The sequence below is a fragment of the Notamacropus eugenii genome, chromosome 6, assembly GCF_028372415.1.
Source record: "Notamacropus eugenii isolate mMacEug1 chromosome 6, mMacEug1.pri_v2, whole genome shotgun sequence".
Classification (NCBI taxonomy): Eukaryota; Metazoa; Chordata; class Mammalia; order Diprotodontia; family Macropodidae; genus Notamacropus; species Notamacropus eugenii.
This window is the reverse complement of record NC_092877.1, coordinates 35,950,815-36,022,903: the sequence shown is the minus strand read 5'-3', so window position 1 is coordinate 36,022,903 and position 72,089 is coordinate 35,950,815. Positions and strand designations below refer to the sequence as shown.

At 39.3% G+C, this 72,089-nt stretch overlaps 1 protein-coding gene and 1 non-coding gene across 2 annotated transcripts; both read left to right on the top strand.

Moving 5' to 3' along the window:
- Nucleotides 1-16,165: 16,165 nt before the first annotated feature.
- IPO7 (importin 7) lies at nt 16,166-65,434 on the top strand. The gene is made up of 25 exons (XM_072619471.1): nt 16,166-16,435; nt 37,035-37,116; nt 38,778-38,931; nt 39,938-40,096; nt 43,102-43,258; nt 43,683-43,772; nt 45,597-45,691; nt 45,814-45,898; nt 47,314-47,448; nt 48,284-48,383; nt 49,463-49,539; nt 49,774-49,890; nt 50,846-50,935; nt 51,310-51,475; nt 52,278-52,438; nt 53,210-53,338; nt 54,095-54,161; nt 54,263-54,388; nt 54,799-54,896; nt 55,643-55,738; nt 56,190-56,410; nt 56,493-56,698; nt 58,645-58,851; nt 59,658-59,774; nt 63,339-65,434. Exons 1-25 carry the CDS (start codon nt 16,352-16,354, stop codon nt 63,434-63,436), a joined length of 3,117 nt encoding a protein of 1,038 aa, XP_072475572.1. The 5' UTR covers nt 16,166-16,351; the 3' UTR covers nt 63,437-65,434.
- Nucleotides 51,041-51,223, top strand: LOC140512937 (small nucleolar RNA SNORA23). The gene has a single exon (XR_011969990.1). It is a non-coding gene; the product is annotated as a small nucleolar RNA SNORA23 (small nucleolar RNA).
- Nucleotides 65,435-72,089: the final 6,655 nt, after the last annotated feature.

Sequence of the window (72,089 nt, the reverse complement as noted above, 5' to 3'; positions counted from 1 at the left end):
ATCACTCTTCTCTCTGTAAAGAGCTGGCTAGCATGCTTCAACACTGGTTCTCTGGATTGATTTATTTATTGACTTGCTTTAAGTTCTTTGGCTACAATTTACTATTCATTCACACAATAAACCTATTATGAACCAGACACTATGTTCATCTAATTTGTTTATGATGTGCACTTTCATATCTAAGACATGTGTCTATGTGGAGTTTATCTTGGTATAAGCTATGAAGAATATATTGGTCTATAACCTCATTTCTGCCAGATTGCTCTCTCATTTTCCCAGCAATTTTTGTTGAATAGTGAATATTGAACTTAGTAGTCAGGGTCGTGGGTTTATCAAACCTATATAGTAATTACTATGCTACATTTTCTTTTTTATGTTGTGAACCTGAGTCTTCTGATTGAATTCTCTTTGTTTTCATGTTATTGTTCAGTTGTGTCCAACTCTTCATTATCCCATCTGGGATTTTCTTGGCAAAGACACTAGAGTGGTTTGCCATTTCTTTTTCCAGTTCATCTTATTGATGAGGAAACTGAGGCAAACCAGGTGAAGTGACTTGCTCAGGGTCACACAGCTAGTAAGTGTCTGAGACCAGAGGTGATCTCAGAAGATGAGTCTTCTTTATTCCAGGTCCAGTACTGTATCCACTGTGCCACCTAGCTGCCCTCTCTCTTTGTTTTAATTTTAATTAATACCAACGAGTTTTAATGATTACTACTTCAAAGTATACTTTGAGTTCTGGTATTGCTAGATTCCTTCCCAAATTTTTTCATTGTTTCTCTTGAGATTCTTGACTTTTTATTCCCCTAGATGAATTTTACTATTATTTTTTCCACCTTTATAAATCACATACATATATATGCATATATATGTATGTATCTATATCTATACTATAAAGTAATCAAGTAATCCTTTTAGTAGTTTGATTGATATGATTCTGAATGAGCAAATTGACATGGGTAGTACTGTCATCTTTATTATATTGACCAGGCACTGGACTAGACACAAAGATAAGGATGAAGCAGTGTCTGTTTTCAAGGACCTTATATCATATAGGGGTGAAACAACACATCTACAGATTGATAACTCCAAAATATATTGGAGAGATTCAGTGCAAAGTAGAGGCAGTCTGCTTTAGTGACTAGAGAACTGACTTTAGAGAAAGGAAGCCCTAAGTCCAAGTCTTTTCTCTGACACATACTGGTGGTATGAGTCTGGCAAGTCTCCCAGGTAACTTTCTAAGACTGTAAATTGCAGAGCCTTGGCAGAAGGACTTTCTTGACTGCGAGTTTCCTACACAGATGAAATTACAGGTCTGGTCCCCTTAAAAAAATACAAAGTAATCTCAGGGGAGAGAAAGCACTAACACTGACAGTTAGATGGTATAGCTGGGCATCATGCTAGAATCAGAAAGACCTGAGTTCAAATGTAACCTCAGCTGCTTCCTAGCTGTGGGACCTATGGTAAGTCACTTGACCTTTGTTTGCTTTAGCTTTCAGAGTTGTTGTGAGGATCAAATGAAATATTTTTAGAGTGCTTAGCACAGTGCCTGGCACATAGTAGGTACTTAATAAATGCTAATTTCCTTCCTTCCTACCCTCTGAAAGAATATGGGAGATAGAGGGGGATAGGGACTGGACCTGTGATTTCATTGGTATAGGTTAACTTCCTTCTGAGGAAAATCCATCTACCAATGCAAATCATTGTTTTCTTTGCAGCTCAGATAGATGGACGGACAGACGGATGGATTAATGGATGAATACATAGAGAGCTAGAAAGAAAGATAATGGCGATTTTAAAGCACCTACTATGTGTTAGGCTTTGTGCTCAGTGCTGAGGATACAAATACCATGAAGCATGATCATCCCGGCTTTCAAACAGCTTATATTCAAGTGAGGAAAGACAATACAAAAAGGTGAGTTAAAAAGGCAGCATGGTATGGGAAAGGCACTTGAAAGTTAAATTACCTGCCCAGAGTCACAGAACCAGTATGTATCTGAGAGAGAACTTGAATACACCAGTTCTCTTGTCTTCAAAGGCATCTCCTATGGCACCCTGAAGATAGAGAGGTCAATTCAATTCAGTAGACTTTTATTGAGTGCCTTCTGTTCCATTTGACAAACATTTATGAAAATTTTGAAAAGAGAATTAACACCTTGGTAAAAGAGGCACAAAAAAGAAGAAAATAATGCCTTAAAAAACAGAATTAGCCTAATGGTAAAAGAGGCTCAAAAATCCACTGAAGATATGAACTCCTTAAAAAGTAGAATTGAGCAAATGGAAAAAAGAAGTACAAAATCTCTCTGAATAAAATAATTCCTTAAAAATTAGAACTGGACAAGTGGAAACTAATGACTCCATGAGACATGAAGAAACAATAAGATAAAGTCAAAAGAATGAAAAAGGTTGAAGAAAATGTGAAACATCTCATCAGAAAAACAGATATGGAAAATAGACTGAAAGATAAATTAAGAGTTATTGGAGGACCTGAAAGTCATAAGCAAAGAAAAAGCCCATGAAAGACAGCAAAAGTTAAGTTTCCACAGTAAGTTATTGTTAATTGATGAAGTCATTGAGAATAAGTTAGATAATAAGAAGGCCAGCAGACTGCAGGTGGCCCCAACCAATCAAAAGACAGACAAGTGGCCTTCAGAAAATTACAAAGTTTTTGATAAAGGAACCAAATCTAGCTGGAACTAGCCAAAAAAATTACCTTGAGTTACCTGGAGAAGGTTTTTCTTCACTGTGCTTACTTAATGAACCTCATGTATATAAGCAGACACACCCTGCATAAAATTATCCCTCCATTTTCTGATCATGAGTCCTATGTTAAAGCATGTTTGGGAGGGGAAATAACACCAAGGGGGGTTTATGTAATGGGCATGTAGAGAAGATGGTGACTGAGTGGGATAGGTTTAGTGAAGACTTCTCAGATTGTAATTCTTCTCCCAGGGGTGAGGTAAGACCTAGAGGCTCAAGGTTACAATATTTTTAGAATAGAATAATTCCATATAAGGATATAAAACTGTGTAGTGTATTAGGGTCTCAATGATTGGATAAAACTTATATAATTCCTCGATGTCTTCATTTCAAAAGGGATTGGTTAGATTTCGTGTCTAGAATGTAAGATCATATTCTTAGCTAATGAGGATAATGGTCAGTGGGGGAGGAGGGACTTGCATCAGGGTTTATATAAATCACTGCCTTTTCTTTGTCTTTGGCTTTCCTACTCCAGATGAACTGGTGTAGGATTGTCCCGATTCTCAAGAATCTAGAAATAAACTTTCTGTCATCACTTTGAGAGGCCTCTGAGTAACTGACCTGAGCCATCCCACACAGTGACCTAATGGGAAATGGACCAATCCATCTCCTGGTGGGAGGATCTGTCTTGAACTAACAGTATATAGCTCATCTCGCTTCTGTACTCGTGCTCCCTCCTCCTGAAAAGAGGGTGGGGGCCTGATTTGGCCAAAGTGTTCAATTTCTCTGAACTCTGATATATTCAATTTTCCTTGAAATCTTTTTTAGTGTCAAGAGTGTTTCTAAAAGAGCCTAAATATTATATTTTAAGAAATTATCAAAGAAAACTGCCATGATATCTGAGATCCAGAGGATAAAATAGTAATTGAAAAAATCCACTAATCACTTCCTGAAAGAGATACCAAAATAAAAACTCCCAAGAATATTATAGCCAAATTCCAGAGTTCCCAGGTCAAAGAGGAAATACTTCAAGCAACGATAAACAATCTGAATATCATGAAGCCAGATCAGGAAAAAACAAGATTTTACAGCTTCTGCATTAAAGAAGCTCTGGGCTTGGAATGTGATATTCTGGGAGACAAAACAGATGGGATTACAACCAAAATTACTCAACAAAACTGAATGTAACCCAGGGGTGAGGAACCTGCAACCTTGAGGCCATATGTGGAATTCTAAGTCCTTGGGTGCAGCCTTTTGACTGAGTACAAGTTTTACAGAAAAAATCCTATTATTAAGGGAATTTGTTATGTGAAGTTTGGATTCAGTCAAAGAGCCTCACTTGAGGACCTAGAGGACCCCGTGTGGTCTTGAGGACACAAGTTCTCCACCTCTGGTGCACCAATTCTTTGAGGGAAAAGAATGAATATTTAATGAAATAGAGCACTTTCAGGCACTGTTGATAAAAACCACCAGAGGTGAATAGAAAATCTGATGTTCAAAAACAAGACTCAAGAAAAGCATAAAAAGGTAAACATAAATGAATATTCATAAAGGATTCAAAGTTAAACTGTTTACATTCCTATATGGGAAGATAATCCATGCATTTCCTAGGGACTTTATCGTTATTAAGGCAATTAAAATGAATTTACATAGATAGAGGGCACAAGTATGAGTTGACTATGTTGGAATAATCTCCCACCCAAAAAATGAAAGGGTAAGAAAGAGACATTACTGAGAGAAGGGTGAAGAGAGAGATATAATGGGGAAAAATTTCTCAAATAAAAGAAACACACAAGGAAGAACTTTTACAATGGAGAGGAAAATATGGGTTTATGGGCAATACTTGACCATCACTTTCTTCAGAATTGGTTTAAAGAGGAAAGAACATATACATACATACATATATATATCTATAAATATATGTATATGTGTAAACATATGTGTATATATGTGTGTGTACATGTTACATATGTATATGTATATTGTGTGAATGTATATGTACATATATAAACACACATATACATATATATGTATCTAAAAGGAAAAATGGAAATTGTTAAAGTCTGTAGATGATGTGGTAATGTTTATGAACTGCTTCAGCCATTCTGGAAAGTAATTCGAAGTCATCCCTTAAAAGGTCACTAAGATGCGAATACCCCATCACTAGGCTATATATCACTAGGTCTATACCCCAAAGATACCAAATAAAAAGGAAAAGGACTCATATATACAAAAACATTTATAAGTCATTTTTGTTGCAGCAAAGAGCTAGAAACTAAAGGGATATTTACCAAGGGCAGAATTACTCATCGAATTATAGAATAGCATTAATAACAGAATATTCTTATACCGTAAGAAATAGCGAAAGGGACAGTTTCAGAGAACCCTGGGGAGATTGTATGAACTAAAGCAGAGGGAAATGAACAGAAGCAGGAGAACAGTCCATACAACCACAATATTGTAAAGACAAACAACTTTGAAAGGCTTAAGAACTCTGACCCATGTAATGACCAACCAGGATTCCAGAAGACTGGAAATAAAACATGCTCCTCTCCTCCTGGCAGAAAGATGATTGACTCACAATGCCAAATAAGAAATACATTTTCAGATAAGGCCAGTTTGGGAATTTATTTTGCTTGACTATGTATACTTGCTGCAAAGACTTCTTTTTCCCAATTTGGGGTTGAATGGGAGGGAAAGTGGGGCTAAATCTACAATAACCTCACCAAAAAGAGAGAGAGACAGAGGCAGAGAGACAGACACACACAGAAAGAGAGAAGAATAGATGAAATGTTTTTTAAATGACAGAAGAGAACAGAAGGAAAATCAGAAAAAGCCATAAAGTAGGCTAGCTTTGTATATTACATGATGAATTTATTATAGGTTTAAAAAGCAGGTTGTATACTATAGAGATCCACACTGTCATTATAATCCTCTTTTTCTGTTCTACTTTACAAAAGGAAATGCCTATTTTATTTGATGTTTGTTTAGTATAGTATTAAAAAAAATTTTTTTAAATGAATATGCACCTCTTCAAGTATGAGTACAGACAGGAGCCAGGTCCTCCATAAGAAAGGAAGGAGGTTGATGTGGAGTTGGTAAATTCATGTCAGCTTCATTCATCTGTTTACTCATTGATAAACCAGGATTTAGTCAGAGATAACATATTTAGAGCCAGAGGAGATGACGGAGTCCATATAGTCTAGTCTTCTCCATTTATTGGTGAGAAAACTGAAGCTGTCGAAGGTAAAAGGGCTTCCTTAAGTTAGAAGAGCAGGGATTTGGCCCCAAGTCCCCACTCACTCTAAAGTCTGTACTCATTGTTCCGCTATATTAAGAGCTTGCCCACCACTTGCCCTGTGGGATGTTTTGGAGGTGCAAAAGGAGGGTCTAGAAGAAGCCAGGAGATAAGGAGTAAGTTGACGACTCCTCCCCAAGGCTACAGAAGACCAAGAGGAAGGGGGGAAATGTCCAGGAGTCTGGAGAGAACCTCTTTGGGTTTCAGGGATGCTGCACCCCCGTTAGTTTCCTCTCTCTCCCTTTAAAGTTCCCTTTCTGCCTCTTTTGTTTCTCTCGCTCCCCATCATCTCAACCTTAAAATATTGGCCTTCTGTCAGGTTCTCTTTTCTCCTTTCTCCAGAATCTCTCCCTTAGCGACATTATTCACCCCCATAGCTTGATCCATATCCCCCTTGGGCACAACTCCCAAAGTCTGTATCTCAGCACTAGAAGGGACCAGGGAACCTTTCCCAGACCAGCTGCATCCTCTAAACAATGGCCACATTGTCTGTTCTACCAGCTTGAGGGTTACCTTTTCTAGCCTCCTATTGTTTGATGTTGGCTGATGTAGGCTTGTCTTATCTCTGAAACTGTATTGTTCTTTTGGAATTTCATAATATCACCCAGCTGGTGTTGGAACAGGCCTAGAGGGGGTTTAGTCCGATCTCCACTCCTTCCACCCCCATTTTACAGGTCAGGAAACTGAGACTCAATGAGGTGAAGTGACTTTACTCTTTCCCCTGCTCTCTCATGCACATACACCATAAGATCCACCTGTGACCTAGTCCTGGTCTCTCCCCTCCTGCCTCCATCCCCTTCCCCAGCATTGCCTCTTTCAGCTAGGACAAAAAATAGTTATCTATGTTCTGACATCCCATGGCCCCATCTCCCCACCTATGATATTTGTGTTCTGTGAGAGCAGGGACTGTGACAGCTTTTATACTGACTTTTGTAACCTCAGCTCCTTGTATGCATACATCATGCCTTTCGTATAGCATATTTAAATGCTGACCAAAGCAAACTGAATAGAGGGAATGAAAGCTCTTCCAAAATCTGACTTCGCTTTGCTTTCTCCAGGTGTGTTTCCTTGTCCCCTCCTCAGGAATGCTCATCTTCCAGCTCACCAAACTCAACATTTCATGTGCCTTGGTGCGTCTGCTCATTCCCTTCCCCCATGCCTGAAATGCATTTCTCTCTTTTGTCTACTTCACCTGGACAGGCTCCAGCTTATCAACATCCCTCCTAAAATGGGGTCCCCAAGAGTTAACATAAGAGTCCAGATATGGTCTAGCCAGACTAGGTTGCATAGAAGAGAAGGGGAGAGGAATGAGTCATTTATTAAGTGCCTACTATGTGGCAGATGCTGTGCTAAGCACTTTACAAATATTATCTCATTTCATCCTCACAACAACTCTGGGAGGGTACCCTATTCTCCTCATTTTACAGTAGAAGCAATTGAGGCAGATAGAAGTTAAATGACTTGCCCAGAGTCATAAAGCTAGCAAGCACCTGAAGCTGAATTTTAAATCGTCTTCCTGACTCCAGGCTCCAATGCACTCTACCCACTGTGCCACCTTGGCTGGCTTCTTTCACGGGTTTTTTTTTAAACATTCCTCAGTTGATGGGCACCTACTCGATTTCCAGCTCTTTGCTACCACAAAGAGTAGCTGATTTCAATAATGGCCAACAAACATTTATTAAGCTCCTCCTATGTGCCAGACACTGTGTACTGGGGGTACAAATATGAAAAAGAAAGATAATCTCTTCCATTAGAAGCTCCACAAAGGAGCTTATAATCTAATGGATGAAGACAGAACTATAGAGGAGATGTCTATCCTGTCCCTCTCCTTAGATGGAGGAGTTAAATGCCTCCACCCTCCAATCAGAAGGGCAGAGGGTGATTGAATGTTGCAAGATGTTGAGATTTTCCAATGGTGAGTTTATTAGGGGAAATATTTGAAATGTCTGATAGAATTCTGGTGATGTAAAACTGGAGGTCAGAAGAGAGGTTAGGACTGGACAAATAAGTCTGAGAATTATTTGCATAGGGATAACCAAAACCAGGGGCGCTAAGACTTCTATAGTACTGAGACAAAGTTGAGAGTTAACTATGTTGGGTCACTTTGCCATGCGGAAAGGGACCTCGCTTTAATTCAATAATTATTGAGAGAAGGTTTTGTGTAATTACATTACACAAAATTATATGACTAGGTTTGGGAGCAATTCAGAGATGACAAATAGCAATAACTTGTGTGTGGGATGGCTCGGAATCTCCACTAAAGTAATCACTCAGAGGCCTCTCAAAGTGGTGACAGAAAGTTTATTTATTCGATTCTCGAGAAAAGGGGCAATCCCTAGTTTTACCAGGAGAGGGAAAGCCGAAGACAAAGAAAAGACAGTGATTTATATAGACTCTAACGCAGTCCCTCCCCCCCCCGCCCCCCGCCCCACTGACCATTATTCTCATTAGCTGAGAATATGATCTTACATTCTAGACACGAAATCTAACCAATCACTTTTGAAATGAAGACATTAAAGAATTAGGTAAACTTTATCCAATCATTGAGACCCTAATGTACTACCTAGTGTTATATCCTTATACGGAGTTATTCTATACTAAAAATATAGTGACCTTGAGCCCCTCAGTCTTACCTCACCCCTGGGAGAAGAATTACAACCTGAGAAGTCTTCACTAAACCTATTCCACTCACTTGTATCTTGTGGCACTTTTCTTACAACAACCCCTTGAGGTTGATTTTCTTCGTTCAACAATTTTCCAGCCATGTCCGACTCTTCATGACTATTTGACGTTTTCTTGGCAAAGATACTGGAGTGTTTTGCCATTTCCTTCTCCAGTGGATTAAGGCAAACAGAGGTTATATGACTATGAGTTGCATGGGGTATTCAGGGATCTCTAGCACCTCTGAGGTGAGGGCTTGCCAAACCCTCTTCAGGATGCAAACCCACCTTTGGTGTCTACCTTTCACCCAACTCTCACCTGTGGCTCTAAGAAGCTGCAGCATGAGCAGCAGCCACACCCTGGTAAAACCATCTCGGCAGACAGGCTAAACCAGGTTGAGGGTAAACCACAGGCCTCAAATCTATGGGTGAGCTGGAGGGATTGGTCAGATATTTTTTCCAGGAGTCCAGATGGAGATCTTGAACCAATGAGGGTTTGAACTATACTGGTAGAAGTTTCTGTCCTCATTACAATGTAAATTGTTTAAGGTAGAGATTGTCTTGTGCTTAGCAGAGTATCTGGCACATAGTAAGTGGAAAATAAATGATCATGACCATTCAATAGCTCTTTAGCTACAATTTTCAAGGGTTCTTCTTTCAGTCTAGTAGAAAGGCAGACTCTAGAGATACTTATATTGATGGAATTGCCAGATTTTTTCCTTTTCTTAGTCTGATTGTTACTTTATTTGGGTAATTCATGGAGAAATTGGGTACTGCTCCTGTGAGAATTAGTCAGGGGTCCCCTGCCCTTGTCTAGTCATTAGTCAGACAAACTTGAGACCTGGGAAAGACCTTAGATTAAAAAGGCCAAGATCTGCCACTGCATCCTGTGCCATCGCCACTGGTCATGACTTATGTCTTACCACTGGACCCTGATGGCTGGAGGAGAAAATGAGGCTGATGAATTTGCATAGCTCTGCCTCACTTAAACCCAATTCACTGAAAAATCAAGATATCACCCTCATGATGGTGAGGTCATTGGTCTTCTTTGAGAATGAAAGATGAACAACCACATATTATCTATATACCTAATTAAAGTTATAGTAATGAATGAGATTACCAGGGAGAGATGGAAGAAAGAGAAGAGGGCCAAAGACAGAGTTTTAGGGGATCCTTCATTTGGTGGGTGAAAGGGGGAATAGAAATTACCAAAGAAGGTAGAGGAGAAATAGAAGAAAAAACCAGGGAGTGTTGTTTTTCTGAAGCCATCTCCAGTCCATCTCCACTTTACCATTAAGCAGATCTTCCTAAATCACCTCTGCTACATCACCTCCTGCCCCTCCTCATTCAGTTCATTCTGGTTGCTTCCTCTCACCTCCTCCAAGATTAAACATAACATCCTGTGTGGCATTCAAAACCCTAAATGACAATCTGGCCTCCTCTTAGCTCTCCCCTCTTCCTATACCTCATGCACGACCATTATGTACTCTTTCCTTCACTGGCCTCTTTGCTGTTCTCCACACAAGGCAGTCCATCTCCCAACTCTGGTCTCCCATCTCCGTAAATCTCTGTCTCTAGACTCCTCTGGTTTCCTTCAAGTCCCAACTAAAATCCCACCTTTGACAAGAAGTCCTTCTTCATTCCCCTTTAAGGCTAGGGTCTGCCCTCTCCTGATTATCTCCAATCTATGCAGTCTGCATCTTGTTTATATATTTCAATATGCTATCTCTGTCATTAGATTGTGAGCCCCTCAAGGACAGAAATTTTTTTTCTTTTTTTCTTACAGCATCCTGAGCACTTAGCACAGTGTCTGGCACAAAACAGGAAATTAATAAATATTTGTTGATTGACTGAAACCAAAAGAGAGGAGACTATTAAGGTTAACAATGTCAAATGATGCAGAAGGTCAAAAAGGGGGGTATTTGAAGGATACTTATGACCCTGGAGATGGTAGTTTTGGCAAAGTAGTTAAGGAGATGGCAAACTTGCAAGAACATAAGAAAAAAGTTGGTTATAAAAAGTAGTTGCATCAAGTGTAAGACTACTCTTTCTCTAGGTCTGTCAGTGAAGAGGAAGAGGGAGATAGGTAGGTAGCTTGGGAGAGCAGGGGAGGGTTCCAGGTAAGGATTTTTTGTTTCATTGTTTTAGGTAAAGGGAAAACTTATCCTAAAGTTTAAGGAGCCTGAGGGGAGCAAGAGATTGAAGATTCCGTAAAAGAAAAACACACAAATGGCACAAAGTCCTGGAGGAGGCCAGTAGGAAGGGATTCCAAGGTACATGAGGAAACAGATTCCATTTGACTCCAGGAGCCATCACAGTCACTCAAATTCATCTGGAAAATGAAGCATTTCTTTATGAAAAATGTCTTTTCCTTTCACTCACTGAAGGTCTACCCGGGGAATTCACTTTTAAATGACGCCTATTACTCTGCTGTGGGCAGAAGGTCACTGATAGACAGGGGCTAATGTGGGAGGGCCACCCTGAAGACTCTCCTGGGGCAACTGACTAATACAAATACACCCCTGCACGTGTTGGATGGTTTTAGTTTATGGGTCTTGGGGTTATTTCCTCCATGTGTTGTGCATCAGGGCAGGAATGATGTTCAAATTCTAGAAAGGCAAAGCTATTACTAGCTTAAGCTTAATACCACTCCTCTGTATGGTTTGGTTGTGGCTGGCAGAAGGCTTGAATGGCCAGCCACTTGTGACAGGGACCATAGAGGGGGATTTCTGTGCTGGACAGGAGGTTAGACCATGTGATCTAGGAGGTCTTGCTGGTTCTGAGATTCTAGGATCCTATGAGGAGGGCCACGACCCTTCCCCATCCCATTCCCTTTGGATGACTCAATGAGGGAGCAATTTTTCCATATATTTGCCTGACTTTCACCACGTCCTTTTACATTCACATTGGAAGGAACTGTTTTACTCTTTCCTTTATAAGATCCTCCCAGAAACCCTTAGAGTTTTCCCTTCCCAGACTGATTTTTCTTTTTTTGACTAAGTAAAAGAGGCCATTTTCTGTGTCATATCTTACCAACCCTTAATCACTGAATGGGTGTTACCTCAGTCAAACCGACACCTGGGAAAGACTTTTAGCTTAAAAAGTCCAAGGCCCCCTACCACATCCAGGGTCATCTCCAGTTGTCCTGATTTATATTTTGCCACGGGACCCAGCTGGCTCTGGAGAAGAAAGTGAGTCTGGTGACTTTGCACAGACCTGTCCCACTTAAATCCAATTCACTTGCAAGTCATGGTATCACCTCCCTGATGTCATGGTCCTCTTGGAGAACAAAGAACAACCTCACAGTAGCTAGAACAGATCTGCTCTGATGAACAGAATGGGCAACAGGATTCACATTTGGTTACTTCGGAGAGGACAGTGGTCTGGCTAATTACTGGGGTTATCTTCTGGGTTTGGTAGGGCAAAAATACCACCATTTCCACAAAATACATCAGACTGGCTCCCATGGGATATCCCATGGGATAACAGTAGCTTTTTGCTGTTCAGTCACTCCAGCTATGTCTAACTCTGTGTGACTCTTTTGGGGGTTTTCTTGGCAAAGACACTGCAGTGGTTTGCCGTTTCCTTCTCCAGCTCATATTATAGATGAGGAAACTGAGGCAAAAAGGTAAAGTAATTTGCCCAGAGTCATGCTAGTGAGTATCTAAGGCCTTGTTTGAAGTTAGGTTTTATTCTAGACTCTACCCACTGAGCCACCTAGCTGCCCTACTAATCGCTATCATTTATATTGCACCTACCATGTGTCAGGTACTATTCTAAGCACTTTGCAAATGTCATCTTATTTGATCCTCACAACAACCCTGGGAGGTGATTGCTATTGTCCCCACTTTTTCAAATGAGGAAACTGAGGCAAACGGATGTTAAATGAGTGGTCCTAGGTCACATAGCATCAGTGTGTCTGTGGGCCACATTTGGACTCAGGATGTTCTGATTCCACAACTCCACCCAGCTAGAACTGAGCCAAAAGCACCCACATTTCAGAGGTCATCTAGTCTAATTCCCTTTAACAGATGAAGAAACAGTCTCAGAGGTGAAGTTACTCACCTGGGTACAAGATACAGATGCTTTCCTGTCAATCCATAAATCAGTAAGAATTGTATATACACCTGACATGTTCTGGGGACCATTCTAGGTGTGGAGGATACAAGAACAAGCTGAAACAGTCCCTGCTTTTAAGGAGTTTATAATCTAATGAGGAAAGACACTGTACATCAAAGGTCTTTGTCAGAGGCTGGATTGTGCAGGGCCAGAACCTAGCTGGGCTCCTTGGCCGCTCCTGAATGACAGAAGGAAAAGCACAGCCTCTGGCCTGGTTTACCAGAGCCCGTGGACTTGGAGGGAATCATTTTGACAAGGCAAATGCTGACGTGGGGAAATGTTCGAGGGAGAACCCCACAAAGGGCTTCAGGTTTTAATATTTTAAGGGTCACCCTCCTGGGAGGGTAAAATAGGAGTTCTAAGTCACTGCTTCGTATTTAAGCCTTTGGGAACAGGTGGTTGTCTTTTATGCTTTAAACATTTCTTTTGTATGGAAGAAATAAATAGCTGTTCTGAAATACCTGATCGACATTGTACACCGAGTACTTTTCTACTCCCTGTTTTCAGTGAAAACTCGAGACATGAGCCCAACTTGAGCTAGAAGTGATTTTTCCCAGGGGTTCCAGAGTGGGAGTTTAAAGAGCTAGAAAATTTGAGAAAAAAGAGCTTTACCCTTCCCTTGGCAGGGCAGACTCTCCCAGGACTGAATTAGGTGCTCCCACAGGAGTTTAGTGCTAGAGGCCCTTTTAGAGGGAGAAGGTAAATATTTTACCGATCCCAGAGGGGCCCAGCAGCGGGTCTCTGGTGTTATAGGGATGCAACAGGAGGAAGAAGGTACTAGCTGCTGGAGGGATCAGAAAAGACAAGGAATTTGAAGGAAATTGAGGAGGGAGAAAGAACCAGAAAAAAATGGGGAGAAATGCCCCCCCCTGCCAATTTTCAATTATTTTTTCCTAAGGGAGTTTCCTATCTCTAGGGTTTCTTCCACCTGACAAATTCAAAGAGAATAGTTCTTCCTAAAACAAATATAGCCAGCAAGTGGTATAGCAGAATTGCTACAATTGGTGTCAATTAGTCTCTTGTCAGACACTTACTAGTATTGTTAACTACTGACAAATTATTTTTATTCTTCATTTGTCAGTTTCTTTCTCTGGATATACTCATGTTATTATGTAGAAAGTAATAATTATGCTTCTAGGTAGGTTGTTGTGAAACTGCCTATTGGACATGTCCAACTGGATATCCTATCCACTGAAACATCTGAAACTCCAGGCATCTGAGAGAGAGCACATTATCCCACTTCTGTCTTTCTGTCTTTCTTATTTCTGAGAGTCAACACTTTCCTCCCCGACAACTCTTCACATTTAATCAACAATTCTCCTTTCCTATCATTATCCTCCCTACCTTCCTTTTTTTCATTTACATAGCCACTATGCCAGCTCAGGCCCTCTTCACCATTTGCAATAGCAAAAGAAATAGAAAATTTTTCCTGACCCTAGTCTCTTCCTTCTTCAATCCGTCATAGTTGTCAAATTGATTTCCCTAAAATATAAGTCCTTCTACTGATCAATAAGCTCCTGTGGTTAAGTCTTGTTTCTAAGATCAAACTTATTTGTTTGATTTTTAAAGCCTTTCACAATCTAGTCCCATTTCCTGGCTTACTGTACACAATTCTCTTTTAAGTATTCTGTACTGTAGCCTGACTTGTCAGACTGCCCCATACATATTCTATTGTCTTTCACCATAGCTATCCTCCAGGCTTTCCATCTTATCTCTTAAAATTCTTAGCTTCTTCCAAAGTTCAGCTCAAATTCCAAGCTCCTTCAGGAAAACTATTCCTATTTCCACTTTGGTAATACACTCCCCATCAGACATTTCTCTGTGTGTGTGTGTGTGTGTGTGTGTGTGTGTGTGTGTGTATGCCTATGTGTATACACACATATGTATATATACACATATATTTATTGAATTTTTTATTTATATCTTGTTTCTCCTCAAAGGGATGCAAACTTCCTGAGAGGATCATTTTCAGTCGTCCTCATCTATGTCCTGCCACTGGACCCAGGTAGCTCTGGAGCAGAAAGTGAGACTGGTGAGTTTGTACAGCCCACCCTCACATAAATTCAATTCACTTGCAAGTCATGGCATCATCTCCCTGATATCATGGTCCTCTTTGGGAACGAAGGACGGACAATAACAAGTACGAAGCTTCCTGAAATTTTGGGAAAGTTTCGCTTTGTCTCCATCTTCCCGCACCTGACAGAGGGAGACACAAAAGTAAAGTAAAATGGTCAGTGATGGAAGCTCTCCCTGGGATGTTTCCTTCAGATATTTCAGTGTCAAGTGAACAAGCACTCCATGGAGATGCGGTCCTACTTACAGTTATTTCCTTCTCTTGAGCAAGTCAGCATCTTTTCCCTATTTTTGCATTTTGTAACGTTTTCATCTATATTTTCCCCAAACAACTTCCACAGAGAATCCATACAAGGAGCTTACAGGCTTTACCACTGGGTTATTACAGGGAGCCCAGGCCTGGTGAGGGCTGGTCTTCTTCTACCTGGAGGTGAATTTTCTTTTTCCTATATGAACAAAAGTTAAATATCTCTTTTTAAAAAGTTTTGCTTGGCTGTCTGAGATTTCAAACTGTTCCAAGGCTTATGGGCCCTTATTTATTTTTTAAGGTCAGAGTTACTAATTGTGTAGAGTGGATCCTTGTGGCTAATTGGGAAACTCTCTAGAGAGATAATGGCAAAATTCTCTTAGTGTGGTCCATGATTGTGGTTTGAACTAGGACGGTGGTAGTAGAAATGGACAGGGCGAAGTGAAACTGATCAGACTTGAAACCTGATTGGATGCCAGGGAGGTGTGTGAGCCTGGGCGAAGGAGAGGAAGGTGTCAGCTCTCCAGGAGGGGGAGGGGAACGCTGGACACCTGGAGGTGGGGACGTCTAAGTCCACAGGGGCGTCCAGGGGGAGATGCTGACCAGCCTAAGGAGCCCAGGCTAAGCGTGGGGTCAGTGCAATAGCAGTACGGGCTGGATCTGTCCATGCAGAGGTGATGACCAGGCGTTCATGCACCCAGTGGTCCTCACAACAACCTGGAGAGGCAGGCGCTGCTATCAGTCCCAAATTACAAATGAGGAAACTGAGGCAGACAAAGGGTAAGGTGCCCCAGGGTTCCCACAGCTCCTGCCTGAGGCTGCCTTGGCACTGAGTTCTAGGCACAGGTCTGGTACTGTCTACACTTAGCCGCTTAGTCAAGAGGAGAATCAAGGTATCTTTGAACACCGGAGTAGAGCCCGAAGGAGGAAGTGGGGGAGCGCACGTGCTCCCCCCAAGCCTTCTTTCCCCGAGACCCTGGGGAGGGCGACGCTCCCAAGCCACGTGGGTCGTCGTCTGGGGGAGCTGAGGGACTACAGCTCCCAGAGCGCCCCGCGCGGGCGCGCAGAGCGGAAGTGGCCCGCGCGCCTCCCGCCTCCCCGTCTCGGAGAAGAGGCTCTATCCGGGGCCTTGGCGCTTCTCTTTCCTTTCGCGCCGGTTGCCGCTGCGGAGCGCGGCGGGTCCATGTGCGCAGCGAGCGGCGCTACTCGCGGCCCAGCACGACCCCGAGCGCTCCCCCTGCCCCCGGCTTGCCGGCCATGGACCCCAACACGATCATCGAGGCCCTGCGGGGCACCATGGACCCAGCCCTGCGGGAGGCCGCCGAGCGCCAGCTCAATGAGGTACGGAGCGGGCGGCCCCGCGGGGCCTGGCGGGGAGGCGAGCTGCGGGCTTCGGCCGAGGCCCCTCCGGGGAGGGCCGAGGGGGCGCTCCGGCCCGTGGCAGCGGCCGCAGGAGGGCCGAGGCCGGCGCGGACAGGAGAGGCGGCTCCTGGGCCCGGCCCGGGCCTGGGGCCTGAGGCGGCGGCGGCGGGGAGGGCTCCCCCCGAGGCGGGGCCGCCCGGACACATGGCCGGGACACTCCGAGGTCAGGCCTCGCCGCCCCCGACCCGCCCTGGCCGCCCGGTGTCCGGGCCACGTTGGACCGCGCGTCCCGCGACGTGTCCGGGGAAGGGGCCGGGGCCGAGCAGGGGCACGTCCCGCCCTGCCCCTGCGGGGGCTGGGGGCCGCCCGCATCCCTACCCGGGATGCTTGGCAAGGGTGGCAGGCAGGCTCGGCGCGGCCGGCGGGCTGCCGCTCTACAGGTGTGCATTCTGTTGCTTCTGGATGGACCCGATGACCTCTGACCGGCCCTCCCCCCGCCGGCTTCGCGGTCCTAGCATCCCGAGGCCCCGGGCTGGGGCACCCGGTTCCGGTCAGCGGCCCCGCCGCCCATTGCCACGTGACCTTGGCCACCGATTCTGTCTGTTTCCCCAGCAGGAGAGCGGGGATGATTCCTGCCCCCCGCTGCGGGGCGGCTGCGGGGCGCTGGGCTGGGGCAGGAGCGGCTCTGGCCCTTGGCCTCCTGGGCGCTCCCTGCCCCCTGAATCACGGCGGTGACATTCAGGGGTGCCTTTAGGTAGCGGTTCCGCCCGGTCCAGCTTCGGGAGTCGCGCTCCTGTGGCTAAACTTCTGAACGGGCATGAAGCAGCATTCCTTCAACAGAGGGCTGCGTGTGATGCACGCTTTCCGTATTCCGAGAGTTGGGCTTTGTTCTCTTTCAAAGAAACCCTTCCCTAGGTAGGATTCTTTATCTCAGTGGCCTCTGGTGAATCATTTGTACTGACTCATCAGCGAGCGCTGGGTGTCCAGTGGGAGATGACCATGGGACCCCCAGTTGTCGATGTCCGATGGGCAGCCGACAACAAGTCCAGAAGGGAGGCGGCACAAGGATTATCCTCATGATGAGAGCGTTTTTGCTGTCTGTCCGTGTTAAGATGGGTCACAGCATCTTTGAAATACTTACTATACCCTGAAGAAGAAGGACCATTGCTTTCCTTCAACCCCGCCTATTTTTTCTGAGGCAGTGCACCTGCCAACTCTAGAGGAAGCCAAGGGACTTATTACTGGATATCCTAGAGAACGTTAGAGGTTCTTGGCCTCAAGAAGCTTCAGTTTTCAAGCAAAGCATTTTAGTTCGCAATGCTGAAGTAGTTTCTGCTTTGCTCTCAGATCCTAATGTTCATTTTCCATCCTTGTTAACTCGTGTATATGTTAGTTTGAATTGGACTGAATGTTGTCATACAAAGGCTGAGGATTGCTTCTTGGTATTCTGAGTACCTCAGAGTCACCTTGGGCAAGCAGAGCTGTCAGATGGAAGGAATTTCTGCTATGAGTATCATTATTTGGTTTTCATTTTGCGATATACAAATTTTGGGGTTAATATATATCTTTTCCTGTATCACTTTAGAGCACTATAAAAGTTTAAAGAACTGCTTTTTGTCCTTAAAAAAAAAACCCTTTTGGCTCAGTATTATACTATAATGGTTAAAAACCATCTTCTGGATTTACCAATTTAACCAGAAGAGGGGGGAAAGGTAGACTAGATAGCTAATACAGTCTATCAGACAAAATTTATTTAACATAGAGATGAGTCCCTTAACCAGCCAACAAGTATTCATTCCTCTCCGTCAGGCACTGAGCTACCTACTAGACACAACAGAACAAGCATATAGAGATGTATAAAACACCAGGTAGAGCCAAAGTAACCTTGTGGGGGAAGGGAAGAGCGATTGGGGAAGAACAGGGAAAGGCAGCATATAGAAGGTGGTGCTTAAGCAAGTTCTGGAGGAAACCAGAGATTTGAAGAGAAAGATGGAAGGGAGAACATTCCAGGCATGGGGGGCAGCTAGTATGCAGATGTTTGGAGATAGCAAATGGAGAGGCCTGTGTGCACAACTGCAAGAAGGCAGGTATGGCTGGATCTCAAAGAATGTGAATGGCGCTGGAAAGGTGGGCTGGAGCCAGCCTGTGAGCTGAACACTGACCATGAAGAAATGGCACCGCAGACTGTTGGCTGGATTGGAAGTCCAGTGACCCAGCTCAGATCCTACGTCAGATCATTGTGCTGGCCTCAGTTTCCTTATCTGTAGTAAAGGGGGTGAATTAGATGACCTTTTGAGATCGCTTCCAGTACTAATTCTTTGACCAAGTCCAGTTGTGTTTGGAAGATTTGAGGCAAATGATCTGCAGGAAAGCTTTAAACAGTTTAGTCATTCTGGCTATCTTTTTTTTATTAAGTGCCTACTAAGGGTCTGGCACTGAATTCGGGGTTGAGGATATTGCAACACAAATGGAAGTCTCTTAAGTTTCTCTAGGAGCTAACATTCTATTGAACTTGTAAATATTCAGTAAGTTCCGTTCACTTTGAGTTTGCACAAAACTCAGTCCTAGGAACTGCTGGCCAAGCAAAGATAACTAACTGTGCTTAAGTCTAGTAATGATAACAGTTGATATTTCCATGATACTTTGCTTTTTGTAAAGATTTTCTTCAAATACTCCTGTGAATTGGGGAGAGAATGAAAGGGGACCTCGGGAAGGCAGGTATGAAATTGGCTATAAAATGAAGGAAACTGAGGCTCAGGGAAAGAAAGGGACTTTGCTAGGATCTCAGAACTGAGACCCTGAGCCTTTTTAAGTCGTCAGCTTTCCATCATAATATGCTGCCTCTCAGTGGCTTTTGAATATTTTGAACACTGCTGAATCCTCAAATTTGTCAAAGAATTTTTGGCAACCTGCCTGGATTTTGTGACCCGGTTGACATTTAAGGTTTGCATCTTTTTGAGAGTTTATGCCAATTACTTTTTTTTTTCACCTGGAAAACTGGTAGAATGTATTCTCTTATCTGTCAGAGCTTATCTACTCTACCAGTCCTATTCCTCCGCTTTTTAATCTTTTCTGGGCAGCTTCTTATGATTTTGGTTAATTAGTTCATCAACTGGAAAGATAATGATTCAGGAAGCACTTAGATAAATCTTTATTAGAGGTTTAAATATAGTAAGAATGAGGAAGTGATGTTTTGTTTTGGACAAATCCTGTTTTGGGAAAGGATAGAAACTGTCAGCTGTAGCATTCCATTGATATCATTTTTCATTAATTTTGTTAAAAGAAAAATGCAATTGCTATGACATTTTCTCTGCAAGATAAAGCTATACGTAATCATTGTCTATACCTATACTAAAATATATTTAAAACCACTTTTATGATCATGTATGTATCAGAAGAGAACAAGATTGTAAGGCAGCAGTGGTTTGGTAGAAAGAATACGGAACAGGAAGCTGGTACACGTAGGTTTCTAATCTCAGCCCTGCCTAGTACCTTACACACAGGAAGCATTTAATAAATATTTCTTTGGATTGAATTTTTAACTTGGCGGTTTTTAAAATCTGACCCCAAAGTGTCTGTCTTCTGATACCTCCTCTCCCATCTCCATACTTTCACTAGTTCTCTCCCATGCCTGAAATGCGCTCTCTCCCCTCACCCTTCCCTTTTAAAATCCCTAATCTACTGCCTCCAGTTACCCCTTCCTAAAATATCTTGTGCATGTTTGTGTATAAAATCTTTTTTGTATATTTATATACATATGTACATTGTATGACAAAATATAAGCTTCTTGAGGTCAGGAATAGTGTTGCTTTTATGTCTTTCTATCCCCAGCATCTGAAAAATACCTGACCAATAGTAGTACTTAATAAATGTTTGTTGTCTGTGATTCTACAAGAAGAAATAACTTTTGCGTTTTTCCAAGTTAGTTGAAGGTTCAATTAAACAAATATTGATTTATTAAATACCTTCTCTATGGAAGACACTGGGCCTCTTATAAGACCAAACTTATTACTTGTGTTTGTGCAACTTAAATTTTGCAAATGAAAAGGCATTTGTTGAGCATTTATTATAAATTTCAAAATATCTTCATTTCACTGGTTAAGTATAAAGAACAGATTTTGTTGTTGCTTAATTGTTTTCAGTTATGTCTGACTCTTCCTGACCCCATTTGGAGTTTTCTTGGCAAAGATACTGAAGTGGTTGGCCATTTCCTTCTCCAGCTCATTTTGCAGATGAGGAAACTGAGGCAAACAGGGTTAAATGACTTGCCCAGGGTCACACAACTTTGCATTCAGGAAGATGAGTCTTACTGATTCCAGGCCTGACACTCAATCCACTGCAACATCTGATTTTGTAAGAGCCTTAAAGGGCAGGAACTTTTTTATTTTTGTATCCCCTGTGCCTAGCACATTTCCTGACACTTCACAGTGGCCCTTAGTGGTTGATTATGCTACACTGTGCTAGTGTGGTCAAGTAGGAAGTGCTGGATTTAGCCTCCCAGAATTTGAGCTTAAATTCTAACTTTGATACTTAGGACATTTGTGAACTTGGGCAAGTCATTTACTCTCTGGGCTTCAGTTTCCTTATTGTGTAAAATAAGAGGTCTGGGCCAGTTGTTCTGAGAGTCCTTCTAGCTCTAAATCCTATGATCCTCTGAAAGGCTAACTTACAGTTGACTGGTTCATCATCTTAATGTCTTTAGGAATGTACGTAGTTTTCCTTTATAAAGATCAAATGGTAACATACTTGAATGCTAACATATAGAATGGTTTCTGTATGCATTCCTTGATTTTTTGGTGGTTGTTCAGTTGTTGAGTTATATCTGACCATATGAACCTGTGGAGCATGCTGTCCAGAGAGTTGTCTGGCAAAGATACTGGAGTGGTTTCCCATTTCCTTCTCTAGTGGAATAAGAGAAACAGTTGACCAAGGTCACACCACTAGTGAATATCTGAGGCCAGATTCCTCATTCCATGCCCAGTGCTCTATCCACCCAACCATCTAGCTGCTCACCTTGATATTTACAAGTCCCTATTAATAAACACCACACAGAGAACTACTTTGCTTAGGTGGGAGTGATAAGAAAAGGGTGGGGGAGAAGAGGTTCACAGTCAGCTTTTTAATTCAGCCGGGTATAGGAGATACAAAGATAAAAAGTAAATATTCCCTGCCCTTGAAGACCTGATATGTCTATTGTTTACTTTTGGAAGAGTGAGGAGAGTTAGTTTGTAAAGTGACAATATTTTGCAGTTTATTGTTATCCTCGTGCAGATGAAATCACCTCTTAAAACGGATTAGAAAGTAGGTGAGCCCCACAGGAATCTTATTCCTGCAGATTCTTATTGGGAGATAATGAAAAGCTGACTTAGAGTGACTTATTGGCTACTGTCCCTTGCACAATGATGCTGTTTTCCTCCTTTAATGGTAATATGATGAGAGATAAATGCAGTTAGATTGTAGTAGACCCTGGACACAGAAGGAAAGCCCTACTAGGCTGCATTTATCTGTACTGTGACCATACAAATCATTTAATTAATCTGAACTTTTTCCTTTCTTCCTCATACTGATGAAATCACACACACAAAAAAAATTAGACCAATAATTGTATTATAGCTATCTTACGGGGCTCTTAGGTGAGGAGGGCTTTATAAACATGAACTATGAAGTGTACTTGCTAAGGGCAAGACACTGTCTTTATTTGAATACACAGTTGAAGAAGAAATTAATTTCTTCAGGGGATGGATAAAGAATTACTGGCATTTTAAAATAACATTCTTTGATCTCATTTGAACCTTCGACCAATTTTAAGGTAGGTACTACTGGTATTACTATCTCCAACTTACGGAGGAAACTGAGGTTCAGAGAGATTGTAATTCATTGTCACATAACTGGTATCACTAATGTCACTGGAATCCAGGTATTTTTGACTCTTACGTCCAGCCCTCTAGCCCCTCCTAACTGCCCTGAACCTCTTTGCAAATGTTTACAATCTAATAGGAAACCCAATACGTTATAAAAATGGATATAAGCAGAAACTGATTTTTGTCTTTATCCTAAATTCTTCCACACTGTCTTTATTCCCTGCACTAAAGAACTGCTTGTTGATTGATTGATGTAATAAAATTGAATATAATAAGTGCCCAAGTGAGACTTTAGCCCTATCCTGGAAGGTAAAGGAAAGCTTTGTGGAGAAAATAAATAGCCTTTGGCTGGACTTGGGATGATGTTCAGGATTTCAGCTAGGTGAAGCAGAGAAGATGGGAGTACCAGGCATAGGGCACAGCTTCCCTTGAGCACATGCTTGTAAGAGGAAAAGTTCCAGGAATCAGTTTGGCAAGATCATTGAATCTGCCAAGAAGAAATAGTTTCAATCACTTTTCACCGATAAATATTTGGTTTACCAAACTTTTTTCACAGTAGTAAATTTGAAAAGAAAATGTGGAAAGTATCACCTAATTTTCCACTGTACTCCTGGCTCCCTCCCCCAGGAGAGTTGTCTTATAATAATAAAGTAAGAAAAAAAAAGTCCAGCAAAACAAGTGGGAAAAGTGATACATGCAGTACTACACACTCATGATATCCTATCGCCTACCTCTGCAAATAAATATTCAGGGGTTGGGGTACAGTTTAATTTTAAAGTTTTCAATTTTTTTAGCATCACTTTTCCCAGTGTGTCATAAACCTGGTTTTTAAAAAGATTGTGTAGATATTTGTTTTGATTGAGAGCCATTTAAGCAGCTATCATGTTTAATAATTGCTCTGATATTCAAACAAGGTTAAAGTTAGCAGTTTGATCTTTTGGGGGCTAGTTTTTCATAGCACAGAATACTTAAATTGCAACAGGCTGCATTCCTAGCCAGCCCAGCCACCTCACAAAAGTGCTGTGGGTCACAGAGAGAACTAGACAAGGGTAACTTTGCATATTGACTGGGAAGAGGGCAGGTGAAAATTCAACAGCATTCTTGGGACAGGTTGGGGTGTGGGTTAGGAGAAGAGTATATTATCATTAAGAAAAGGCAAACCAGATTTGAAACAGGATTTGGAGTTCTAAAGTGTCTTATAAAGACTTACCTGATGCAGAAACTTAGGAATGCGATCATTTTATCAGGCTGCCCTCTTGATGATTTGGTGTGGCACATATTAAATTTATTGTGCTAGATACCTTGTTATATATGTATAGCTTGGGTGGTCAAGTCTTTTATCCTGCTCTCTTTACTATCTACTTTTATTTACCAATAAATGTGTAAAGAAAAGTTGCCTATTCTTGAATACCTTAACTAAGAAGGAAATCCTTGGATTTATCTTTCAAGGCAGCCTCTTCTACACTACATAGTTCTGGTTGTTTTTATTATCATTACTATTGCTCTTATTGTATTTGTGAATTCAGTTTTTAAAAACCTATCTGTAAGACTTTTTTCACTTATCTCTATTAATGTAGTGTTTGTTAAACTTGGCCCAGTGGTCTAGGTTGGTGATCTCTGTATGCTGACTGTCCTCCTGCTTTTTCTTCCAGCTTTGTGTTATCTGCATATTTTTAAGCATGCCATCTATACTTTTAAGTAATTGATAAAAATGTTAAACAGGACAGGGCCAAACAGAGATTCCTGGGGCATTACACTCAAAGTAGTCCGGGTTGAGATCTGTCTGTCCATACCCAGGAGGCAGCTTGGTCCAGTGGAAAGAACACTGAATTTGTAGTGAGGAGTCCTGGATTCAAAAGCCATGGTCTTCCAAGTACCCACTTTGTGTGCTGTTGGACAAGTTCTGGGTCTCAAGTCTTCTGATTTGTAAAATGAGGGAGCTTGTACTAGAAGCCTTCTAAGTCGCCTTTAAGTTCAGTCTTTATGATCTGAGGATGGCTTTTGGAGTCCAGCTAATTTATTTGGTTCTAGATCCATGTAATTTACTCTATATCATAGAAGCAGCTGGGTTGCATAGTGGAGTGGATAGAGCCCTGGACTTAGGAATCAGGACTACCCTAAATTCTAACTGTCTCAGATGTTTATAAGCTTTGTAGTGGGCTCGTCCCTAACTTTTTAGTCTCAGTTTTCCCATGTAAAATGGGAATAATAATCTCACTGAGCAAGGAACAGATGAGGAACAAATTTAGATTACTAATGTCTTAAAGCATTTGATGCTGGTCAGAAAAACCTACAATGTTCCATTGTCAGAAAATTAAATAAGTTTAGTATGGCATGTTCTGTTTTCAATGAAGCTAGCAAAATGTCTGCTAAGTGCTTAATTTAATTTGAGTGCTTATTGATTGATTTCCTTGTCTTAAAACTTAAGGTGGTCCAGCTTATGCTCAGTTTACCACCCGGTCCCTTTAGCCTAGAGCTAGTAAGCATTTTGTAGGATTTGAAACTGCAAGAAAACCATTGGATCATTTTTTTCCATCTCCCATATTTTACAGAGAGGGAACTAGGATCAGAAAGGAGGAGGGACTTGCATAAGATTGTATAGCTAGTGAGTGACAGAACTAGAACTGGAACTCCAAGGTCCTCTAACTTAAGTGTTATGATGCACTGAAAAATCTGCTGTAATTAAGTCACCCTCTTCCTGCCATTTCTTTCAGTTAATGTATTAAAAGAGAATAATACTTCCCCTCAAAAAAGTAAATCAAAGAAGATAAAGTAGAATTCACCAATATAATTATGACCTTTTACAAAAATTGTGTCATAAACTCCTTAGCAGAGCTTTGTTTTGAATTCAATTTTTAATCCACGCCAACCCCACCCTGGGCAACATTTGAGTGATTTCACTTCGGTGCTTAGACCCTTTATCTGTTAGAAAAGCTAATTTTACACAGGCTTGATTAGTGTTGGGTAAGGGGAGAATAGTGAGCATATATACCATGCATATAATAAAATGTTTTTGAAGGTAGAGTATATTTTATAAGCTGTAATGTGTATATTCTTAGAAGAAAACATTCCTAAAGTTGGAATATAACAGTGGATACTACTGAATTTGATAGATAAGGAAAGTCCTTGAATTCTTTGGCTGTTAAACAAAAAGGTCACCCAGTGACACAGCATGTTTAGGAGAATGCTTTGAGAACGCTTTGCTTAAAGATCAGATTAATAATATGCTGTAGAAAAGGAGGTATTCCCAGCTTCTTCTGCAGGGTTTGGTGAAAAGATGTTTTAACTTTGTAGTTAATTGAGGGCTAACATAGCTAACCCTAACCTCCCTATCATGTGGTAACTGTCAGAATAAAATGAGATCAGATGTGCCGTGGAAATCTAAGGTCCTAATATTATTAGTTATAATTCTCCCCTTCTAGTATTAGGGTTTAAGATTCTCCTCTGAAGGCTGTGGTAACTGAAAGGCATTCATTTTTTCAGAGTTTTGAATTAACTTTTAGCATGAAAATGACTGCCTAAATAATTGACAAGGAACTCTGAATGGCTTATACTTGTTAAGATAATACCAAGAAATTGTGGTAAAACATTGAGGAAAGCTTTGTCCTTAGTGACCTGTGCTAGCTCGAGTTCATTTTGTAGTCCAGGGTTTTGTTACTGCCCTAAAGTAAATGGCTTGCTGTGTGTCTGGAGTTCTCCAGTCTTTCTTGGCTTTTGAGGAGGGAGAAGTCCTGAGATCTTTGGGAGCCAGCTTCAAGAGGGCCAAGGCAGTTTCTTCTCTGCTTCTAGTGCTTCATAGAATCATAGACTTCGATCTGGAAGAGGGAACCTTAGAGGCCATCTTACAAATGAGGAAACAGACTCAGATGGCTTAAGTGATCTCCCAGTGTCAGGCAGGTAGGGTTTTGTGTCGGAACTTGAACCCAGGCCTTCCTGATTCCCGAGTTCAGTGCCGTATACTCTATGCTGCTTCATCTGGGCCATTTATCTTAAGCTCTGACCACTCACAAATTGCTTGTGTTCTTAGCAAATCCTGAAATCTGAGGTGTGGTTGAACAAAACTGGAAGTGATGGACATGTCTACTCCAAGCTTGTTATTTATCAGCTAACACTATAGCACAGCACTCCTTTTCTAGCATCTCCTTTCATACGTCCAAATCTTTCAGTGCTTTTCTGAATCAACCAGCTCATCATTTCCCAATTCCAACATAGTCACATCCCATCTGAGAGATTATCTATGAAAGTTTTTGCCCCAATTTTCTGCATTCCTTCTGTTAGCTACATAGATAGATTTTATTTATACAAGAAAATTTTGATTTAAAATAATTGAAATTATCCTTTTTATATTTCAACAATGCTCTTGCTTTATATAGTTTAAGGTCTGATACTGCTGAATCTACTTCTTTTGCATCTTTTTCCCTGGTTTCTTTGAAGTTCCTGATCTTTTGTTCTTCCAAATGAACTTTTTTATTTTTTCTAACTCAGTAAATTTTAGTAATTTAATTGGGATGACATTGAATAAATGGTTTAGTTAGGTAAAGTTGTCATTTAAAAAATTATATTGGCTCTACCTACCCATGAACAACAAATATTACTTCAGTTATTTAGATCTGAGTTTATTTATATAAAAAGTGTTTTATGTTTATGTTTATATAGTTCCTGTGTCTGTTTTAGCAGATATCCACTTAGGTGGTTTTTATAGTCTAGGTATTTCTAGGTCCAAGACAATATTGAATAATATTGCTGACAAATTAGTGTACTTTTCTCTATTTTTCACTTTTAAATCTATTTTAACTTTGAGGTCATCATTACTGTCTTTTTTTACATACTAAATTCTACTTCTGCTTTTTTTTAATCTGTGTGTATCTCATTTTTATAGTGTTTCCTCAAAGCAATACTTTGTTGAATTCAAATTTTTAATCTGCTACCCATTTCTGTTTTACGGTTAAATTCATCCTGTTCACATTCTAAGCTGTAATTACTTGTTGTGCGTGTTTCTCATTCCAATTTTGCCTCACTATCCTTCTCATCCTGTTTACCTTTTCCCTCCTCACTCCTCTGCATACTTCTACCCTCTACCTTGCCCCTCCTATTTCTTTACCTACCTACCCCTTTAAGAGTCCCTCCTTTATCTTCTCCCCCTGCCTTTCCTTTGCCCTCTTATTTCTTTCTGAATTTAGAAGACTTTTATACCTTTCTCTCTCTCGCTCTTTGTGTAGTTTTAGCCCATTCCCAATGAGAGGGTTCCAGCACTACCAGCACTCCCTCACTAGCTTCTTCTGTATCACTTTTCCTTTTATGCCTCATTTGCATGAGATAATTGCTCCTTTTTATCTCTCCCTACAGTTTTGTTTTTTTTAGCATCACCCTTTATTTCAGCCCACATCTTCCTTTCAAACTACCCAAATAGTGATCACAATCACAACAGTATTGCTAATATTTTTGCATATAGGAATTAAACAATTTGACCATGTTAGGTCCCTTATAATTAGCCTTTAATGTTTACCTTACATTTCTCTTGAATGTTATATATTGAATTTTCCTTTAAGTTCTGGGGTTTTGGTCATAAAATTAAATGTTAATTTTTGTTCGTTTTTTTTTTTTTCATTCAGAATTATACTTTTCTGGGTTGTTACCCTTGGTCATAACTCCAGCTTTTTTTTGCTCTACAAAATATAATATCCCAAGATTTTTGGTCCTTCAGCATAGAAAGCTGTTAGGTCTTATGTAATCCTTATTGTAGCTCCATGATATTTAAATTTTTTTTCTTTCTTATTTCTTGCAATATTTTCTCCTTAACCTGGGAGCTTTTTGGCTATGGGTATTGCTGTAAGTTTTCTTCCTCTTTCAGGTGATAAGGGTTTTTTTTTCCTTTTTGTACTTTGCTTTCTTATTCTAGGACTTCAGGGTAATATTCCTTGATAATTTGTGATATTGTATCAAGACTCTTTTTTTAATTGCAATTTTCAGGTAGTCCAACTCTTTGATCTGTTCTCCAGATCAGTTGTCTTCCTGATGACGTTTCACTTCCTCCTATTTTTTTCATTCTTTTGTTTTATGATTTCTTGGTGTCTTAGAATGTCATTAGCTTCCCTTTGCCCAATTCTAGTTTTCAAGGAATTATTTTATTTCATAAATTTTTGATTCTCTGTTTCGAGTTGGTTGATTTTCTTTTCATAGTTTTCTTGATTTTCTTGAATTGCTCTTATTTTTTTCCTAATTTTTCCTTGCTCTCTCTTACTTGATTTTTAAAATTCTTTTTAAGTTCTTCTAAGAACTCTTTGTGCATGGAGTCATTTGATCTTTCTCAGTGAAAAAGGAGTGACTTTTTCAGCTCCATTGTCTTCCTTTGAATATGGAGCCAGATATTCTCTGACTCCGTAGTCATTATCAGTGGTTTTCCTGCTTTCCTTTTTCAGCCAATCAATTAGCAACCATCTATTAAGAACTTTGTTCCAGGAAGGGGGCTAAATCTGGGACTACCAAGAAGAGTCAGAGAAGTCCCTGCTCAAGCAGATTCCATTTTAATGGGAGACAACCTGTGTAAATAGTCACATATAGTGTATCATTGATTGAAATCTTTTCAGTCCTCATCCTTTTTGACCTCTACAGCTTTGATATTGTTGACCCACAGGGTTATTGCCACCCACAGGGAAAGTGAACCAGCATAGCTGAAGTAGCCAGGTACCTCCAGGAAGAGACAAGAGAAGAAGACTTGTACCAGTCAAGTCACATCTCACCACCTTCCTCAGATCTCAGTGAAGATGCCCCAAGACCCTGAGTCCAGAGCCTTGGAGGTTCTCCAAGACTACCAACCCTGCTTTTTACTCTAGAGCGGCCCACCTTCTTAACAACTTGCGCAAACTCCCAACTGTCACAAATGGGCAGGAAAGCCCAAGAGTTTTTGGAGACCCAGGAAAAAAATTTCTTGCCACCAAAGTCCTTGCTACTGTGAAATGATTCAACATGAACAACTGATACCAAGTAAAATCCATCTTTATTAAAGAAGTTTTAGACTCTGCTTTGCCCATGGGACCTTTCCATCTAACTTGGAGCCTTTTATTACAAGTTACCTCCTCTATTAGAACATAAGATCCTTGACTTACTAAATGCTCATTTATTAACAATCATTCTTTTCGGTTTGAGCTCCACGGCCATTATTGAGGAGCACAATCACCATGCAGAAGGGGCCTGCTTTTTAGCCACAAATACAGTCTGCCAGTATTAGATAAATAAGCCCAGTAGCCCCAGGAATGGCAGTTCCCTCACCTTCCACCTGTCCTTCTAGCCTCTATCCCACAGCCATTATCCTAGTAAGTAATTTCTGTGGAGATTGTGACCTACTAATTGTTGCTCTTTGTACTCCTGCAACCCTTTCTTTCCCAGCAATCCTAGCTTCTGAAGACCAGGAGAATAAAGTTCTTTCTGCAGAAGCCCTTGGCACTGTCAAATGGTTCAACATCAGATAGGATTTCCAATAGTAGAAATAATATTAAAGAACATACATTACCATCTGTTTTGCCACTGTGCCCTAAGTACCATGGAACCTTTTTATCTGACTTAAAACCTCCATTAGACTGACTTTTCTCTTTGTATCCCCCCGTCCTTAGCACGTAGTAAGTGCTTAAGAAATGTCATTTCATTAGTTCATGAAATTCTGGAGTAGTCTCCTTTCTGAGTTCTTTGAGGCCTTGTTCTCTCTAAGTTTGCCTATATTTCTAATTACCCTTTCTTAGTTTCCTTTGCTGGACTGTCATAGAAAACACATCGGTAAAGAAGGGGTATATCCTTTTGGTATAGTATACCCAAAACTCTTTCCTGCCCTGTTTTCCCTCTAGGTACAGTTTATCACTTAGCGACCTAATCAGTTCCCATTGGTTTAGTTATCTCTATGCAGATCACTCTCAAGTCTGTTCCTGTATGAAACTGCTTATTGGACATTTCAGATTGGATGTTCCATAGATATTTCAAACCTCATGTTCATTCTGTATAATACAGAAGAAAAAAAGAGGAAGAATTCAGCAAAAACTAATCAACATATCCCCAAACTTATATGCAATTTTACTTCCTGGGCCATAGTCTCCCACTTCTTTAAACAACCTGGGATGATACCTTCTTATAACTTTTCTTTGGAGACAAGCTTGGGAATAATAACCATATAGCTTATAAATTTCTATTATTTTGTTTATAGTATGACCTCTTAAAGAATTTGATTTTCCTGCTAAAGTTATTTTCCTTAAGTGCATATCTGAATGGGAAACTCTACCACTGAGTAAACTCCAGTAGCTCCCTATTATCGCCGGAATCAGATTTTAATTCTTCTTTTTCTTTCAGTTTTTAATTCTTTACTTCGACTTTTGAAGCCCTTTGCCACCTGGACCCTACCTACCTTTCCAGCTTTTTATATATTACTCTTCTTCCCACACTCTGGCAAAGTCCAGCAAAGTGGAATTCTCTGTTTCTGACACTCTGAATGAACTCCTGTCTCCTGCCTCAGTGTTCCTTGCACTGAGGAATCCATGGAAGCCCTAAATTTCTTCAAGGTGGAGTTTATGCACTAGCTTTCCACATGAAACCTTACCTTATCCCTCTACCTGGCTAGTGCCCTCATTCCCTACCTTGAATTTATTCTTTATATACCATATGTATGTGTTCTCTCCCCTGCTAAAATCTAAGCTTCTTGAGATGGTAGGAATATCTACAGAATCTAGCGTATGCCTAACTGCTTGTTGATTGATGAAAACTAATTCATATGGGTTAGTAAAAAAAAACCAAAACAATCATGATCATTTTTATTCATCTTCAGAACATAGAATTTCATAGTTGAGATCATTCAGATGAACTCTTTTCATTTTAAATGAAAAAAACTTTTCATTTTACATGTAAAGATAAATGAAGCCAAAAGTCCAAAGTGATGAAATGACTGACATAGAATTAGGTGAGTCTGGTAAAGCTAAGAGACTCTGGGGGTTGAGTGTGTTTTAATATCTGGTGAATGAGAGAAGTAGAGACTAAGATAGCAGTAGTCACTGAGTTGAAGCTCTGCTTTTGAAATGGAGTTAGAGTAGTTCTGAATGATGATGAGAGCTTTTTATCTGAGATAAAAAGTCTTTGCAGTTAATTGTGAGGACCGCGTGAGGGGAACTGGAACTGAAAGACATACTTAAGTCATCAAGATGCATTTCTTTCTTGATTTTTCTCCTCACTCCAGGTTGATAGGGAGGGGCAGCTGAAAGTGGTTACAGTGGAATGCAGGTCTGAAGACCTTAGTTCACACCTCACTTTTGCTGCCATTTATAAATCCCAGAGGACCCCTGGGCCTCATTTATCTTTAAATGAAAAAAATTTTTTTCATTTAAAATGAAAAGAGTTCGTCTGAATGATCTCAGCTATGAAATTCTTATGTTCTATGAAGTACCTTACTCAAATATGTATTACCTTTGCTTTCCTCTCTGGCCAATTTTGGGAGCCAGTTTGAAGTGGGAACAGGGCTTTGGTCTTCATTCAGTGCCGTATTTGGTAGGGTATACTGAATCTAGATTTAGGCCAGCTGCTCTGGCATTCTGCCATTATGACCTCCCTTACTCATAGCTACCATGATATCTGGCTCCCAGCGACCTCCTCCTCTTGAGGACACTGACCATATCCATACGAAATTTGTCTACTTGAAAGAACATGCCTGAAAATGCCTAATAAAGGAAGCAGAGTTTATACATCTGTAAGTTTTGCTATTAACTTTTTTAGTACCCTCTTACGTGGGCTAATTTTTTTTCTGAATGGTAGAAATATCGACATTAAGGAGAACTCTGTATGATTGTTGATTTGAATGGGTAAGGCATAAGACTAGTACCCCCATTGAACTGAATGAGTTTTCTAGGACAAGTTGTGTTCATCTCCATTGTTTTCAGATTTTTCACAAAGGGAATCTTGATGTTGATAATCTATAATAAGATTTTAATTGGAGCAGAGGAAGTTAAACAAAAAACATTTGCCTATTTACATTATGCTCTTATTACAAACCTTTAGGGAATGAACCATTAACAATTTTCATTTCATCTGGGTTCATTTATCTGCATATCTAAAGATTGCATCTTATGTGGATCATTAATAAAAATACAGGTCTTAAAAGTTTTTTTTTTTCTTTTTTAATTGGCAGTTCTATTTGGATATATGGAAGCCTCAGTTGCCTTTATGTATAGGTTGAAACTCATCACTAGGCTGTAGAGAGACCAACAATTTCCTGTCTCTGCTTTTCTAAAAATAGCATTCAGTTCAGACAGATCCAACTAAGAACTATGCCAGTACTGCAACTTTAACACAGAATCATCCCCAAACTGAGACTCTAACCTTCAGTGAACTGGCATTTGCCAGTAGGTTTTAATCTGTTCCAGTTAGCTGGAGAAAGACTCTAAGTAATTGGTATTTTCAAAACAGCTACAGGAATCATAGAACAGTTAACTAAAATGGTTTTGTTTAAAATAAAGTCTGTAAACTGGTGTTAGAAATATGTAAAAACCCTTAAGATTTTCTTAATTTCTCCTGTGGCTGTAATTTTATTATCCAAAGCTTATGGCATTCTGTATACAGTGAGGTACAAAACTTCATTTGAATCAGCAATTAGGAGGATTCAGCTTAATGATTTTATCTTTTTTAAAGAAAAAATATATTCCTTATTGGATATAATGGGGTTTAGGGAAATTTGAAAGTTAGGGTTAACAAAATCTTATTTTAATATCTATTTTTTGTGTACTCAATGTGAGGAACTTCCTTCTTCCTGATAGCAAAACACTATTTTTTTTCACCAAATTTATTTTTTTATTTGTTTTCAATTTTCAACAACCACCTAAGTTTTAAATTTTCTCCCCCTCCCAAGACAGCATGCAATCTTATATGGGCTCTACACATAACATTCTTATTAAACACATTTTCACATTAGTCAGGTTGCATAGAAGAATTAAAATGAAAGCTAAACAAAACCAAATGTAACAAAAGAGAAAATAGTCTGCTTCATTCTGCGTTCTGACTCCATAGTTCTTTCTCTGGATGTGGATGGGATTTTGCATCATGAGTCCTTTGGGAATGTTTTAGGTCCTGCAATGCTGTGAAGGGCTAAGTCCATCAGTCCTCACACACTGTGGCTATTACTGTGTCCGATGTTCTTCTGGTTCTGCTCACTTTTCTCAGCACCAGTTCATATAAGTTTATCCTGGTATTTCTGAAGTCTGCTCGTTCATCATTTCTTAATACCACAATACCACAACTTGTTCAGCCATTCCCTCAATTTTCAGTTCTTGGCCACTACAAAAAGAGCTCCTATAAATATTTTTGTACATGTGGGGCCCATTTCCATTTTTATGATCTCTTTGGGATACAGCCCTAGAAGTGGTATTGCTGGATCAAAGGCTATGCACATTTTTATAGCCCAAAATAGGCTATATTGATCGTCTTTATCATTCTGCTGGATGATGGAGGCATAAAGTTTTTTGGTCATAACAGTGCTATCAGTAATGTTATCCCCGTTTTATAGATGAAGAAGGTGAGGTACAGATATGTTATTTTCCTGTGGTTATAAAGTTAGTTTCAGAGCCAGGCCTTGATTAGATTGGTCAGTCAGTAGTAATTTATTAAGTGCCTATTATGCCAAGTCTTTGGAGTTTTTCTTAACCAGAGGTGGGGGTGGAGGGATGGATGTGCACTTCTACAAATCTTTTTCATTTATATACTATGTTATAGTTATAAAACATTTCCATGTATTGGCAGAGGCTGGTAATTACACTGATTTTATAGATGAGGACACTGAAAGCAAGAGAAGACAAAATAAGCATTTATCCTTCCATCTTGACCTTTACAGCCATCCCCACCAAATGCCACATGCAAGGTAGACCCAAGATACCCCGGAGAAGAATAAGGAAGCAGAATGCTCCAGTTAAATTTGATCACCATCTCCCCTCTGAACCTGATAAAGACAGAGCTGGACCCTACATTGAAGAACATTTGTTAAGGCAGTGCTTCTAGCCCATTGTCAAATGGTTCCGTGTTAGAAACTGATCAATTTTATCTGTGGAAATAACATTAAAGACCAGATATTCCATCTCCTTTCCAGATATATCCTAAGGGATCATGGGGCTTTCCCATCCTGAGTTGCAGCTGTAACCTTTCATATATGTATGTGTTGTCTCGCTCGTTAGAATGTGAGCTCTTTGAGAGTAGGGACTGTCTTCGTTTTCAATTTGTATACATAGTTTGCATGTAAGTAAGTGCTTAATAAATGCTTTATTCATTTATGAAATCCTTACCTGGCACCATACTAAAGTGGGGAGAGGGGAAGAAAAATATAAGAATAAAAAGGCCCTGTCCCTCAAGGAACTTACACTCTAACAGAGGCAAAACAATAGTAAAAAAATAGTTAAGCAAAAATGACCAACATATCGATCCACTTGATTGCGTTCCGCTCCCATAATCTTTGCACCTCTGCAAAGAAAGAAGGGAGGGGCCTTCTTACCTCCCAAGGGAGCTGAAAAGCAGAGGGTAGGGGATACTTTTATGATGACATCTGTCTTGAAAGTCAGAAGCAGAGCTGGCACCAGGGATGGCTCACCTAGGCTCCTCCTCTCAAATGGAGAGTGGATCTCTCCAGGAGGAAAAGAGGCTGATATGGCCGGGTCATGCTTCAAGGTGAGGAACCCCCGAATTCAGACCTAGGGTTGAAGCTAGGCACTCCACTGCCCATTTCACAACCTAAGCAGGATCTTACTGTGGAGTGTTTTTACTTAGGTAGATAAAGCCCTCTAAAGACCCTGTGGATATTTGGGCCACAAGCTCTTCCAGTCCGTATTCATTATGATTTGAAGAGTGTACAGTACTAACACAAGGGGCATCCTGCTGGTTGGATAGAATGGAGCGACAGTGACTGGGGTTTCCCTGAGAAAAGGTTAATTAACTTCTCAGTATTTAAGACTACAAATTATAGAGAATGTGCTGACTGCTTTGGTGGAAGAAGGCTACTTCCCTAGAGAGTTTCCTATACTAGTGAGATCCCAATCCCTATCCCTACTACCAACGAAAGTCCAGGAGTCAGCACCATAATTTGTACCCAAAGTCTTTGATATATTTTGTTGGTACAAGTATTTGATGTAGTAGATAAAGTGCTTGACCTGAAGATCAGAATTTAAATTTAGCTTCAAATATTACTTAACTCTGACCCTGAAAAGTCACTTGATACATTTGCTTTGACTTCCTCATCTGTAAATTGGAGGTGATAATAAGATAATAATAGCACTTAACTCCAAGGAGTTTGTAAGATCAAAATAAATAATTTTTTAAAATAATTTTTAGCATTTATTTTTAAAAATTTTGAGTTCTAAATTCTTTCTAGCTCTTCCCCCTCCACTGAGAAGGCAAGTAACTTGATCACGCATGTGAAATCATACAAAACATTTCTGTATTAGCCATGTTGCAGAAAAGTGAAAATTATGCTTCATATTGCACTGTTTGTCAGTTCTGTGGAAGTAGATAGCCTTTCTCATCATGAGTCCTTTGGAATTCTCTTGGATCCTTGTCGTCTTCAGAGTAGCTGTCTTTCATAGTTGATTGTTGTGTGTTTACTTGGTTCTGCTTAGCTCACTTAATCGGTTCATATAAATCTTCCCAGGTTCTCTAAAACTTTTCCTCTCATTATAAAATAATCTTTGTAAAAGCATTTAGCACAGTGCCTGGCAGATAGTAAGGGCTATTTAAATGTGAGCTGTTCTTCGTACTATTTTAGGTCACCTTCATTTCTCAGTTCCCTTTTTTTCCTTCCTAGAGAACCACCCCTGTAACAAAGGATGAAGAAAAAAATAGTTAAGCAAAAATGACCAACATATCGATCCACTTGATTGCGTTCCGCTCCCATAATCTTTGCACCTCTTTGCACCTTTGCAAAGAAAGAAGGGGCCTTCTTACCTCAATTTCACATCAGTCTTAGGTTTTTGAGGTCTTCTTCACCTGAAGGGCATCTGTTTTGTTTCCAATTTCCCCTCCTCCCCCAAGTGTTAACTAGTTATTAGTTACATAATTAATTATGTACATATTCATTCTTTCAATCCTCTGGGCTTTTTGCCTGGCAGGGGATGTCTAGATTAAAGGGTGCATAGTAACTTTCAAGTCATTCCTAACATTTTCTATGTCCTTTTTCATGGCCATTAAATGTATCAGAATTTGATATCTAGAGACTGATTGCTTGTGTAACTACTTTCATTTAGTACACTTTTAAATACAAATTGTAAATGAACTGTCAAGTGGTATGTGAGAAATGGGCAGTTCTGTTCCGGGATCTTGGTTTAGGAACTTAGGTGTAAGTAGTCCACATATAAGTAGTATATAAGTGCCAAAGGAACTAATTTTTCAGAGAAGGGAGAGATCATACCTGGGTGGGTTCATTAGGGAAGGTTATAAGGAGGTGTGATTTTAATTTGGGCCCTGAAACAAGCCAGGAAGAGATTAGTGAGATCCAGTTTGGATGGAGCAGATGGTATGAATTAAGGCGAACACAACTGACCAGTTTGGCTTGAGTAGGGGGAGTCTGGAAAGGTGGGGGTGCAGATTTTTAAAGACTAAGAAATACTTAATTGGTGTTCCTTAACATGTATTTAGTTTAACTAACCACAATAAAAGTATGCTTAAATCTTGCTCAGTTGTAGAAGTGTTAAAATGTCATCCTCTCCTCTGCTTTGTAGGCTCACAAGTCCGTGAACTTTGTTTCAACTTTGCTACAAATCACCATGTCCGAGCAGCTGGATTTACCAGTGAGACAGGCAGGCAAGTTTGCAGAGACCTTTCTCTTTTGAATGTGCAAATGTTATTTTAAATGTTCACAATTGAATTGACTTATCCAATAGCATGTCATTTAGTGGTTTTTCTGCCTGTTGGGCTAGGGTCCAGCATCCTGGGTCATGAATGCCTGTGTTATCAGAGGCCCAGTGAGTAGGGTGTCACTTCAACTTAAATGTCTCAGTTTATGCCTAGAGACAATGGTATAATAACAAAATTAAAACATTTCTCCTTAGTAAATCTGAACTTGGAATATATTAATATAGTTTAGAATGATGGGCCCAATGAGTCATTTGCTTTATGTATGTTTTTGTTCTAGATTTCAGCCTGTGAACGATGATTAATTTGAACATCCAAGATTTAAGGACTACTTACTTATTGTTGAAAAACTCATTTGTGGAGCTAACTTTATAAAGTTTGCTCTTCTACCAATTTTTATTCTCAAGCTTATTTTATAGATAAGAACAGTTTAGAGTGGAAGTATGAACTTGGTTCACAGTCTGTCATTTTCTTATACCATAAAGGATTGAAATTTAGCATTCTCAGCTGATTTTTGGTGCTGCCCATGGACTTTGTCACGTTTATTTATTCTTTTGGATAACTAATAAGGGTCATTTCAATTTCTAAGCAATTTATGATGAAATTTAGAGATCTCCTTGACTTTTCAGAAGATGGGACTAAATTTCAGAGATGAACAAATTGAATCTACTTACGTCAGAAAATTAGTTTTTGGTGAAGAACATATCTGTTCTTTTTGATGATCTATGAAAATGCATGTAGTACTTGAGTTGCATAGAGAAGGAAAAGTGGAAATTATTAGCTCTAGTTGTATCACTTGTCATTAGAAGAGGCAGAAGATAGGTTGGCTTTTGAATCTATTTTGAAACCGGTCTGACCAGTGCATAAACAAATCAATAAATTATAAATCACAGAGCTAGTGCTTTTCAGTAATCAGCATCTGGTTCTTTCTCATAACTTTCATTTATAATTAAGGTCTTTTTTTGCATGTCTGAAGAGCACTGCTAAATCTATATGTTCCGCTATATCATCATTTTTAGTTAAGTTTGGTAATTAGCAGACAGACAACTTCAGCATTTTGACTACTGACAAGAAGGTATGGTCTGTAATCTACCAAATAGTGAAAGCTACCTTTCAGTCTTTTGGTATTCTAAGTGACTTTTGATCCAAGATGTGGTATAAAATACTTTCTTTAATGGTTTGAGTGAAATAATCTTGATTATCGAAGCCATGTGGCATATGAAATGATTTTGTTATTTGGTACTGTTTTGAAAGCATTGAAGAATATCTTATTTAACAAATTAACCTATAATTTAGAGCTGTCTTGCAAATTACTGTTTGCCCTTGGAAAGGAGAAATAATTTTTTTTTCTGATCTAATGCCTTGAAATCTTGATCTCCTTAAAAGAATTATATATTCATAGCATTTTCTTTAGGCTGTGCTTTCAACACAGCAGAAAGCCAATGTCTGAATTATACTTAGTCAACTTCTGAAATAGTGATGATGAGGCTGTTTTTTTTTAAAGAATCAGTTGTAATTTGAAAGCACTTATTTAGATTCTTTAGTGATACATCAGGAGGCTAATCATGTACCTAACTATTCTTTTGTCCAACTGTCCTGATATCTTTCAGGTGTTATCTATTTGAAAAATATGATAACTCAGTATTGGCCTGATAGGGATACTACGCCAGGGGAAATACCTCCTTACACAATTCCAGAGGAAGATCGACATTGTATCCGTGAAAATATTGTAGAAGCTATTATTCACTCCCCTGAACTTATCAGGTATTTTTAAAATGTTATTCATTGTTTCAGTAATATCATATTTGTTCTGCTTTGGTCTTTTAAAAAAAACCCACATGTTTTGACATTTAAATAGTAAAGACCCTAGAAACCAGTGCAGAAATAGCATGTGTAGTTCTATAGTTGTAAGCTGAAAGGTTCTTTCACTTTTCAGCAGATGTATCTGTTAAATCATTCTTACTAAGGAATTCTGTGCGTAGTCTTGTTTTATTATCTATAATATTAGGCAATTAGTGGGTTTGGGGGGAATCAACCTAAGGAATTATTAAGGAAGTTAGCAAGTGTCTATATCTATTCACTACCTCTATTGGAAAGAAGAAACTGCAAAATCTTGTGAAATAGGTGGAGTCAAGCCAAACATTTTCTCACAGGGTCAGTTAATTGCTTAGTGGCAACTTCCCGATTATAAAAGTGCAGAGAAAGGCCTTACTATCCTGGGATGATCCTCCTCAGACTCTAAAATTTAAGGACAACCAGGAAACCTAATATCACTTGTGTTTGATAATAATACCTTACATTTTTATAATGATTGTCTTTTCCTTGTGCATTCCATTTGAGGATCGTAATGCTACTCCTTCTTTTACCTTTGCATTTAATCATATTCTATGTACCTCTTTCCCTCAGTACTAGCTTTGAAGGGGAAGGATCTTGGCCTTTTCCATCTTTGCATGCCTCAGGGTCTTGCATGTGCTTTCACATGTCACAGCAACCCTGTGAAATAGGACAGTTTTGTAGGTGAGGAAAGGGATTCCAAGATGCTAGTCAGACAGCTAGTCCTTGATGGCTCAAGATTTTCAATGTCCTTGGCTCTATCCACTGACCCATAAAAGGAAATGAACTTAAGGTGATTGTGTTTCATTTACCCACAGAATCTGCATCCCTCAAGACTAAATCATGATTTGAAATTACATATAAGTTGGATTAATAAAATGGATAATGCACTCTTGGTAGCATTTTCCCCTATTTATATATCTTATTTGACTTTCAGGGTTCAGCTTACTACATGTATTCATCACATAATCAAACATGATTACCCAAGCCGCTGGACTGCAGTTGTGGACAAGATTGGTTTTTATCTCCAGGCTGATAACAGTGCTTGCTGGCTCGGAATCCTTCTTTGCCTATATCAGCTGGTGAAAAACTATGAGTACGTATGTCATTCTCAAACTGTGAGTTCTCAAACTTAGAGAAAATCTGTGAGTGTTGAGATAAGAGAATTCAAAGGGGAGACTTAAGCCTTAATAGCATTTCTTAAATATATTAAGATTCATACTTTTGAATTACTGAATCAGGTGTTGAACATGATTTGGTATTTTCCATTTGTAATCCTGTGACTCATAGCTCCTGATTTTTTTTTTCCCTTCCTTAGTAACTAAACTTGAACCTGGAACCATTCTGTTTGTGGTTGGCATTACTTCCACTTCACTTTTCAAACTATGATGTAATCTATTCCTCCTTTTCCTATATCATTCAGTCTACCAGACCACTTAGTGTCCCTCACAGGACACTTAGTCTCCTCTGTCCCTGCTTTTACCCTGATTGTCCCTCCTGCTGACATGCCCTGCCTCCTCAGTATCTCCTCTTAGAGTCTTTGATTTCCTTTGACTTGCTCAGCTCAGTAGCCACCTTCTGCTTGAACACCCCCAAGTTGCTAAGGTTTTTCCCTCCCAATATTTTTTCTGCTTGTCTCCCCATAGAACGTTCACTTTTGCTTTTGTGTCTCTGGTGCCTGGACCTTGTTAAAGGCTACTTCAGTTCGTGGTGTGAAATTCAACTTCTAAGTGTGATAAGAGTTGAGAGAAGGTAGATACCAATGTTGCATGAAGGACTTACAGAAAAATGACCTCCAAGGAGAGATGCTCAGTAAATTCTAGATTGATTGAAAAAAGGGATAGGATTTGATATTTAAATGAATAAGACCAATGGGCACTGCCAGGCAGGAGAAATTATAATTGGGTGGCAGTGGGAATCACCATTATATGTTTGTAGAATAGTGAAAATAAGGGTTTAGTGATGAGTAGAGAAGCTACTGATCATTAAAGAAAGGGGGATCAGCTTATGGAAAAGGGAGCAGAAGTCTGAAGAGGTTCCTGGTTTTTAAAAACCACCTAGAGTTCAGGTCACAAGAGTCAAACTGTTCAAACAATTTGTTGTTCATAAACTTGTGAGCTCTCATAGAACTTAGAAGTTTACAAAACTTACAGGACTTGTTTCTTGTACCGAGTTAAATAGAGTCTCTGTTTTATAGGCCCAAATGTACGACATGATTACAGCGTAGCATCTTGAAAACTATACGCAATTTTACTAAGAATATTCAGATGTGACCATTACAGTTAACCCTTCCATATTCTGGGGGCTAGGGCTGCAATGTGGTGCCCCTGAGATCTGGAAAATCTAGGTAAAATTTTCAACCCTCCCTTTGTACCAAAGAACTGTTCTTTTTCTTTTATGAGGTGTTTATAGTACCTGATTGTTAAATATTTGGTCATAAGCTTTGTATCATCTGCTGGCCTTCAGGAGTCATCTACAGCTTCCACAAAACACCCCCAAAATTCCCATTTAATTTCTTATGCTGACCTGATTGAAATTTCAATGAGGAAAGTAGCTAGTTGGAAGGGGTAACTGTATTTAACGTGAGCATGTACAAATTGTAGCATTGGATACATCTTCATTTACTAGATTGTAAACATCAGCTCAGTACAGTTTAAGGATTTCTCCATAGCCAGAATTTGTATTCATATAGTATAAAAAGCAGTGTCACCCAGAAATGGAAATGACTTCATTTTATAGGACAGAGTATTATGTTGCCCAGAGGAAATTTCAATCCTTCATTGCGTTACAAGTTTTATCTAGTTTAAAGACTGACGATGTAGATCTTTTTGTTATGTTCCTTTAGAATGTCAACTGTGCATTATAAAAATTGTAAATTGACTTGTCAAAGAAAGGTGTTTTTCTGAGTTGTGTTGTCTCAAGGATCAACCTTACTGAGTGTAATGAAGTATACACACATTAGCTAATTCAGTTTGCATACTTAAAATAGTCTCCATGCTGTTGGTCATGGCCCCATGTTCTTGATTACTTTTTACCAGTTTCAGAAATAACTTTTTCTTGAGTGCTGCTTTGGTGATTTAATGTATTCATTTTTATCTGTGTTTAGTACTGTCCAGAGTTCCTTTATTTTTGTCCCATTTCGCTTTGCTCTACCGGAGTCTATAGGAGGCAGCTTTTTTTTTTTTCATTTATTAATGTTTAACAATCACTGCCATACAATTGAGATTTTATCCCCCCCACACCTACCCCCCACTACCCCCCTCCCACCCCACTACTGCATACAGTTCTGTATAGGTTCTACATATACTTTCCTATTGAGTACATTTTCACTATAGTCATGCTGTGTAGTTGGACTAAAATAAATGGAAGAAATCATATAACAAATAGGAGGCAGCTTTTAAAAAGTCTTTATTATATCAAAAGTGCCCTATTTTGCTTTTGTTTCACTAGGTGAACTATAGCTGCCTAGGAAAAAAGCCAGAAAATAAGAGGAAGTGAAATTTACTTAAAGTGTAGGGTTTGTTCAAAGCAGTTAATTTACTTTTTAAAAGAAAAACACACAAGTACTACTAGTGAGATAAGTGATCTCGTGACGTGTCAGTCATCGGATTTTATTAAAGTTGTTTTCTTTTTTTAAAGTTGAAGGATTGTATTTTACTGACAAGAAAGGGATTTTGTCAAAGAACTCTGGATTTATGGTCAGAAGTGTTTTGAGATCCTGGCTCTGCCAAATCGTTACCTACATGTCCTTGGTCAGGACATGTCACTTCTGAGCCATGGTCTCATTTGAACCACAGAGTTGATAATACCGACTTAATGTCTAAGGGTATCCTTACAAGTCAGAACTTGTAACCTTTACCTAAATGACACTGAATGAAATGTCTGATGGATGAAAATACCCCACAGATCAGCTACTGTTGGAATTACCTGTCAGCATAGGTGTGTGCTTGCTGTTGCCTTTGTGTTTGAAATAACCTTGGTTTTCCTTAGATGTTCTCAAGGAGGGTGCTTCTGTCTCATATGAAATATTTGTTATTTTTTTTACCTATAGTTGTGACTTTAAGTTCTTAGGGATTTTTTGTTTTGTATTTGAACCCAAAGGTATAAGAAGCCAGAGGAACGGAGTCCTTTGGTAGCAGCAATGCAGCACTTCTTACCAGTTTTGAAGGATCGTTTTATTCAGCTTCTTCCTGATCAGTCTGATCAGTCAGTCCTCATTCAGAAACAAATATTCAAGATCTTCTATGCCCTTGTTCAGGTACTCATTGATTGCATGTCCTTCTTAGGAGTCTTGGCCATGATTTCCCATAAATTTATGTAAAGTATCTGTCCTCCCTCAGACACCTTCCTTGGGACCTGTTGGTGCATTGTTTACATTTTTATTCACAGAAAAACAGTCTGAAGTCATTGTAAGAGCCGCTTTTCCCAGATTGTTACTGTCTAATAGAACCAGTTACCTGAGATAAAATAAGTTTGAAGATACATCTTCTAATGGAACACGAACAAAGATTGTTCTTGAGGATTGGTTATGTGTATTAAGAAGACTGAAGTTTGTAATGAGTGACATTTTTACTTATAGGAAGCAGAAAATACAGGAAAAAAAAGCAAAGTATTTTGATTGGTAATCGAACATTTTGGTGCTGTTTAAAAAAAAGTTGGACCTTTTTTTTCTCCTTTTAAAGTATACTCTTCCACTGGAGCTGATAAATCAGGCGAATCTGACAGAATGGATAGAGATTCTGAAGACGGTTGTGAACAGGGATGTGCCTCCAGTAAGTGCCTGCCCTCGGGGGAGGGTGGGGAGCTGTCAGCCTGGGCTTCTGTGGAGGCTTGAATTCCAGGAAACGTTTCATCAGCTTTTTTCCAAAGTGCTTCCATTTTGATGTGTGTGAGAGGGCTGTGCTCCCTAGGAAAGGTTGGAGCTGGGTGCTGTCCATATATTGCTGGTGTCTTTCTGCTGCGTTGAGGTTGGTTGGACCTTGAGATAGCAGTGTCTTTCTTTGTTGGTCTTGAGTCAACAAAGACAGTTAGAAAAAAGGAAACTAGTTGGGCTCTGATTCAGATAATTTGGAGAGGACAGTCTTATATGTGGGAAAAGATAATGTGGTAAATATCTGTCTCCTTTCTATTGGTGGCTTGAACTTGATTAAAGATTTTAATGTTCTGAATGAGCAATTAATAATTTTTTGTGGTCTTTAACCATACACAGCAGTTTTGTCCATCCCTCCCACCTCATCAGTTTGTCACCAACCACACATGACATGTAGGAGAAGCTGTCTTAGAAAGAGCTGAGGTGTGTTCCATAGTGGGTAATTTACAGGTCGGGCCTTGTGTCAGTGTCAGGTGTGGCCAAAACTCCTCCAGCTTTCTAGCTCTAGTTGTCACCTGAAATTACAGAGATGATCGTATCCGGGTCAGGTCATCTTTAAAGTGCTGGCTCGCCCGAAGTCTTGTTTCATGTGCGTGAACAGATTATAGTCATGGGTGTCGTCCATCTGTGGTACAGACTGCAAACCTTAGGCCCCGAATTAGCTCTTGGAGAATATTGGGTTGAGTTAATAAAAGCCTACTGTCAGCAGGGCTTTAATGTTTAGAGGCAGCACAAAAGCAGCCTGGAGAGAGCTTGGGTCTTTATCTCAGGGCTGGCCTTATGTCTGCGTGACTCCAGGAAGCTATGCTGCTGGGTTTTTTTCTTGCTCTTTTTTTTATTTCCGAGTGCTTTATGTGCTTGCTACTCAAGAAGATTAGATGGGAACTGTGTTCACATTTCCCAGGATCAAACAAATAAACTGGAGGTGATACATGTTTCTATGGCGCGTTGGTGGACCTCTGTCTTTACCTTTGTCAGAAGTGCCTCTATCTAATCTACTGACTCTAAGGAAAGGGGCTTCTTGAGGAGAAGAATTTGTAAAGGCCTTAGATTTTCGTCAGTGTAGAGAACTCATAGGGTTCACTGACAGATCCAAACTTATGCTCTTTTTCCTCTTAGAGGATTGTCTTGGGCACTGAGAAGTTAAAGTTAAGTGACGCTGTCTCTGGTCATTTTGCTAGGATGTGTCCCAAGCAGGATCTGATCAGGGCTTCCTATCTTTGAAGTTGCCTACCCATCCCGTCCTTCTCAAGGAAAGGGCACAAAACATACTTTAGGTGGCATATTTCTACAGTTATTGCTATTTTGCTCTTTTGGCTCTGATATTTGCATGCTATGGCAATTTGGATTTTTTTAAAATGAAGGTTTCCAAGCATTATTTAAATTATTTATTGGTTGAATCAGAGTTCCTTATGAAATTTCATATTTTAAACTAATTGTTAGTGATAGTTGGAGGGATGGTGTTTCTTCTTAGATTACTTAAAAAATTATTTTTACCTCAAGTGGCCACCACTTTGTGGAAGTTTTATACTACAGATCACCATGGTTTGCAAAAAGTACTGAAAGTTAACATATTGAAAGTACTAGCTACTTCCTAGCTTGCTTTATTTAAATGGAAGATTTGTACATTGGGAGATAATTTTGGTTTCCACAGCCATGGTGATAGCATAATACTTAATGTAATTTTTTAAAAAATCATTATCATTAATAAAATTTCTTCTAAAAGGAAACCCTTCAAGTAGAAGAGGATGATCGGCCAGAATTACCATGGTGGAAATGCAAGAAGTGGGCTTTACATATCTTGGCAAGGCTTTTTGAAAGGTAAGCTTCTTTCCTTGTGACTAATAATTAAAAATGTTCCCACCCTGCCATGCTCCCAAAGGCTATTTTAAACTATTTTAAAGCATAGCAAGAGGTTATTGGTTATTTTTACTTTGTTTTAGGTATGGAAGCCCTGGCAATGTTTCCAAGGAGTATAATGAATTTGCTGAAGTCTTCCTAAAAGCATTTGCTGTTGGTGTCCAACAGGTAAAAAACCCTTGTCTTAGATATTAGTAGAATTAAACTACTCTGATGCCTGCCTCTTCATGGCACGATGGTGATCCTGGATTTGACTGCACCGCTAGCCAAGCTTCAGCTCTTGTGATAATTTGTAGGCTGGAAAGGCTTTGTGTTTGGACCTTCAAATCAGTATCACTTTAACTAATAAATATAGAGAGGCTCAGAAGCCACCAAGTCTCCCCATGTCAGCCCTCTCCTTAGTACCCATCAGGGCTTCCCTAGTACCTTGGATCAAATACAAAACACTCTGTTTAGTATTCAGAGCCTTTCATAATCCAGTCCCCTCCTACCTTTCCAGTCTTTTTCCACCTTACTTTACTGCCATGTCCTCTGCAGTCTGGTGACACTGGACTCTTGACTATTCCTCACACAAGACAATCCAGCTCTTGATTCTGTGCATTTCACCCATACAGAGAACTGTTTCTCCTCATTTCTTCCTCCTTTAAGAAGCCTTTCCTGATTCCTCTTCAATGCTGATGCCTTCCTCTGTTTATCCCAATTTACCCAAGATAAAGCATAATTGTACATGGTTGTTTTCATATTGTCACTTTCATTATAAGTATGAGTTCTTTGAGAGCAGGGACTGCCTTTTTGTCTTTCTTTGTATCCCAGGATACACTGCGTGGCACAGAGGAGGTAATTAATGGCTACTTCTTGACTGACCAGGCCATGAATTCTTTTGGCCACAGCAGTTCATAAATATCATCCACTAAAGATTTAAAGGGACTGCTTTGGTGGAGGGAGTATTCACACTATGGGAATGAAGTATAGAAATATTTTACAGTAGGAAATTCAACATTTTTTGTAGAACTATTTGCATTCTGTTTTTTCCCCCTGATTTCCTTTGCTTAATTACCCTGATAATCTAAATTTTTAACCTTACTTTTCTCTAATTTAATGTAATCACTGAATATTTTTCTTTGTTTACCTTTTGCAAACCGGTGTAACAGTGTAGTGAACAAGTTAAAATGTTCCAGAAGAAGTTGCTCTCTCTGTGATTGACCAAATTTAAAATTTTTTCATAAATTTAGTAGTGTCTGATGTAATAAAAGTTGTTTTAAAATATAATTTATCTACTAAACTCATTCTTCCTAACTTCATTCTTTTTTCCTTTTTCTTTTTTAATGAGGAGGAAATTTTTTCTCTTCTTGCCCCTTCTATTCTCCCAGTTAAGGAAAAAACCCAAAATCTTTCTTGAAAATATGCATTATCAAGCAAAACCAATTCCTTCTTTGGCCATATTCAGATAATTTGTCTTCTTCTGAAAGATGTCATAATTTATGATAGAAGGAATCTTAATATTTGGTTTATGATTCTATCAGTAGCGATTTATTTCTCTTTTACTTGTCACATATATTGAACTGCTAAGTTTCATTCCGTAGGTGTTGCTGAAGGTGCTGTATCAATACAAAGAAAAGCAATACATGGCGCCTCGAGTTTTACAGCAGACACTGAACTACATCAACCAAGGAGTGTCTCACGCTGTCACGTGGAAGAACCTGAAACCACATATACAAGTAAAGATGCTCCTTCTCAAAGTTGGCAGTTGTGCTTATAGAATTATAGGGGGGGAGGATGTTTGTGTATGCATTTAGAAGTAGAGAAAAAACTAAAATAACCTGAATATGGTTTTCATTTGCTCAATAATATTATGATTTAGTTACCTAGTCCTAGTGCTATGATGGAGATGGATAGCATATAATGTAATTCTGATACCCTGATGCCTTACATGTCTTGACTTGGGTTATTACAGTTTAATCTGTATCTTATAAACACTTTCCTCTCATTTAAAGTGGGAGGCAGCTTGGGACAGTGAAAAGCCTATTGGCTCTGGGATTGGATAGCCTGAATTGAAAGCCTGTGTCTTATGATCCCCATGACCTTGAGAAAGTCCCATTAACTTCGTCCAGCTTCACTTTTTTCATCAGTAAAATCAGAGGGTTTGGACTTTGTGGTCCCAAGATGTTTTCCAGCTTTAGCTCTATGACCCTGTTGATAGTAGCCAGTTATTTAATTATAATGACAGAAAAAAACTTGTAGGCCAAACTTCACATCAGATTCACTTTCCATTGTAATTGGCCAATATTTCTATAAATAATCAGTTTGCTTTTGTATAGTAGAACTCTCCAACTTGATGAGTTTGACCTAAAAGTACATGAAGTACCACTGAGTCCTTGACATATCCAATATCTGCCTGCCATCCTCATGAATTTATAAGTTGAAAAAAGGGCAGATAACTAATGACTTATTGAGACAAATGCCTTCTTTTTTGTAGGATTTACATGTTATAGAGAGTTTAGAGAATAATAGCCATTGATGTCAAAATGGTCATTTTTACTTTTTAAATTACAGGGCATCATCCAAGATGTTATTTTTCCGTTGATGTGCTATACAGATGCTGATGAGGAGCTCTGGCAGGAAGATCCTTATGAATATATACGCATGAAGTTTGGTAAGGACTTGGTCATGACCCATAGGCTTGTCTCTCTTTCAAGCCCATATTAATTTCTTACTAAGTGAATATACATGTTCCTAGTGCAGAAATAACATCATATGAGGCCATACGAGGGATAGGTCCCGCCATCCTCACCCGGCACTCTGCTGGCATGTGCTGTAGCATAAGTGGTTGGCTCCTTTCACCATAGCTGTATAGAAAGGTCAGTGTCTGCATTTGAAGCTAGTCCAGAAATGACCCTTAAGCCAGACATGTGAGGATTCAGAAGAAGAAACTCTAGAACTGGGCTTTCAAGACAGTGATAAGAATCTTATTAATAGAAGAAATAAATTTAAAAGGTCCTAGGGTACACTGGCGATGTACCTAGAAAGAACTCACTTTGAATGGCCCATATTTTCTCAGGAATGGAAAAGACAAAGGAAAGTTGGAGAGGAAAGAGAAAATTTGAAGTAGCTTCAGGGGGGGTGAAATATAGCATCAATTAGAGTGAAACAAAGGGACTGCTTAGGGGAGGTTGATAAAAGAAATTTGCATTGTACCCAGTCAGTGAGACTGCTCCACCTGAGCTCTTTATTAGTGGGTAGGAGGAAAGGTGGCAGTTGTTAGGATCACTAAGACTGAGCAGCAAGACAAAAGGGGCCAGGAATAGAAGTGCCTTAGCTATTGGGTTAATTTTGTTTTGGAAAGTAAAGACAGGGAAAATGACCTAAGAAACTCCTGATGGTCTCTTTAAGGGAGAAGAATACTTTTTGGAGGGAGGAGGAATTACCAGAGATCATTATCAGAGAGGGGAATGACTCCTTAGGGCAATGGAACATTTATTGTGTAATGGTGATTTCCATGTGACCACTCGTAGGTGGAGTGGAGGGTGGAGTAAAGGAGTAGTTTATAGGATTGATTGAAGGAGTTTGAAGAATTGGGGGCATCTGTGTAGTATCTCTATCCTTTATGTGGGTATAGGGAGAAATGGCAAACCAGATTTACAATACAATCATATTTTTCATGAATTGTGTCAAATTCTGGGAATTATTGTGATTTAAGATGTTCTTAGCCTTACAGTACAATTTGTCCTATAGATGTGTTTGAAGACTTCATTTCTCCCACTACTGCTGCCCAGACACTCTTGTTTACAGCCTGTAGTAAGAGAAAAGAGGTAAGTTAATTCTTTGGGGCAAAATACCCATTCACAAACATTGATTGATTGCTTTAAAATGTGCCCAAAGACAGCTGCTTTACAAATTTAGTACTTTTAATTTGTTACTGACTTTCCTTATGCTGTTGCTGTCCTTTGTGTAGGTTAACATCATGGATCCTTTAAAAGTTTTCTGGTAGAAAATAAAGTCTTAGTTTTGAGCACTCACCATGTTGGCCGTTGTCTTTATTCTAGGTCTTGCAGAAAACAATGGGATTTTGCTATCAGATTCTTACAGAGCCAAATGCTGATCCTCGGAAAAAAGATGGTGCTCTGCATATGATCGGTTCTTTGGCTGAAATCCTGCTAAAGGTACAAAGAGCTGGGGGATGGGAGCAGGAGCATGGCAGCTCTCTTCTTTGTGTATCTAGTCCTGCTCAGTGATGTCCTGGACACCAAGTTGGTTTTGGTTAATTGATGCTTCATGGATATATGCCATTGGCATTCGAGGAAAACCAGACCTTTGTAACTAGCATGCCCTGCTTTTAATTCAAACACAGAATAGCTATGAGCTTATAAAGCAGATACAAATTCCAGAGTGAATATTTGAGTTATAAAAGAAGTCTTTTGTCATTTGAAAAGGATTTATTAAATCTGTAATTCTTGTGTATTTAAAATACTACTTTTTAAAAAACTGCAGCCTAATTTGGGAGAACTCATTTTCATAGCGCAACTCTGTGGAATGAGGGACAGCATGATGGGAGTAAAAAAGCAGGCCATGGAACAGGCAGCATGAGTTCATGTCCTGTTCTTGACACACGCCAGCTTGTGGACGTGTTGGCACTCTCAGTGCTGGGGCTGGCTTGACTGTCCGTTCAGATTACCTCCTTTATAACGAATTGCACACCTAGAGTTCTTTTTACAGATGAAGTCACAGGTCTGTCAGAGGTCTTGACCAAAAACATTTCAGAGTTAAACATTTTTGTAACTGTTTGATTTGCATTAATGAACCCAAGTGATTGATTTTGTATATGTGTGTGCACACATGTATAAACATACAGATACACTTGTAAAGTATATTTAGGTTTCAGGCTGTGGTTGGAAGAATGAATCCTTCTGGGGTTTTGGAATTGTATGTAATCTTCTAAATGAAATATTACAAGGAGTAAGATTTTAGTCCCAAACCCAATGGATGACTAGACAGAGTAATGTAGGCTTTTTTCTGCACCGTGAGGCACAGTTTTAGCTTTAGCCTTAGTTCTGCATTTTGGAAACAACTAAAGAGTAATTACTTCAGTAAGAAATAACCCTCCTTATGTATCAACAGAAAAAGATCTACAAAGATCAGATGGAGTACATGTTGCAGAATCATGTATTCCCCCTCTTCAGCAGTGAACTAGGCTACATGAGAGCAAGGGTAAGCACATTTTAAAACTTACTTTTCTTTGTATGTTCATTTTGGGTTCTTAATTATGTGTGGTCTGTTGGGATTTTCTGTTTAACATAGATTTCCTAAATGGCTGCATCCTTGTGTGCATAGTTTTCATCTGTGTCTGGTAGCATTGTCTGTTTGCGTTTTGCATCCAGACCCTGCTGCCCACACATAATCCTGCAGCCAGAGAGAAAACTGGGATCATAGTACTGGCCTAGTGATGTCCTTTTGGACAAACCTACCACTGGTCAGCCTCCAAACTCCCGGACATATCAAACTTGGATGTTTAATAACACTTGGTTATGATCTGGCTTATCATTCCATGTGGTTGAAATGAGGCATAACCAAATCTTTTAAAGGCTTGCTGGGTGCTTCATTATTTCTGTGAAGTGAAGTTTAAGAGTGACCAGAACCTGCAGACAGCCTTGGAACTGACCAGACGGTGTCTGATTGATGACAGAGAGATGCCTGTGAAAGTGGAAGCTGCTATTGCCCTTCAAGTTCTGATTAGCAATCAGGAGAAAGGTAAAACGTTATAAAGTGACGTGGAGGAAATCTGTCCATTTACATTTCTGTATTAAATTATTTTTTATTGATGCCTTAAAATGTGTACTTACTGCTCACCTTCATTTCCAACTATGCCCCTCCCCCTCCCCAGAGGGTCATACCTTTCAAAGAATAGAAGAAAGATAATGTTTTAATTGTGTGAAACTAACCAGCACATTCACTGTCTCAGCAATGTTCTCCTTGCGGTCCTCTTCAGGGAAGAGAAGCTGTATTTTCTCTCCTTTCCTTCTTAGGGGACAGGTTTGGTCATAGTCACACCCCGGTGTTTTGGCAGGGGGGTTATGGTTACCCTCACATTTATCTTGTGACTATACTTTACATGTTCCTCCTCTTATTTACTTCATTCTGTATTCACTTCTCATAAGTCTTGCCACAACTTTCTCTGTGTGTATATTTGGGGAAGTATGCATAGAGGTAGAATAGCTCAGATGGAAGTCTCGATGCCTCCGTCCCAGACACTCTGAAACCATGGCTCCGGGCTGGGGGGCACAGACGCCCAACTCCCATATCACCAAGGGCTGTCCTTTCCTCTTGCCATGCAAAGGCAAGAGCCCCTGGCAATCTTTAGAGCCAGAAGATGAACGTTGATTTTTTTTGGTGTCCCCACTTCTGAACTGGGTGGCCCTTTTCCGTGTCCCATCTTTAAAGTTGAGGTGAAGATACTTTTATTTTACCTCCAGAGGGCATTTTCTGAAGATCCATTGAAATAATAGTCCCAAAGTAGCACCTAAGTAATGGGAGCTCTTTTTTTATTTTGCAGCTAAGGAATACATTACCCCCTTCATCAGGCCTGTGATGCAGGCTCTTCTTCATATTATAAGAGAGACTGAAAATGATGATCTGACCAATGTGATTCAGAAAATGATTTGCGAGTACAGTGAAGAGGTTACGCCTATTGCTGTTGAAATGACCCAGCACTTGGTAAGTGTTGCATCCTTGCACACTGTGTGCTATAGACGTTGGGCTCAGCTTTGGTAGAGGATGGATTCGGCTCAGTGATTCCTAAGGACCTTTCCACTTTGGGATATCTCTAACATTATTGTACACAGTGATTCCGTTCTAGCATGGGCGTTTAGACAGAGAGGCAGACTTTTTCCATAGGAGTTATCTGCTGTAGGGTTTCCTAACCACATGCTTGCAGGAAATCCTAACTTTCACAGCCTAAGTAAGCGCCATACTTCTGAAAGGCTATAAATGAAAAACAAAAAACCCAGCATGCCACAGTCCTCCACCCCTTTCTTGGGTTCCTACTATGGGCTTGTCTTTCCATGAGCACGGAGGTCCTGACGTTTGCAAGGATACAGGGGTGTGCTGGGGAGATTTTAGATATTTGCCACTGAATATCTTGCAACTCATTGTTGTTTTGAAACATGAGTTCTTCCAATATTCTAGGCCTGGTAGCTGTTTCTTGGTATTAGGAAGGGAAATCTTAGCTTTCTTAGATAGGAAGTGACTATGAATCTCTCCGAGTTGGAATATTGCAGTTAATGACAGACCTTTAGTGACTTTGTTTGAAAATGAATTTATCCTTCCCAAAGTTACCTATTATTGGATAAATTAAAGCTGATTCCAAAAAGGTATTCTGTTTTAATAGCTTTCCATAATTAAAGATATTGAATCTTTATGAGCAGCTAGGTGTTTCGGAAAGGTGATGTTTTGTGTTGGTTAATCAGACATGTTGTACTGTTGCAGGCCATGACATTTAACCAGGTAATCCAGACTGGGCCTGATGAAGAAGGAAGTGATGATAAAGCAGTGACAGCTATGGGAATCTTAAATACAATCGACACACTTCTTAGTGTGGTAGAAGATCACAAAGAGGTAAGGAAACTGCCCATGATCAGTTCTCCAAAGGTGACCCTTGTGTGTCTTTCACAGTTTGGTGGGAAAAGAATACACACAAATTGTTTGACTTCTGTGGTCTTTTACTTTTTCCCTTTCATTCTTTTCTGGGATTTTGTTTGGTTTAGGCTTCTTCAATGTATCTTCCTATATGTGTTTATCTTCAACAAGTCCACCAGCATTTAGTTAAGAAGCTAGTGTGACAAAAAATTGAGAAGGAAAATCAAGTAATATTTAATAGGTATTTGCATCCCCAAAATGTTAAACATGAATCAGCAGCTTGTGGCCACATGGCCTGTCATGTAGGTGCTTTTTTCCTGCTGGCACTTGCAGTTAGGAATCCTTCGTGTTATTGTACCTGGTGAAACAGAGGTCTTGGGTATTTCTTAAACTTTACCATTTGCATATATTTTCTTTTCTTCTTGTCATCTGTTAAGAATTTAAATTTAAAGTTGAAGTGATAATACTGAGTTGATCTTTTCTAGCATTGTAAATACTTTCTCCTAATTCTGTGCTTGTACACTTTTAAAAATTTTGATGTTGTTCACGTCACAGTATACTTTTATATATCCTACATTCAGTCCCTAGTCACAGAAGTCACTGGTTATTATTGGGTGCAGTCTCAGGATAAAGAATGAATCTGTTTGTTTTGAAATCGTGATGTTCTAGATATTTTGGAGGCAGAGACATCCAGTGGTTCTGATGTTATGATTTGATTTATCTGTTCTCTTTCAGATAACACAGCAGTTGGAGGGCATCTGTTTGCAAGTCATTGGTACTGTTTTACAACAGCATGTTTTAGGTACATAGATACATACGCTTTTGTATGGAATAAGGGGTCTGATGTCAGACAATCCAGTTTTATGTGAACAAAGAATAACTTTCAAATTCGTTCTATTTCAGAGTTCTATGAGGAAATCTTTTCCTTAGCTCACAGTTTGACCTGTCAGCAAGTCTCTCCACAAATGTGGCAACTTTTGCCTCTTGTATTTGAAGTCTTTCAGCAGGATGGATTTGATTACTTTACAGGTAAGAATCAGCTTTGAAATACTGTGACTTTCTTGCTGCTTTGTAATATCGATTGTTTTGGTCCCCAGGTTAGATTTTCTTAGACAGGGAAAATTGAAAAAAAAAAAGTTCTCTGTTTCACTCAGAATTCAGTATCCTGAGAAAATAAAATTTCTTTGCCTGTGCATACTTTGATTCCACTAATTTAGCCTAATAGAGAATAGTTAATTAGAAGCAGAGTAACTTAGTAAAAACGACCAGTTCGGTAAATCTGTTTTCAAGTAGTACATGTTACACAGGGTTGTTTTCATGAAGTGTTCCATTAACATGAGGAGTTTTTATTAAAATTTCAGCCCAAGAGGGCTGAAGACTAAACCTTTGTTACAGTGAAACAAGTCACATGTATAACCGATGACTTTTATTTAACACAGATATGATGCCTCTTCTCCATAATTATGTAACTGTGGACACAGATACTCTTTTGTCAGACACCAAATATCTTGAAATGATATACAGCATGTGCAAAAAGGTAGGTAGCCCTAACTGAGTGATGGTCGGTATCAGTTCCCACAAAGTCAGTGAAACAGTGCTTCTGCTCTGGTCCTCAGGTAGTGTTGTCCCCCTCTGTGGTAGGCTGCTGTTCTCCCTACTTGGTGTTTCACATCATTCACTCAGGAGTCTGTGGCCCCCTGGTGAGGATAAATTCCAGGCCTTTAACTTTCCTTTGAACTCTTAGAGTTAAAAGGTACATGGGGCAAGAACTAGGAACATAGGTATGGTATAATGAAGTGTTGGAAGAAAGCACCTTGCTTACTGCTGTTCAGTGCCTCTGCCAGGTTGAACCTCAGGTTCTTCAGCGTAAGTGGAGATCTTAAACATGCCAAGCATGTTGTGCTAGACTGTAAATAAATAACATCATTTTCTGTTTCCTTGTGTAAAATGAGCACATGGGATTAGGTGACATTTGCTAAATCTTGTGATTTATTGGCACCGGGTATAGGTACTGTGCAAAAATCTCTTAAGACATTTCCCTGCTTACAGTGTAGGAAGGAACATTTTTAATTGACACAGATACCTTTAGTATATTGTAAGTAGTATCTGATAAGTAAATAGTACCAATTTTTTCTGTGAATCTATTGCTGCTCTCCTTGCCCCAAATCTTCACTCAAGGAAAGAGTAGCCACTCGAGAGTGGAGCTCACCTCACCAAGAGAAGGGGCTGGAGGGAGCCCACCCTACCCTGGCTTCATTCTAGTTTTATCTTGTACTTTGATAGGTCTTGACAGGTGTAGCAGGAGAAGATGCAGAATGTCATGCAGCCAAGTTGTTGGAAGTGATCATTCTACAATGCAAAGGGCGTGGCATTGACCAGGTCAGTAATATTGATTTCTGCAGTTGATTTTTGAGGGTATCAGGGAAGAAATACCAGACATATTTAAGTTATAAAAAATTTCCATGTACTCACTTTCCATCATTTTGGAAAAATTAAATGTTACGTTGAGTCCAAGTGAATTTTTTTTCCCCACCAAAATTATTCCTTGCTTGTTGCACAGTACTTCTGTCATTAACAGTGACTTTTGGAAACTCTTAGAATGTGGGAGGTTCCCACTTAAAGGCCTTACAATATAAGTCCTTATTTAGCATTGCCTTGTATCTTGATATTAATTGAAAGCTGGTAATTACTTGATAGTAAAAGTTTGAGGCAGCTAGCAGGGCTTTGCATTATTATAGTAAAATTTGGCCAGGACAGTATCATGTGCAGTTGGTTTAGATATGGTCATTACTGGCGTTGTGAAATACCTGGCTTTTTTTATGCTTTACAGTGTATTCCTCTGTTTGTGGAAGCTGCGCTGGAGAGACTGACCAGAGAGGTCAAAACAAGTGAGCTGCGAACGATGTGTCTTCAGGTTGCCATTGCAGCTCTTTATTACAATCCTCACCTGCTCCTCAACACCTTAGAAAACCTTCGGTTCCCCAACAATGTGGAACCTGTCACAAATCACTTTATTACACAGTGGCTTAATGATGTTGATTGTTTCTTGGGGTGAGTTACTTCATCAGGAGAATTGTATCATCTAAATTTTGTGAATGCCCTTTTTCCACTAAACTTCTGTTTTTGTTTTTAGGCTTCACGATAGAAAGATGTGTGTTCTAGGCTTGTGTGCTCTTATTGACTTGGAACAAATACCACAAGTTTTAAATCAGGTTTCGGGACAAATTCTTCCAGCTTTTATCCTTTTATTTAATGGGTTAAAAAGAGCATATGCTTGTCATGCAGAGCATGAAAATGATAGTGATGAAGATGATGAAGCTGATGATGATGAAGAAACAGGTAAGGGGATTGAAATGGTGGAGTCCCCAACTTGTACCATGTTTACCTTATAGCAGGGAAAGAGTTGGAAATCAGAAGACCCAGGCTCCATTTTGGGGCTGTCACATTTTTGTGCGATCTAGTCTAGAAAGGGTACTGACTGTTGGGAAGCTGACTTTTGGGCAGTCTATATCTTCTCTGACCCCATCCCATCTTGTGGATTGAAATGTTCTTCAAGGTCACCTCCATCTTTAATGGTTTGTGTGGGATACAAAAGAGTAATAAATCCATTTTTAGTGAATGGTTGTATAGTTCTAGGTGTCAGAAAATATTGCATATATTTGGATCAGTGTAGTATTTTTTTCAGGAGTTAGGTTCAGAATGTAATTTTGTATTGAAAATTAAGACACTTGGGGATCTAAATAAGCATTCACTTACAAGTAACCAAGTCTTTTAAAAATGAAATGTACAGTAAACTCTCTCTTATCTGGCATAATTGGGGACTGGAGTTTGGTTGTTTTCTCATTCATTCATCAGATAATCTGGTTAGCTGAGAGTTTTTCACATGCATGGGAAAGAAGCTCCTTGGGCATTAAGGAGTCACTTGAAAGCTATCCATTGCCATAGGATCCTCATGGTCATGAACTTCCATAGTACTTGTCCTGAGCACGGCCAGAAGCACTAGTTGAGATTTCTGATTCATTGAGTGCCGGATAACAGAGTGTTTACTAAATGCATTTCTCTTCAGGTTGGATTAGTTGTAACAACCTCTCTCAGCAACCTTCCTCCATACTAACATTCCAGCACACCTGCCATGCAAAGGTAAATCAAGTGGACCATGGGTACTACTTTTCACCTCCTTAGAGGCACACTTGTCCTGCTAGTAGCGACCTGGTTGGTGATAAAAGGCTGTTTGGGATTTTGGAAAAGACTATTTTAGTGCCACAATAGGGGAGGGATAGTAGGGGGTCCTGGTTCAAATTTTAAAAATGAGGGGGTTGACCTAGAACTGAGGTTCCTTGTTTTTATTTAAAGACTCTTGGCTAGTCTTCGACAAACTTAAACTTAATTCCTTTTTTGATGCAATGGCTGTGCCACAGCGTTTATTGATAAGTTTTTGTCCTCCTCATCCCTTGTGTCATTGTAGAAATTCCTGAAGTGGTAACAATGAGTGAGGTGGTAATTTGGGGGAAAGAAAGAGTAGGTCATGGAGAAGTCATTTTTCAAAATTTAAATGTTTTTAGAAGGAAGGACTTTTTGTGGTAGGGAAATTTTTGGCCTGGGAATAAAAATTTATTGCAGACTAATTCTGAATCTTTGTATATCTATACTTGGCAAAATACTGCTGCCTGACCTCTTGTTAATATCTGTGTGGCCTTAGGTTTGTCTCCCTCACTTCTAACCTCTGATTTCCTCATCAGTACAGATTCTTTATACTAAATCGTATATAACACTCCAACAGTATAATTCTGGTCTCAATGTCAGCTTTTAGTTTCTAGTAATACTTTATATCTAGGCACCATGAGGATCCTAGGTAATACACAGTATAGAGAAAAGAAAGTTGAATTTGAAGGTAAGGGACCTTAATTATATTGTCTAAATGTGTTTGGGAACCTTCCTTTCCAACTCCACTTTTTTACGAAGAAAGAATCAACAACGTTTATGCTAGATGATCATTCAGGTCTCTTCTAATGATAAATCACCTGCAGCCCCTGCAGAAAGTATTAAGTAGTTGGGTTTTTTTTTTAAACCACATTAGGATTTAAATATTCTTTTGAGATTGTCATTAATAACCTTCTTATAAGTCTGCTTCTAAAATGGGCTTTCAGAATGATTAATGGTGCCATGGACACTCTTCCTGGAAATTCTTGAGTTGTGGAAGTAACAGTGAATTCCTGTGAATGTGTTGTCATTCGGTTATTTAAAATGATCTTCCCAAGTGTAAAATTATTCCTGTTTTTTGACAGAAGAGCTTGGGAGTGATGAAGATGATATTGATGAGGATGGGCAGGAATATTTAGAGATTCTGGCTAAGCAGGCAGGAGAAGAGGGTGATGATGAGGAGTGGGAAGAGGACGATGCTGAGGAGACTGCCCTGGAGGGCTATTCCACCATTATTGATGATGAAGAGAACCCTGTGGATGAGTATCAGATATTTAAAGCTATATTTCAGAGTAAGTAATTCCAATATGAATCAAATTGTAATTTATTAGATCTGTGCTCAGAATGGGCACAATTTCTGTACTATTTTAGTCTATCCTAAAAATAGGTAGGTTAACTAACCTAGAAGGAAATTTGTGAATTAGTTTTAAATTGTAATTTATTTTTCACCGTTCAGAGTGCAACAGATAGTTAATGCCTGGATAAATTTGGGCTCAATATAAAGACCTTTACTAGCTATATGAAAATGTAATGGGTGTGATGTATATCATCACTGTGGGTGTTGAAGCAGGTTGAGAATTATTCTTGTTGAGCCAAAGCAGCTGAATCATAACTATTTCACTGAAATGTAAATCACCTTGTTCTGTACACAATACCATTTGTGCTGAAGGCTTAGGAAATAATATGCCAAAAACTGGTATGTCCTGGGACTTCAGGGAACAGGAACTGGCGTGATTGTCTTTTTATTTTCTTCTCTGAAATGGTCATTTTTTTTTATTAATGAGAGGTGACCATTCTGAAGTTTTATTGAAATGCTTTTCTGGAGGAAGAATGAGAGCAGTTATATAGGAGGCAAAATGGGATTGTTCCACACTTTTCTCATGAACAGCTCTGAAATGAATATTCTGAAGGCTTCCGTATCTAGGGTGGTTGTGAGGATTTATGAATCAGCCTTTGCTACATGCAAGGCACTGTCATATTTCCTAGGGAATCACAAGAATGCTTCAAACACTGAGTCCAACCTCAAATTTATTATGATTGTGGTGATCATTTTTTACTTCTTTCTCTTTACTTTCTTTCTTTCTTTTTTTTTTAAAAGCTATTCAGAGTCGTAATCCTGTGTGGTACCAAGCTCTGACTCATGGTCTTAATGAAGAACAAAGAAAACAGTTACAAGACATAGCAACTCTGGCCGACCAGAGACGAGCAGCCCATGGTACTTCCACATGCTTTATTCCTTTTTGAGTGCCTGAGATAATTTTGCATATTGAAGTTAAAAACCGACTCCAAATGTGTACTTCTGTTGTTTCTTACAGACCACATGCTTAATGTAATTTACCACTGTTAATAGATTTGTAATGTTCAAGTAATTGTCCTGACCGTTGCATTAGATATAGTTGAATTTACTTGAGTTTGCAGTCACCAGTTGCTTTCTGTTCATATCTCTAAAATGTGCCAAGTCCCATCATATGGAAGCAAACTTAATTTTTATAGGTGGATTGGTAGGATCTTGGGAAAATATATTAAAATCACAATATTAACATGTAACCTGATCCTGTTATAGTGATAATAGAAATGCACACTTAACTTTTTAAAAAGTATTTTGTTCATAGGCACCCTATGTGGTAGATAATGATATAATTATTTTCATTTGTGTTATTCAGAATCTTTATCAGTATCCTTCCCCCCCAGCCCCCTTCTCAAAATTGCCTTTGGCTCCTATTTTACTGAAATAATAGAGCCCCTCTGGTGAGAGCCTTTTCTCCTGTCTGCTCCTCTGCATCTTCGACCAGTTTACCCTTCCTTTCCTCCTGTCTATGAAGAAGGTATTGCATTCCCTCCTTGGCAAGTTCAGCCCCTTCACTTGGACCAGTTATTGGTTATTTCATCTTCTGTCTCTACTTATTGTTCTCACTGGCTTCAAACAAACTGTTACCTAACTCAGGGAATTCCTATGGCCACCCTCCCCTGTCTCAGCCCTTCCAAATATAGCTTCTGAACTCCCTCACTTGACAGGCAGCTGTTTCCAAGGACCCTAGTGATCTCCTTTTTGATACATCAGGCCCTTTCTCTGCGGTTATCTTTGGCCTCTGCAGCTTTTAATTATTTTTCTTGTTCCATTAGCTTCCTTGACCCCTCTGGTGTTCCTCCTACCTGTTTTGACTTTGCTTTTAAGTCATGTTTGCTTGCTTCACCTCCTGCCCCCGCATTTTGGATGTCCTCCAATGCTCTATCCTGGATTTTTTCTTCTATATATTTTTTTCCTTTAAATATTTCCTGTGCTTCCATAGAAGTGTGTCTCTATGGTGATGAATCCCATATTTGTATTTATTTCCCTATTCTTTCTCTCCTATATTGCAGTCATTGTCTCCTTTCCGTCTCCCTTCAGTGTCACATAAGAAAATGTAACAAACTCATTATCCCCAAAACATAAGTACTTTTCTTCCCTAAACTTGTGCCCCTCCTCTCATTCACCAAGTGTGTAACCTTGGCATCTTTGAGTCTAACCTTCCCTTCACACCCAATATCTAGAATTGTGCTGCTTTTGTAGCCTTTCTGCTTCCATTGCCCTCCCCATCCCTAGATTTAACAGCCTTGACTCAGGCTGTTGTGCTTAGTAGTAGTCTCATTGTGTCCAATCTGTCTCTGAACTGCTTTTGACTCACATACATAAGGCTCTCCAGTTGCACTCTCATTTTACCTTTTTATCCTTACTTCACAGTCTTCTTGTCCAAGCCTCAATTGCCAGCCATACTGCAGTGTTAGCTTTCCTGAGTTCAGCACCCCATCTTCTACCTTATCCCTTCAGAATCTCTGTCTTCCTTCAAAATTGGGCTCAGGGACCAGCTCTTCTGCAGTCTGCTCTCATAACCCCATTCATTCTAGTACTCTGTCTGCCATTTTCCTTCTCCTACATTTACGTGTCAACAAGTCTTCCTTCTTGAGACTAGGAACTGTTCCATTTTGGCCTTGTGTTCCCAGGGTAAGGCACAGAGTGCTGGGCCTGCAGTCAGGAAGCCTCATCTTCCGAGTTCACTTACTAACAGTGTGACCCTGGACAAGTCACTTCACCCTGTTTGCCTCAGTTTCCTCATCTGTAAAATGAGCTGGAGAAGGAAATGGCCAACCATTCCACTATCTCTGCCAAGAAAATCCCAGATGAAGCCACTAAGAGTTGGACATGACTGAAAAGTATCTGAGCAATATCTCTGTTGCTTGTTTTTTGCATAATTGTTTGCATAACTTGAGTTGAACTAGTTGATTATGTATTTGGTTGTTCGATTTAGGGTGGTTAATGCATTGGATGAAGCGAATCACGATTGGGTTCGTAATCAGGAAGGCAGTTTCCAATCATGCCAGTAGCATTTTACGAGTCACTCAACCCTAGGCAAGTTGTCTCACCTTTCAAGGCCATTCAACATTTGGTAAGGGAGTTTCCCCACAACAGTGACATGACTGGATAGGGGCAAAAATCAGTTATTAAGTGATAGACATATTAACAAATCTCTGGAAAGAGAACTGAAAAGGGGAAGGAATTTTGGTCCATTCCACAAGCAGAGGCACAGACTTTGAGTATTTATTTTACTGGCAGTGAACTTGGTCTTTCTCCAGTTAAGGATTCTGAGGCCAAGAGAGGTCATACAGTGATAAATGTCCACCATTTTTACCATAAATTACATAATCTGCTTCTAATGATGAAAAAGCATGTCTTTTTTTTTATCCTTCACACCACTTGCTCTACTTGGCATTTGCCACTGTAGGCTTTTACTGAGTTTATGTGCTATATTTTCCCTTTTCATACTCGGAAAGATGTATCAGACATTGCAGTGAAGATAGCCTGAAAGTTTTAAGCTCTTAAAAAAAGCAAAAACCACACAATCCAAAATAGGTTTTGAAGAGTATAGAATTTGGTGCACTCTCTTCATCTATTTATAATGAGGAAACGGAGTCCCAGAAATTAGGTTCAAGGTTTTACAGACTGTAAGTAAGCCTTGTCAACCGGATCCGAACTGGCCTCTAACCTGTGGATGGCCTGAGCCAAATAGCAAGCTAGAGACAATAGAATCAGGAATCAAACAGAAGTTTAATTTCAGAGTGAGGGAAAAGGCTTGCAAGTGAGGAGGCAGATTAGACTCTGATATTAGAGGTGGGGACCCTGAGGCAGTGTGGGGAGATCTCATTACTTAAATCTTTGGCTACAAAGTGAACTGTAGCCCTGACAATGAGGGGTAACAGCCATAGTGAGATGAGTTTGATTCAGAGCAGGGCTTCATGACCTTTCTGTGGCTGAGATCATCCAGAGAGTGAGCACAAAGGATTGTTCTTATGCCAGGGTTAGGGCACAACTTGATTGGTAGGCCTTAGTTCTGGAAAACACAGTGTTTCCTAACATCTTGACAGCGTAAACATGTGCCCAAGGTTTTGTACTCCAGTGTCCTGTCCATTATGCCAAAGTGACTTAGAATAGTTTGACTTTTTGTAATAGCAGAAGCATGTTATGAGCTAAGTCCAAACATTCTTTTTTTCATCTTTTTTTATAATTTTTTTTTTTTAAAGATCTGCCTTCCCTTCCTCCAAAGTACTAACCCCCTCTCCCAAACCTCTGCTCATGAGAAAGCAAAAAAAAAGGTGGTCAAACAAAGCAAAGGTTTACTTGAGAAGTCTTTGTCAAAATATGTCTATATTCAGCCAAAAGATAATTCTACCATTTTGCCTCTTTACGTATTAATGAATGCTTTCTTTCAAAAATTTTAGCTAAAATAAATGTTATGTCTTCCAGAATCCAAAATGATTGAGAAACATGGAGGATACAAATTCAACGCTCCAGTTGTGCCAAGTTCGTTCAATTTTGGAGGTCCAGCCCCTGGGATGAATTGAATTATCCCTTTCTTTCCTGCTACCGTGTGATTGTAGTAAAGAGCTTGTGTTCCTCCCAGTAGTGGTTCCAGAACTGGTTTGTGTTCTCTACAGCTCACTCTAAACTAATTGATCAATAGATTGGACAGAAAACCCAGCAAGTGGGACCTGATCATGCAGCCTGGCACTGGAAAGTAAACCAGAGGGTTATTGGTTGGGGGTGGGGCTGGGTGGTTTTTGTTTGGTTTGGGGGGGGAGGGTTGTTTTCATTTTTTTTTTTGGAAGAAAAGAAGAACCTGACTTTGGAGCTTCAAATGACACACTGTGGAGATCTGCAAACAAACGAGGGGATGTCATAAGGCAGCTTTTCTTTTTCTGAGGAAAAAATAGGCATGGGCTGCAGGACTATTTAAAATGTCTCATTTACAGTACAAGCTCAAAGGTAGATGTAATTTTTACACTTATGAATATTTTGCCCAGTCTCCTTCCCTTCCCCATCCCCTCCCCCATTGGGTCTTTATTCTTTTAATGTAAATAAGGTAATCTGATAGCCTTACTTAATCTTCATCATTTCCATTTATCAAAGATTGTTCCTATATAGATTATTGGACACTTATTGTAGCACTACATAACTGATACAAATCTGTAAATGAATTAGCACTTTCATATTGAAACAAGCCTGCTAGCCTATGTATAAAATAGCAAAATGTTTGCTGTTTATAAAAAGAAGGGATGTAATGGGGCGGGGGGCTAGGGGAATTTCGAGTTATTAATTTAAAAATGAACTAGCAGTTTTGTACTTGGTGACTGTGGTGCACTCACCTCTGACAGTGACTTGAATTCGGTGTAAAAAGGGGTTAGTGATACTTCATTGCTGCTAAAAATGGCAACACCCTCTGTGTCCTTTGTTTTTTTCTTAAGGCTCTCAATGTACAAGTGGAAATTTGGATATAAGACCTTAATGTAAAAATGAGAAAGGTTATCTTCTCTTAAGCATGTGAATTGGACCCTAAGTTCTGCTCTTAAAGAGTTGATTGAAGTGTGTGGATGAACATCTATATATGCAATCTATTAAAAGAACTTAATTCGGCTGATATGGCTTGATCTGATGCGGTTTTTTTCTAATTTTTAAAACTTCTGTTATATTGACTTAATTTTTCCCCTGCACCTGGTAATAGTGCTAAGTGCTTGATTTCCTTCTGTTTTTGCATTTAAACTACCACATGTGTCTCTGTGCCTATCACAGTATCTCAGTCTTGTAATTCAGTCAGTAGGCACAGCTGTCTCTGGGACCACTATCAATACCACTCCCAAAACAAGCCAGCAGCGAGATGGTGCATAGAGGTTGGTTTGCCATCCCTCAACCTATTGACACCTCTAAAAGAAATCCATTTCTTTATCTTGCAATGATCATTGATCTTAAATATTTGTCTAGTTAGTCATTGTTTATTTGGGTTTTTTTTTATATATTTTACACACACACACACACACACACACACACATACAAACATATATCAAAGTGTTCTGTTATTGGATTCTAAGCTATTATAATTTAAATACTGTTGGGTCTCAGTCTAGAGAATTGATTACAAATGTAACAATGAAACCTGCACATATTGATACTCAAAATGCAAAATTTCAGAAAAATGGTATGTTTTTGTGTATTTCTTGAATGTTAATAATTAAGTCTGCTTTTCAGAATAAGTGGTTTTCTTGAAGGGCAAGCAGTTAAAACTTTTATCCTCCTACATAGGTTGTTAGAAGGCATCCCTAAATCCTATTTGGGCATTTGACCTTCTAGTTCTGTGCCCTGGGTATAAAACTCAGCTGGCCATCTAAAAATCAGTATAGTTGATACTGACTTATGTGTTTTCTCTTAATGTTGAGATCAAGTGTGTCATTATGCCTTTATTTCTCATCAGTTTGTATAGTTAGCTATCCTCATGTGAATCTGATAGCATCATCCCGGTGCTTGAATGTCATGGATCTATAATAGTTAAAATAAAACCTGAAACAGTTCTATGTTTTTGGTGTTATACATAGGAGTGGAAATACTTGAACTGGGTTATAGAAAAGCCACCTATTGCCACCTTATTCCCATCCCTTCAAAACTCCTCCCTTTGATTCCAAATATTCTATTTTTGGCTTCCTGTTTTAGACTTCATTATTAAATAAATTTATAATTTTAATTTTCACGTTACTAATTTGTCATTGGAAAAGGCCATCTCTAATAAAGGTTTATTATTTTCTTGTCAGTATTAAAGTTCTCTTTTGCTAAGGTACTTTAACTTGAAGAAATAAATTAGTGGTGTGTAAGAAGTTGGGAAGCAAAGACTGAGACTTGCTGTTAAATTCAGGGTAGTTTTTCAACACTAAACTGAACTTCAAATACAATGGAATCCTATTTCCAAGGATTATTTAGGAAATAAATAGGAAGAGACATCATTTGGCAATTTACTAAGACTTTATTTATTGTAAAATAGTGATGACCTCTAGTATCTTACTGAGTAGACATACCTAACTTCAAGGAAAACTTCATTCTTAATTATAACTGATTATCAATAGTTTATATACCTTGTATTCATATTGCCATGTTTTTTAAAAGTTTGAGCCTTGTTTCTTAAAATCTTAAACTATGAATAGGTGGAATAACAGTTTTATTGTTATTTCCTTTTTTTTTTTAATGGATGTACTAAAAATGTAGAAACTTGACATTTTTATCTTGGATGGTATTAAATGTTCAGACAAAAATACTACGCATCCTCGGGAACAAAAGTCATCCATTTTGTAGAAATGTATATTCCTAGTACTAAATAAAAGAAATAAATTTGTTTCTCTACAGGTTATATATAAAATGTTGGCTGCTAATCTCCACAAGTTATCAAGATGGTGGCTTCTATGCTCACCTCATGAAGACCAGAACCCTAGAGCAATGGTGGCCAAGTGTAGGCCTAGGCATGGCTCTTTGGAGCCTCATATGCTGGCCACTCATTGGAGCAAGCATGAAGAAAAGGCATTGGCAATTGTATTTGATATTGAGGGCAAGAGTTAATCATGTTCTCAGGAAGATATAGAAAAATGAATTATGTAAACATTTGTTGGTCTGTTCGTTTAATTAGTTATTAAAAGTTTGGAGAAAAAAAAATCCTATGACTCTTTGTTGCTAAACCTAGTGAATTCTGGCTCCTACCCTTGCCATAGAGCTTCAGTTACTGATAAAGGAGTCTTGAGTGCCAGGTTAAGCTGTTCCTCTCTGACTCACTCCCCAAGGCCAGTCCCACTTATCATCCTTGGAGGGGAATTTAAATCAAGGTGTAGTTTTTATAATGTGTCCGCCTGAACTTAAGCTTGTTGTGTCTGCCTACCATCACAAACCTTTTCATTCTGTTTCAGTTGTTAGCATTCAATTTCTTCCAAAAATACAGTGTTAGGTGTGATCTGAATTCCTACCAAATTCTACTTAAATCCAGGATATAGCATAAGGATTTCCCATACCTCATTCTGTTGTGGAGGCGTCCCTGATCTCTGACTGACAGAATACACATTCCGACAGGTTCCAGCACAAGGCAAGAACTATTTCTGATTACGTTGCTCCAGTCGTTTTTCTGATTACGTTGCTCCAGTCGTTTTCGTCACGATCCAGCCAGTCAGAGCAGAGAAGCGCAGGCATTTACCAAAGTAGGATAGATCCATCTATTAACAGGTCCTCACTGAATCAATGACTCGTTTTATTATAAATTGGTGACAACAAAAAAGTCATTCTTGGAATATCAATAATTAAAAATACTTTTTAAAAATCTTGAGTGCCAGAAATTGAGAAGAAAACATTTTAGAGGCAGTGCGGTACAGTCAAGTGGAAAAACATTGGCTTTGGAGTCTGGACCTGTTGTAACATCAGTGGCCTGAATTTTCCTGTAACGAAAATTGAAAGTATTAGATGAGATGGCCTCTTAAAATCATGCAGTCTGATCCTAAGCAAAATGGAGTAATAAAAGGTGGTGACTGAATTGAAAAGACATCTTTTTCTTTGGAGATGGTTTCAGTCATAATGAGGGGGCTGGTGCTAGAGCGGAAAGAGTGAGAAGGGCCCAAGTTCAAATTCTCCATCAAACACTTACTAGCTATGTGACAAGTCAAGTTTGATCTCTCATGTAACAGGCACTTCATAGGGTAGTGAGATTCAAATGACATAGTGCTTTGCAAACTTTACTTGAAGCACTACATGCCTCCATTACCCTGACTCCCTAACAACCAGTAAGTTAAAAAAACACAGATGAACTGATGGAGCCAGTTTGATTGAAGCATATTTTCTACTATTTTTCTTGGAACATGGCTAATACAGAAATTGTTTCGCATGTCCATACATGTAATGGGTTTTATTTTTCTTTCCTCAATGGAGGGGGGGTAGAGGAGATAACTTGCAGCTGAACTTAAAACATAAATGTTGCCAACATGTCCACAACATGTGATTCATTCCACACCTGTGTTCCTGAGCCTCATCTTTACGCTGAGTTGGAGGTACGTGTTCTGTCACCATCTTCAGTCACCATCAGCCAAAGTTGTCTTTCAGTTTCCAGATTTTCTTTCCAAGTTACCATGGTATGAATTGTTCCATTTCTGTTTATTTCGCTCTTCCTCAGTTCATACATATCTAATTGAACACGTTTGTTGTTACACCATTAATGCATTCCTGTGCTGCTGTAGTAGCTTCAGTACATGTATGAACTTTCTGTGTACGACCTAACTGTAGTGAATGCCTCCTAATTATGGTATGACAGGGTCTAAGGGTATGTGGAGTGACTTTTCCAGTAGATTCCAAATTGTTTTTTTAAAACAGCTGAACCAGCAGTGCATTAGTGTACCTATTACTCCTATAACCTCTAAAACATACCCATTGCTTGTCATTTTTTGTCAGTCCTGATGGAAATGAGTTAAAATTGTAATGCTTATTGTCTACAACTTTCATATTTTATTTGTATTCTTTTGAAAACTAATTGTTCATATTCTTTGACCACTTTTTCCTGGGTAATGTCTTTTTACTCCTATTCCTCTTTATTTTCATCCTAAACTTAAATAAAACAAGCATTTTCAAAAAGTGGAATAGAAAAATTCACCTGAGATTGTAGATCTATATCATGTACAACTTAATATTCTTTATAAACATATAAGAAAATTGTTGATTTTTTTTTCCCCTTCCCAACTCCTCAGATGGCCACCATTATATACAGGTATGTGTATAAATATGTCAGAATTTTCTCTGGATGCAGTTACTGTCTGCCTTGACAGTATCTTTTTAGTTAATTTGAGTATAACAGAATCACCCATTCACTCCAAATTGTTCTTAAAGCAGTGTTGTTACTATTTACAACATTCTCTTGCTTTGTTACTTTGTGTGGATCTTTGCAGGTATCTCTGAAATCATCCTGATTGTCATTTCTTACAACAGAGTAGTATTCCATCACAAACATACTCCAGCTCGTTGAGCTATTCCCCGATTAATGGGCACCCCCACAAAGAGAGTTGCTATCTTTTGAAACAGATTCTTTTCCTAAATCATCTGTTGAAACACACTTAATTGTGGCTGGGTCAAAGGGTTATATATAGGCTGCTGAGTAACTCTTTGGGTGTAATTCCAAATCTTTCTCCAAAGAGTTGAATCAGCTCACAGATCCACCAATAAGGACTTAAGGTCATAATTTTTCCACACCACTTCCAACATTTGTTGCTTTCCCCTTCTATCATTTTAGCTAATCTGCTAGGGTGCAAAATGTTATCTCAAGATTGTTTTAATTTACATTTCCCTAATGATGATTTAGAATATTTTTCATGACTAAATTTTGATATCTTCAAAAAACTTCATATCCTTTAATTGGGGGATGACTCGGATTTAACACAATAATTTATATATTTGAGATAGGGCAACTTTGAACTGTCTATAGACTTTCGTCCCAGTTTTCTGCTTCTGATCCTGGCTACTTTTCATCAGTACAAAAACAATGTAATCGAAATCACCTATTTAACACCTCATAGGGAGTGCCCTCCCATTTCTTCAAGGTAATGTCTTTTCACAATCACCTGTCTCTACTTGAGATTTCTATCTTTGGCCATAATTGAAATAGGCATCTTCAAATTCTCTCCTTTCCGATGGAACATTTTAAACTTAGGTGTGTATTCATTTGGAATTTATTGTGGTGTGAATTGTGAAAGATTGGGCTAAATCTGTTTTCTTCAAAATTGCTTCAGTTTTTCCTAGCAGTTTCTGCTGAACAGGAAATCATCCCAATAGTATGTGTTATTGGCTTTATTGAGGGTGGTATAGAGCACCAGGCCTGCAGTTAGGAAGATGAGTTCAAATCCAGCCTTGGACACTGACTTGGGTGTTAATGGTTGCCTCATTTCCTCATCTATAAAATGGGGTAATGCATACCTAACTCAGAATTGTTGGATCAAACAGGAGAAATACGTGCCTGCCCATAGCAGGTCCTGTATGTGTCAATTCCTTTCCCTCCTTTTCCTGTAAAAAACCCGAAGGTTATGTGACATTGTTTCTGGGAGGTATTTTTAGGTTACTGAAAGATTGAAAAAGGCTGAGAAAATAATGCTCAGAACAGGGGGCAGTTAACAAATAGGCCCATCTAGCTTGAGCTACTGATTGATGTGGGGAGTGAAAGTGGGAGTTACACAGGACCAGGTTATTGGATGCCTGGGGCGTTAGCCCAAACTGTTCCAATTTAATTTTGGGGAAAAAGACTGGTATATAGAATTTAGACTCTGTATTTCAGTAACTTAGCAGTGAAAATTGGTGCAAGCACCATTCTAAGAGTTGGGGATACAAAGGCAAAAAGTAATGATCTGCTCTCAAAAAGCTCCCAGTCTAATGGTGGGGATGGGGGGAAGGGATAACAAAAACAACATAGGTGGAGGTTCAATTGAAAATAACAGGGCAAGCACATTGAGAATTAGGAAAGGTGAAAGGGAAAGAAGGTGAAGTTTTACCTACAGCTTGAAGGAAGTCAGGAGATAAGAGATGAGAATTTCAAGCATGGGAAATAAATGAAAAATGCACAGAAGCAGGAGGGGGTGAAGAAAGGCAAGGAGGCAGAACTGGGGGGTGGAGGGGAGTCTAAGAAGTCTGGAAAAGTAGTTGAGGATTAGACTGAAGAGACTAAATGCCAAACAGGATTTTATATTTGATCCTGGAGGTAGCAGGGAGCAACTATCATTTAATGAATTAGGGGAGAAGGCTGAGATGGTCAGAGCTCTTCTTTAGAACTCTCGTGATCCCATCTGTCCAAGAGAACCCCAAGAGTCAGATGTGATGAACGACTACTGACTACTGTCAGGTTCTGGTGGTGTCTCAAACTCCACATTTCCAATGCCAGATGGGACCATCTTCCTCCCAAAACCCAGCACCAGTCAGACCTGCCTTCCCTTCCTTTTTCATCCTCTTGCCTCCTGACCTTTGTTACCCCATAATCTCTGATGCATGTTCTACTGTTTGTGCTGCACCATTCTAGGTTCTCCGTATTTATTCCTACTTTCTCTGGCTTCTCTAAGTCAGGACCTTACCTCCTCTTACCTAAATTCATTTATTAGTGTGCCTGCTCTGTCCCTCCTCCAAGCCTGCCAAATTGACTTGTATTAAAGCATAGGGATGACCCTGTCATTCCTTTCTTCCTCAGCAAATTCCACTGAAGTCTTCTAGTCCAAATTATTCTTCCTGTAATATTTTTCTTTGGACTTATGTTTGAGATAGCATTAAGGCAAATGACATTTTCAGGACAGAAATCAGGACTAGGGCCCCTGGGAAAGGATCAGATCACCAAAAGGGAGCTGGGGGAAGGAACCACATGTGACACGAGGCGTAATCATGCTTCTGACTAAAGTCATTTCCAGTGTAAGGTTTGTGCAAGACTGTCCATTGAGGAAGAAAATACTTAATCTCTATCTTTATTCTTCTTACCTAAAATGAGAAAAACCGAGCAGTGTTTGACATTCAGATTGACCCTGGTACCTCTAGGCTGTGCTGAGAGGTGACATCATGTATGTACAGTATGTGAGGCAGGCCAGTGTATTCAAACAGCAATGGACTCAAGAAAAGTTGAGTTTGATCCCTACCTCAGACACTATGTGATCCTGAAGAAGTTACTTAATTAACCCTTCTCAGCTTTGGCCTCCCCCTCTGTAAAATGGGGGGAATCGCACCTATATGCTAAGGCTGTTGCAAAGCTCAAATGATATATATATATTTATGTAGTGTCTGCAAACAAGGCCTTATATAAAATTACTTGCCCACAAAATAGAGATTCAAAGTAGTACTTTGTTTTCAACGTATCATTAAGTATTACAGTGTACATGTACCCAGCTGACTTATGGATATTATCCAGTTTTAACTAAACTTGCAATTAAAAAAGACAACTGGCTTCAAAAGATTCATGCGAAGAAATTACAAATTGAAGAAAATATGATTAAGTGAACATAAGGGAAAATTAAAGCTGATAATTCTACTTTGAGTTTTCATCAACCACATTTTGGTAAAACAATCACAACTTATAAAAATTGACCCCCAAATGGAAATTATCAAGTAGCTTATTTTAATATGGATTTGTATTTTAATATGGATTTGTATATATTCATAACTGCTGACAAAATTCACCCTAAGTGTATCTTGTGC

Coding starts and splice junctions, on each gene's coding strand:
- IPO7 (XM_072619471.1), top strand. CDS start 16,352: ATGGACCCCAACACGATCATCGAGGCCCTGCGGGGCACCATGGACCCA. Junction 37,117..38,777: donor TTTACCAGTGAGACAGGCAG/GCAAGTTTGCAG, acceptor GATATCTTTCAG/GTGTTATCTATTTGAAAAAT. Junction 45,899..47,313: donor TTGCTGTTGGTGTCCAACAG/GTAAAAAACCCT, acceptor TTCATTCCGTAG/GTGTTGCTGAAGGTGCTGTA.